Source organism: Sceloporus occidentalis, unplaced genomic scaffold (genome assembly GCF_023333645.1).
Source record: "Sceloporus occidentalis isolate IW3139 unplaced genomic scaffold, rSceOcc1.0.p SCAF_178, whole genome shotgun sequence".
NCBI classification, from domain to species: domain Eukaryota; kingdom Metazoa; phylum Chordata; class Lepidosauria; order Squamata; family Phrynosomatidae; genus Sceloporus; species Sceloporus occidentalis.
This window is the reverse complement of record NW_028317158.1, coordinates 917,274-989,362: the sequence shown is the minus strand read 5'-3', so window position 1 is coordinate 989,362 and position 72,089 is coordinate 917,274. Positions and strand designations below refer to the sequence as shown.

Sequence of the window (72,089 nt, the reverse complement as noted above, 5' to 3'; positions counted from 1 at the left end):
AACATGTCATTTGATGAAATAGCTCATAATTAATAGATACTTTTATGTCGTCTTTCTTTTTTAATTACCTCATCAAAAAGAAGGTCTTTGCACAGCGGTTGCAACCCGAGAATTTTCCTTCATTCATTCTTCCGCTGCTCGAATATTCCGCTAGAAAATCATTATTTCTTATTTCCAAATTGTTTTTAAAGCTTCTTATTCCTTCCTTGTGCCGGCTTTCATATTTCCCTCATCTAAAGGGAGCTTCACGTTTCTTTGAAGTCTTTGGGATAAGGAAAGGAACCATAAGGTGATCTGTAACAAACCAGTATAGATAAAAAAAGGAAAACAAAAATAATGTCTTAAAGAAAAGATACTATCTGCCGTCATAAAAGGTCGGGAGTTGGACGGTGTAAGTGAAAGACCGTGTTAGTATTTGGTGTGTGGGATTTTATTGTGAGTGTGTGTCAGTGCATTGTTTTCCAGTGTGTAAGTGTAAGCTAGTGTATGGTGTTAGCATGAGTGTGTGTCAGCGCAGAGTGTTGCAGTGTCAGTGTGGAGTGAAGAAGAGGAGACCTGGATAAACAATGTGTGTGTGTGTAAGTGTATGGTGTTAGCATGAGTGTGTGTCACTCATAGTGTTGGAGTGTCAGTGTGGAGCCTGGAGTTAATGACGCTTGGAGTAAGGAGAGGAGGAGCAGGAGAAACAATGTGTGTGTAAGTGAATGGTGTTAGAGTGAGTTGGTGTTGGCCACTAATCCTAGACTTGTCTTTGCTCTTGTGAATTGTGCTTATGGGAAGACAGTACGGTGGGGCATTAGGTGGGGTAATGGGTAGGGAATGGGATAGACCTGCCACATGGAAGTGGGATGAGAAAGGGCCTGTACTTGACCCCAAGAGTTTTGATGGCAGCCCTGCTCAAGAGTGTCCCCCTTTTCCCCACCCCAGCTTTTTTCAAGCAGGAGATTTGATCGGTCCGCTCCCCAGCCTGGAGAAAAATGAATGTGAACCCGGAGACCTGGGGAGCTCTCCTTCACCCCGAGACCGAGAGCCAAACTCGGAGAGGTTCCAGGGATGGTTATAAAGCAGCGTCACGATGGGAAGCTGCAGCTTTAACGAGTTAAAGCAGTTAAAGGTATTTAAATATGACCTAATAGGCTGTAAGCTCACAAGATCAGGGCCCTCTTCTCCTTCTGCACCCTTAGGCCTTAATGTGTCTTAAAGTGATTGTCCCAGTTGCCTATTATAACAGCGCTATGGAATCCGCTGGCGCTATATACATAAACGTAACGCACGACAGGTCCGCTTAGAGCGCCCCGGCTGGGTTTGGGTTAATAAGATGGAAATAAGCATTTATCTAATATTTAAGCCGCAGCGGGAGAAATACTTAATATTTCACATGACTTCTGACTTGCAGCGTTCCCGATGTACACTGCGGCCAGCTGATCAGATATAATTAGTTTGGACAGAAGGCCAGGGGTGAGGGATCCGTCAGCGCCGGATACCCAGTCAGTCATTCCAGCCGGGGGCAGAAATTTCGGTGAACAGGGGGGGGGGGGCACTAGAACTCTGCCGAAATGCGTAAAAATGCAGGATCACGACAGGCGGAGAGTCTGGGAAACTGCGGCAGGGACTCACAAGACAGCATATTTACTTATAAATGGCGGGGAGGAAAAAATGTCTGGGCTCCACTTTTACCATTGTTTGTCATACCTCCCCAGTGTCTTTGTTCAGTTTGGGCAGTCCCTCTTTGGGTCCAAAATCCCTTTTTTTTCTGCCTGGATGTTCTGTGTTTCTATGTCACTGGATTGGCGTATCCTTGAGAAAGCCGTTAAACAGGATGTAGACGTTTCCTGCGCCGACAGGTAGAATAATCCTCCGCAAACACACCGGAGCGTTCAGAAAAAAGAGAGGCCAACTCAAAGCAGATTTTCTGGCCTCGGTCAACATGCTGTCAGAATTCCCATGGCTTCTTTTATTACGCGCCATCTGTCCGAGCCGCTCCCAGGGGCCCGAGCACAAATATTGGACAAGTTTGGTTGATTTTTTTTTACTATATTCGGAAACAATATTTTGATAAATGTATATATTTGCTAACATTTCACTTATTTTGTTTGTGCCATAAGTATAATATATATGTATGTTTTGCCACAAGCAACACATTCAGCATCACCCCTATCTTTACACACAACTCAGTTATTATTATATACAGCACGGGGGCTTATATTTCTGTATACAGCGCTGGGGGGTTATATTACTGTATACAACGCTGGGGGTTATTACTGTATACAGTGCTGGTGGGTTATATTACTGTATACAACGCTGGGGGGTTATATTACTGTATACAGCGCTGGGGGTTATATTACTGTATACAGTGCTGGGGGGTATATTACTGTATACAGCGCTGGGGGGGTATATTACTGTATACAGCGCTGGGGGTTATATTATTGTATACAGCGCTGGGGGTTATATTACTGTATACAGCGCTGGGGGGTTATATTACTATATACAGCACTAGGGGGGTTATTACTGTATACAGCGCTAGGGGGGTTATTACTGTATACAGCGCTGGATGGTTATCATTTATAGGGCACAATGCAGTGTGTGTTGGCTACTCTGGCACTAAAGGGGTTAAAATCATTGTGGGGATATTCTAGCCAATAATGAATGATATTGTTAATTATTCTTTTTTGTTGGGTAGGAATAAAGTTTACACAATGAGAAGTCGCACAGTCTGCGTCTCCTACCCGCTGGGAGTAACACGCGACAAATATAGAACAGCGAGCTCCCGGCGAAGCCGTCCAGTCTTCGGCTTAAATAAATATCCGAGTTGTAAAGTAATGATCTCTCCTGAGATGTTTATCTCAAAGAAAGAGCCTGAGAGGTTTCCATAAGATTTGGACAAAAGGCCAGAGTAACATTGTTTCTATTTCCTAGACAGCGAATTTACATGAAGCCATGTAATAAAATGTACGTATTTCTGTAAAACTCAGAACATTATATATATATATATAGGGAGTAAGATTATTAAATTGTGAAATATTTATCTTTGATCCATGTAAAAATATTTATTTAAATGAAATTAATTTGATTAAAACTATTAAAAGTGTTTGCTTTGTGTCATTGTGCTGGAGATTTTATTTAAAAAGTAAGGGACTTTTTATATATTAGAAACCAAGAACTGTGGCAAAAGGTGGCAGAGCCAGCATTATCTGACCCGATGTTCTCTCCCTTCTCCTCCTTCCGTTTCTACAAATACCGTCTGAACGAAAACAACAATCTGTAATTGAACAGTAACTTTTCCTTATCGGCACGTTATTCTCGGTCTCATTACACTCGGGGAGAAAGATACAGGGGAGGGATGAGCAGGTAGAGCAGGTAGCGGGACATTTCTCGTCACGAATCAGTATTTTGTGGCTTGGGATACTGAGATGTTGCAGCAATAACTCAGATAACTCTTGTTACAAGCTCAGGCCGATCCGGACATTTTCATCGTCGGTAAAGGAGTTCTCACCGTGTGAAAACACGGAACCCGCCTTGCCGCTTTATTTCTGTCCGTCGGGAAAGAGCGTGAGCCGCGGTGTTAATTTGAAACCTGCACTCGCTTGATTTAACTGGAAAATTACATGTCTAGTCATCTGCGCCGATGTCAGCCGGGCCGCTGCTGTTTACAGATGAAGTCGTTGACGTGCTACAACATTTAAGTTTTTCTAGATGTATCTGCTGTACCTTGTGGACAAGTTCCCGGGTAATTTGGAAGTGCCATAGAGTTCCTTGGTGAAAGTGACCTTCATTGTACAAGGTCCTTAACCCCTATACAGTGTATCCAAGAAGATACAGTTGGATACATTGTAGACATGGAGTGATACGGTGGTGGTAGGACTTACGATGGAAAGCGTGTCTTCCTGCAGGGTGGTTATGCATTGATCCTACCGTTCTCCTACCCCCCCTACTGTTAAGAAAGAGGCCCAATGATGGATTTTCTAACTTAAAGGAGGCAGACGTCGGGGACGGTAAAACAAACCGAAGACTGGGCTGTACCGGTGTGACAGGGCCAGGCTAGCTGGCTCATGTGTCATATGAAGTTTAGCCGGGTCACGGAGCACTTTTGTGTCCGGTTCTGTATACTGTGACCCGGTAATATATTATATTGTGTTTATTGTGTAACCGGCCCAGAGACTGATGTGGATTCAGCCCCAGCCTTCAAAGAGACGATCCATAATCTGGCTGGGGCTCTTAATCAGCCAACACAGCCCTGTCTGCCCAGACGGCACCCGCACTACAGGGGGGATAACACAGGTGGGGGAACCCATTGTATTCTGTAATCCCCTCACTTGATACATCCCCTGTATACTGATGGGATTTGTGATGGGATGTGGCTGATGGGATTGGGGGTTGGGTTCGGTACACATTGCATTGAGATTGTATAAAGTTCTGTGTGTTTGTAATAAAGAGAGTTCTTCTTGGTTTGCTACGAATGGTGGTCTGGATGATCCGTGGATAGCTGAGTGCTATCCGTATGAGGGACTGACTGGTGATTCCTCAGACCTCAAACAGGGGGACCCAGCCTTGGGTACGGTGACCCTGTAACATTGGTGGCAGCGGTGGGATGAATCCCACGACTTGGGTGAAATCCAAACCACCAACTGGGATTGCAGACGAGAGACACCGAGAGAGCTCCTGGAGGTTTGTAGCAAAGGAAAGGCTACTCTGATTGCGGACTGCAGAGAGATGGACCGGCACCAGGATGGCCCAGAGGAGAGCCTCGGACTGAGTGCTCTACAAAAGAACATTCTATGGCACCTATCCCTGTACCCAGGAGGGGCTACATCGGAGCAAGTGACGGCGGTGATTAAAATGTGTCACCAGGAACTGAGCCAGAGTGGGTCTGTATCTCCCAGACTAGGGGAACAGACCACCAAAATATTGCACCAGGATATCCAACCCTTCCGAGAACCAGAGGGTGAGACAGACCGGGTTACAGCCGAGGTGTGTGAGCTGGAACACCAGCAATGGCAGTTAGAGTCTGCGCCTGCAGACTGGAGGGATGATTTCTCCCATCCCCACTTCGAATCATACTGGGCACAGTACTGGACAATGTGGGATATACGAGTTCCACTCCTGGGGGAGAACCCGTTGCCGGAGTGGGAAGACGAATTGAGGGGTCTCATATATGCAGAGCTCGACCTCCAGAGCCGCTACCAGGGATTCTCCCAGCAGTTAGCAGGTGAAGACCACAGCAACCCTCTGATGCTGTATTGCCCCGTCGACCCAGGACTGATATATGATGCCTTCCAATTTGACTCGTCCTTCGGAAGCCCCTGCCAGTACCGCAGGGATACAATCTGGGACAACCGTGCAGAAGTCCTGGTTTATGCTATTCCCCCCGAGCTGGAGGCTGTTATGGATTGCCTGGTCCAAGAGGAATGGCAGCTCGAGAGGGACTATAAAGAATTGCTGCGGAGAGTAGAGCTTCAGGAGTTACAAGGAGACTGGGAGCATGGTACTACAACTTGCGGGAGTGGGACCGAGGTCCTCTTCACCTACTCCTCGGCCCCTGCCCTGGCGAGAAGAACCGAGGTCCTCGCCAGCAAAAAGAAGCGGAGGAGGAAGCCAAAAGCTCCGACCCAAGTCCTCACCAACAACCCTGGCTGCTCTACCCCGGCAGAAGAGATGACTGTCCCCACTGCCCGAGTAAGTGGCACAATCCCCCTCACCAAACCCTTATCTATGCTCGTAGAAGCCAGGGCCCCAGATCGTCCCCCTGATTTCCCGAGTGTCCTGGGAGAAGTCCGGGTCACTGCCCCAGAGGTTCCCACTGAAGTCCCCGGTGACCCGGTAGAGGCACCGTTCCCTAACCTAGCGAGGACGCCAGAGGGGCTGCCGAGTTCCCTGGGTCCTCTCAGTAGCCTGGCGCAGGCCTTGGTTCCTATCCCTGTGTTCTCCGAAGTGATCCCTGGTTCCCCAAGTGTCCTCCTAGAAGCCCAGGTCACTGTCCCAGAGTGTTCCTCTGACTCTCCCCGTGCCCAGGCAGAGGCATCTGTCCCAGAGAGGAAGATCGAGGGTCTGCTTAACCCTCCCGGTGGTCCAGTATTGGCACCTGTCCCTGCCCCGGAGTATTCCCCTGGGTCCCCTGAGTACCCCGCAGAGCTGCTTAGCTCGCCCAATAACCCTGTAAGGGCACCTGTTCCTGTCCCAGAGTGTCCCCTAGGTCACTCCAGTGTCCCGGTAGAGGCCTCGCTTACTACCTCTACGTGTTTCCATGGTTCCCCAAGTGCCCCCGGCCCGATCAGCAGGGTTTTCCTTCCATGCAACCACCCTGGCCTGGCAGCTGCCCCAGACTCAGTTCCCAAGACTAGGGAGCAAGAGTCTCCACGTGCCCCTGTTACCCCGGTGAGGGGGATAGCCATGTGCCCCCGGCTGAGCTGGGACCGTCCTCCAATTCACAGAGGACTACTGACTATCCTTTTGGGCAACCAGGGCCCTGGCCCACCTTCAATGGATGATTCTGACAAAGGGGGCCATGAACTAAGGCCTGCACCTGTGAACTTTGTCCACTCGGACAGCCTGCAGCAGACCCGTGTGGATCTGCCTGGTCTGCCGGACCGTTGGTCAAGGGGGAGATCTGTGACAGGGCCAGGCTAGCTGGCTCATATGTCATATGAAGTTTAGCCGGGTCACGGAGCACTTTTGTGTCCGGTTCTGTATACTGTGACCCGGTAATATATTATATTGTGTTTATTGTGTAACCGGCCCAGAGACTGATGTGGATTCAGCCCCAGCCTTCAAAGAGACGATCCTATAATCTGGCTGGGGCTCTTAATCAGCCAACACAGCCCTGTCTGCCCAGACGGCACCCGCACTACAGGGGGGATAACACAGGTGGGGGAACCCATTGTATTCTGTAATCCCCTCACCTGATACATCCCCTGTATACTGATGGGATTTGTGATGGGATGTGGCTGATGGGATTGGGGGTTGGGTTCGGTACACATTGCATTGAGATTGTATAAAGTTCTGTGTGTTTGTAATAAAGAGAGTTCTTCTTGGTTTGCTACGAATGGTGGTCTGGATGATCCGTGGATAGCTGAGTGCTATCCGTATGAGGGACTGACTGGTGATTCCTCAGACCTCAAACAGGGGTACCCAGCCTTGGGTACGGTGACCCTGTAACAACCGGTCCTCCATGCAACCAAGCAAATAAAGGAGGAAAAAAGATGGCGGTGGCAACCCTGTCTTGGGTATCGCTGAAAGTTTATTAAAGTGCCTGAGCCCCCACAGGAGAAACCAGAGGGCCACTTCACACCTTTTTTCATCTTTCTACCCCGTTTTCTTACTCTTTCTCCAGAACTAACTCATAAATTACAAATAAAATTTATTGGTGGAAATGTTGCTGTTACGTATAGAACAATCTAGAACCCCTAAACCTCTCTTTATATGACTTCAGTGCTCGTTATTAACTACGTATGTATCATGATGCCAGTTTTCCATTGCCTTGTTCTGTCCATTTAGTTGCTGTAGTTACCAGAATTTTGGATGATCAAATAAGAATGAGGTGGGCAACACGTTGCATTAACATTGCTTAATGTTTATTGCTTGTATCCAGCAGTGACAGTCACGGGAGTCAAGCCTCTCGTAACGAGGAGATGAATTTGGAATGAAGCAAAAGAAAAGCAACCGGGACCCAAAATTCCACGGCCCTCTTACTGTACATTTGTCCAAACCAAATAAATAACATATCAAAAAGCTTAGGGCGTAGAAGTTAAAATTTATGTCCAGAGCAAATATTCTGATGGATTTTCACAGCAAATGACATATTAATAGGTACCATATAACACGCACACACATACACGCGCCACAAATTAAACCCAATATACAGGTAGAGAGAAGTCACAGTGTTTAGCACTCCTAATTTAAAGGTAACAGAATGATCTGACTCTATGTATGAGAGATGGAATAAGCAGATCTGACAGATATACAGGGCCGGATTTCAGATAAGGCAATGAAAACACATGGGCTTGGGAGCGGCTAGTGGTCGGGCTCAGTCGCTTTGAGATATATGCTTTTAAGCTCCACCCACGCACTGTCAATTTAAATATATGCCCCGCCCTATTCCGGGAACCCCACCCCCCCAGAGGCCGGTTACCTGGGAACTATTTAAGGTTTGCTGTAGAGGTTCCAGGTTATCAGCACGATTGGGCCCCTTTGTTACGCGGGTAGGTGGGGAGAGGGATGTTTAACCCTGCCCACCCACTCTATCTGTGATGTAATAGGTTATAGCCCCGCCTGTCCCAGCTCCCATATAGAGCCAGACATTTCCAGGTATGACTTACTAACGCCGCCATGTTTTTTTGTTTGTTTGGTTTTTTTTTTTACAATGGAGGAGCATCCAGTGCTTTCGTCCCTTGGGCTGCCTTGGAGATAAATCCGGCCGTGCACAAAGAGTTAAAATATTTGTCACAAAACCAGTCACTTAACGTCAAGAACAAATCCAATTTTAAACGGTGAAGTATATTCATATATAAGCTAGACATCATCAACATATTTCAGGACTATATATTTACAATTCACATTGTATCAAAACATACATTCATTTATGTTTCATGTGCTATTCATTAAACCTTATATACAAGTTACTGTACACTTTGAACATGGTCTGCAGGGGGGTGCTTTGTCAAACCTAATGCAGATTCTGCGGCTCAAATTCCCATAATGCAAAAATCTAATACACAACGCGGTTTGAAAAATGACCCCCCTCTTTTGAGTATTCCTCATAGTCCTTCAACCTTGACATTGCATTGTTAAAAGTGGAAAAAAAATAATAGTGCAAAATATCTTTACTATTGCACCAAAAGTGGTAACTAATGCAGTTTGTCATCTTCCTCAAAGGAGATTTAAGGAGTAAAAAAAAAATAATTAAAAAAAAAAAAAAATCAGTCTGGCCAAATTTTGTTTTAAATAAAAGGCACAGAACAGTGAAATACCCTGTGCAAGATGCCATTCCTACAACATGGAATGGACACAATCATACCTTCTGGGTGAAGGTTAATATGCCTCTTGGTCAGCAAGTTGAAGATTAATTCAAAATGTATTATTTATTTACGGGCTGCAGTACCATTTGGAGCCTGAATACTGATGGGGGGACTGTGGGCCAATTAATTTTATGATTAAACAGCGCCACCAGCTCTCAGGCGGTAAAAGGTACTGCGCTCGCAAAATGCCATTTCAGTCTTCAGGTTAAAACCCGAGTAATTTGGTGACTGAAAACTATAAAAGGGTCACATCATGCTCCCCCCAAAATGCACCTTAATCAGAGGAGCTTGTGAGATGTGACAGAGTAGAAGGAGCACATAATGGACTCTCATATGGTCTCCATTATCACATCTACTGAAAGCCTAGAAATTTAGCATTATAACATTTAGCCAATATTTCCTTTTTAATGACTCATCACAACCAATAGCCTTGGCATATGGAAATTTAAAAATTATATTTTTTGATGACATTTAAAGGACAGTTAATCAGACTATTCATGTTTCTTGAGGGTACCTGATTTAGAACTCATAACAAAAGCAAAATAATTTCTAGATTTTGACAAATTTAGTGCATTATCTGCCATTTTTTTGCCAAGCTACGCCTTTCAGTATCAGTATGCAACCCTGTCTTGGGTATCGCTGACCAACACCCTGAAAAACTGTTGTGCGTACAACCTTTTCGCTGCTCTTAGAAAAATCCTAAATGAATATTACTTACTGAACAAAGCCATGGAAATACACAATTATAATTTACTTTACCAAGAAAAGAAAAAAAAATAAACATAAGATAGGGTTCACTTAATAATAAAAATCAACTAATTTGGTAAAAAAATAAAAATAAAATAAAAATATGTTATTAATGTTAGAGGTAGGGTTAATAAATGAGGTAATGGATCTTAATTCTATCTAGTTTTAACAAAAATATTTATAATCTTCTATTTAGTCTTAAATGAGAATATTTTAATTTGAATAAGGCATACTCATCTTAAATATATTTAAATTAAAAAGCAAATATATATATATCTATACTTAGCTATATTGTCTACTTTTTTACTAAAGTTACTTTAATGGATTAGTATAAGCTATCTTTGATTTTTGCAAGTCAATTGAAACATAAATCAAGCCTAAAAAAAAAATAAATCATCAATCACTTTTGGATATATAGATAAAACACTGTGTTTTTATGCAATTAAATCAATGGGAGCGAGTGTGGGGGAAGGGCATTCTTTAAACACCAAAAATCTAAATCATTTTACTTTTTATTGGCATTTGAACTGCTATTATAAATGTTTCACAGAAGTGTATCGATATATGCAGAAGTTTTTGGCCTACTGATTTATAAAATTTTAGTAATTAGGTGAATATTTTGAATTAGAATCGTAAATTGTAGTCAATCATTAATGGTCCCTATGAAGACGACTGACATACCTCCTTATATATATCAAAATATGCTTGTCTTTTTTTTTCTCACTTCAAAAAATACATTATTATATAACAAAGAATCATTTTGTTTGGTGTCTGATATTTAGGTAAATGTTTTTTTTCAAAAAATAAAAATAGGGCTTGATTCTAATTTTTTTTAAAAAAACTTTTCTGGAATATACATTATTTAAATAGTTTTTAACACATATGCAAATTAGATTAAGCATAATGTTCAAGAATATTGCTTCCCTTAATTTGGAGGAAAAAAAACAATGAAAGTCAACTTGTTTAAGTATAACAAAAAAATAAAATAAAAAAAAAATTACTACAAACAATAACAAAAAAGAATACTAAAAATATAAAAAAAACATTCTTTTATAGAAACTATAGTTTTGTTATTTTGATAGATCTTGTGCATGAAGTAGCTTAAGCTTGTCTTTGATGCGTTACACCCCCCAAAAATGTTTTGACTGTGTAAATGGGTCTTGGCTTCCAGCGATACTTTTGGTCAATGATTCGGAACGCGATATAAAAAAATCCCACCGCTGTATCAGTCCAAGTCACGTGAGTCGCTGCCTTTGATTATTCTGTAGTTTATTCAGCATAATGGAACATCATTTTTAGTTGAACGGTTTCATATCGCTCCTGTGAATTTTTTTGTTTTTTTAACCACTTAATTTCTGGGATGTCACTTTTATCCAGGCTTGGTTAGCAGGTCTTCTTCTAAACGTTGGTTAAAGATGAGGTTTTTAGCGTGATGTCAGGAGCTTCTCGGTCTTGAAATGTTTTAATGGAGCGTTAATAGTCCGCATAGTCAAGACCACTTAACGATGATGAGCAAAGTAAAGGTCTTAGAACCTCCTAAAGTGCAAATCCAAAAAGTATTCAGAACTTCCATCAATCCGCATTATCTTGAAGGTGACCAAGCCAAGATCACCGGGAAAAGTTTTACTCTAAAGTCCTCTATCGACGCGTGATATGTCACACCAAGGACAATTCTGCTTGGAAACTAGAACACCTCCTCGTTTTTGGACTGCATTTTGTTAACATGGAGATCTGAGTGCTGAAGTTGGTTCCGTTGCTGCCGAGGGACGGATGGTGGTACTTCATATCAGATCCGAGGAACCTTTCCAGATGCCACCTTCTCCACTTGCGTTTCAGTTCGCCTTGAACCTGGGTTGGGAAACAAGACATTTACCCCAAGGCAACTCATACACATTGTCAACACACTACAGAAATGATGTTGTAACAGACACATTTGGCTAGTAGTTTGGACAGTTATTTGGATTTAAGATAAAAATCTCATATTTTGGGCAATAATTTCAAAAAATGATAATATATGTGGTTTTAGCTGAAAAATAGAGGTTTTTACTGATTAAAACGGTTCTCGAATTGTGAACCAGTTCCAGAACCTATAGGCAGCCTTGATGGGACACACCGATTGGCTGCACACCGATTGGCTGCACACTGATAGGCTGCATGATGTCGGTATGATCAACTGGAGGAACGCGCATAGCAAGCAGCAATTGGAAACATACTCAATTGGGCCAAAATTTTAGCCATATGTGAAATTTCTGTTTTTCCAGTTTCTTCCACAACAATAAACACAAAACATAAAAAAATTCAATAGCGTAAACATATAAAAAAAATAAGTTAACATGAAAATATAACCCAAATTAAAATACAGGTTTCGGCTAGAAATTATTTTAATGTAACAGCATACTAACTCAATCTTACCTCTCCGTTAAGAAAACAGTACAGAACTGCCACCACGAAACCCTGCAATGACGAAGAAAAAAAGAAGAAATGTTTAAGGTGGGTCTTCCAGCAGAAATTGGGGACAGAAGTCTCGGTTATGGGGAAAATTGGGGACAGAAGCCTAATTGTGGCTTTTTTTAGTAACAAGGGCAGTTGCAGTTGATTTTAATTAGTATTATATTAGATATATTTAATACCGTATTTGCTCGATTATAAGACGAGGTTTTTTCCAGAGCAAATGCTCTGAAAAATACCCCTCGTCTTATAATCAGGGTCGTCTTATAATCAGACCTCAAATAGGTCTGATTATGAGACTAAGATCCAGATCCCCCGCAGCGATGCAGAGGACCTGGATCCTCCTGTGTTAACCCCCCCCCCAACTTACCGGTGCTTCTGAGTCCCCGGTGCTTAGTCCGGGCTGCGTGTAGAGCTCTACACGATACAATCGCGTAGAGCTCTACACGCTTCCCGGACTAAGCACTGGGGACCCAGATGCAGGGGACCTGGATCCTCCTGTGTTAACCCCCGACCCAACTTACCGGTGCATCTGAGTCCCCGGTGCTTAGTCCGGGCTGCATGTAGAGCTCTACGCGATATAATCGCGTAGAGCTCTACGCGATACAATCGCGTAGAGCTCTACACGCTGCCCGGACTAAGCACTGGGGACTCAGAAGCACCGGTAAGTTGGAGGGGGGGGGGGGGGGCATAACACAGGAGGATGCAGGGGACCTGTATCCTCCTGTGTTATGCCCCCTCCAACTTACCGGTGCTTCTGAGTCCCCGGTGCTTAGTCCGGGCAGCGTGTAGAGCTCTACGCGATTGTATCGTGTAGAGCTCTACGCGATTATATCGCGTGGAGCTCTACATGCTGCCCGGACTAAGCACCGGGGGCTCAGATGCAGGGGACCTGGATCCTCCTGTGTTATGCGCCCCCCCAACTCAGAAGCACCGGTAAGTTTGGAAGAGGGAGGGGGAGTGTTAAATGGGGGGTGTAAGGCATTTCTGGAGGCAGAGTGCTCTGTGAAATGCTTTTTAACCCCTTTAATGCCACTCTGCCTCCTGAAATGCCTTAAACCTCCCTATATGCCATAATATGCCTTTTAATCCTCTAAGTGCCAGAGTGGCATATAGGGTTAAAAGGCATATCATGGGGCACAGTGGCATATAGGGTTAAAAGGCATATTATGGGGCACTGTGGCATTTAGAGGGTTAAAAGGCATATCATGGGGCACAGTGGCATATAGGGGGTATAAGGCACTTCTGGGGCAGATGTGCATAACTAGGAGGCAGGTTGGAAAATAGAAGGAAATAAAACCAAAATATTTTTCTCAAGCATAGCTTTTATTAAAAAAAGTGTTTAAATGAATTAAAATTTACTGGTAAAACTTTTTTCCTATAGGGTCGTCTTATATTCAGGCTTTTTCTTTTTTTCCTAAATTAATATTAAGATTTGGGGGGTCGTCTTATAATCAGGGTCGTCTTATAATCGAGCAAATACGGTATATTTTGAATCTTTACATGTCTATTGTTGGAATGGACCTGTTTAACATTTTTGGTGGGCCGGAGAAAAATATATATTTTACTGTATTTGAATAACTCATACCTGAAAAGATCCGAGGATAAGATCAAAGACCAGCCTCACTTCAACTTTAAAATTGTCCGGAAAAAACCCAAACATTATATAATGAATTCCAAAAAGTGGAATTAGCAGAAGTGTGGACTTGGCCAGTCTCCTGTATATAAAAAAACAAAACACAACAGAGTATTATGTTATGTTAATTCATGTAAAAAAAAAAAAAAAAAATTAAAATAATTAGGAAAATAGCATTAATTTAAAAAAGTAAAATCCATGTTTTAATACGTAATATTGTTATGTTTAAAGGGTTAATAACATATCTAGCCTGTTTTTGCTGGGTATGAGGGTATCAGGGGTACTGCAGCCCTGCAAGTATCAACAATGTATATAGAAACAGCAGGAAATGGCTTTTTAACCCCTTAATGACAAAGCCCGTACATGTACGGGCTCAAAATGCATTGTTTTCAATGGGTTTATGGACCGCCTAATATCCTTAAGGGGTTAAATTAAACTTTAATTAATTAAAATTAATAAAATTAATTCTTCTATATGCCCCACTCAGTGGTATAATCAAGGCTTAACTGCCCCAGCTTTTATTTATATATAATTTAACATTGTTGCTTAAAAATCATGTTGCCTGAGGTGTCCAAGGGGTTAAAATAATATAGTCTTTTCTCATTTTCTTTCCCCCCAGAGGTTTCTAAACATCTTCTTTTTCTACAAATGTTAAAAACATGTCAGTCCCAAAACACTTTTATATTATGTAACAGGTTATTTGCGGAAACATTTTATTTTGAAATTGTCCACATTTCCAGAGAGAAAATGGATTTGCTTTAGAAGATAGAAACACTAATAGGCTGTTACAATCAGAAAATAACAGATTTGGCACTTGTAGGCAAAAAGTGGAAAAATATATATTTTTTTCATTTCAGTTTTTAAGGATATTGGTTTTACTTTGAAATTACCCATAATTACCCATAAAATGGGGTGAATGGACTAAAGGTAGGTTGACAATTAAGTTTTTGAGAGCACTTAGTCTGTCTTGCCTGTTTTTAAGACTGAATCGTCAAGGACATCATTATATCCATACCTACCAAAAATGTAAATCCTCAACGAGGGGCAATTTTAGGGGGGTTAGAGGCATCTCTGGGAGGGGGCTTTATCAAGATGTGACTTTGTGTACTATTGCTGGGGATTTGTATAACTGAGTGGGGCATTTAAAGGAAGAATAATGGGTTTTACTTTATAAAACCATTTCCTGCTGTTTCTATACACATTATTGGGGCTTTTAGGGCTGTAGAACCCTGCGATCCCCTCATACCCAGCAAACATTCTGAGCATCAAGGGAGGAAAGAAGGGTATCAAGAGATGAAAGAGGGGTATCAAGAGAGGAAAGATGGGCATTAGGTGATTATCATGGACCTATGTTGGCCCATGGTGTTTGTAAATTAAAAGATGACCAGTTCCAAACAGATTAGTTGATGGTCATCATAACCTCAGGCATGTTTCAGGTTGAGAGGTCAACGTGACCACGCTTTAGAGAGTAATTATTCCAGAGGATGAGAACAAGGACAGTGATGGATGACGTTTGGCTCTTGGGTTCTCATGAGCTACGGACCCGGCTTCCGTGGTACTCGTCTCCCATACGCTCATCTGCTCCCTTTAATCATACGCAACTGATCTATCCCCTGATCAGATTACCAAATTGATGGATCCCCTGATCAGATTACCCAATTGATGGATCCCCTGATCAGATTACCCAATTGATGGATCCCCTGATCAGATTACCCAATTGATGGATCCCCTGATCAGATTACCCAATTGATGGATCCCCTGATCAGATTACCCAATTGATGGATCCCCTGAGCAGATTACCCAAATGATGGATCCCCTGATCAGATTACCCAATTGATGGATCCCCTGATGAGATTACCCAATTGATGGATCCCGTGATCAGATTACCCAATTGATGGATCCCGTGATCAGATTACCCAATTGATGGATCCCCTGATCAGATTACTATGCAGGAACTGTACCTAAAGCCAGGCCCAGTTAGATCATCCGGGACACCATGCCAATTCCCAGTAAGGTGCCGGCCGGCATCGCTTCTGTGGAGCAACAGACCGAGTGCTGCAGTGTGCGGTCGCTGGCTGGATATACCCGGCCATGCGCCACGAGCGCATAAAACCATAACGTGCTGCCTCTTACATCCAGCCGTCGGCTGCACTTATGTCATTTGGCAGCCACTGGCCTTAAAGTCCATCCCTGCCAAGATGATTACCGAGGTCGAACCTTGCTGAGATCAAACGGTCTCAAGATGGCAGCTCTAATATCTTCTCCATAACCAGTTTTTTTTTTATTACTGCTCATCCTAAATTTTTAAGATTTTTTTTGTGCGTCGTTAATCCTGTTCTGGCCATAGTATGAACTGAATTGATATCAAATATATATAAAAACACAAAAATAAACACTGGAAAAAAAATGTTAACAAAACTTACATATATTGGCTATTTTCATTTCTTCCAACATCCGGTGAGTGTAATTTTTGTACCAAAATCCTTATGATACAGATAAAAAGAATACAATTGACCTAAAAAGAAATGACATAAAAAAAAAAAAAACAGCTGAATTTTTTTTCACTTTTTTTTTTTTTTAAACTAACTTTACAGACAAAAATGCTGTTACACGACAAACACATGTTTATAATAAAAAAATATATATAATAAAAAAAAATGTCATTCGGAGCAAACCTAATGAGTCTTTTACTCTCCCGCTGGAATTAATTCATGTTTGGTATAGAGAGACAGCCATCTTGAGCCTAACATCAACTTGCTTGGGACTTTGTGTCATATATCCCAAGTATGATGATGTCAAGCTCATAGAACACAGCCATGCATGACGGAGCAGGGGCCGACCGCGGACAGACGACAAGGCAGCAAGCGTTCGGTTCTATCGAGAACTGGTAATTAAGCTGAACCACAGATATCCAATGCAAATTCTTTCAATTCCAAAATAAAGTCAATAAATTTGAAACAATACAAACAGTTTTCTATACAGTTTATGCATTACAAAAATAACCACGAAAAAGAAAAAAAATTTCAACTAAATATTGCATTAAAAAAAACAAAACACATTCTGTAAGCAGAATTAAAATTCAGAAAAGACAACAAAAATAAGTTAAACATACACCATTTATTAAATGTAATGACTGTGTACCATTAGTAAGTACTCATTAAAGTTATCCAAACATCGCAGCAGGTCTAGCCCAATGCTAGATTTTTTTTATATTAAACTGCTAAATAAAAATGTAAAAACAATTCAAAAATAGCAATAACGGCGCCCACATGGAATGGTTCATTTAATGCAGAAGCGCTCGGCACTGTATGAAATCCCCCCTCCTTTGGCTCTCTTACATACATTTTTAATATTTGATGCTGATGAGTCCTATGTGGTTTAATATCCAAATCCTTGGGTTTTCATTCATAAAAATCAACTAATTTTTTTAATTTTATTTTTTTGGTAATCTAGAGCTCAATCTTGGAGCGCAGGGCGGGACCATGACCCAATATTGAATAAACGTGAATAATTTACCGAAAATGAAACCAGAATGGGGGCTCTGATGATCCACCAGTATGGCGAGTCGATCATATCCCAGCATCTGTGAAAAAACACTTAAGGGTAAATATGATGCAAAAGGCTATGATATAATAAATAAATAAATATATATATATATAATAAAAAAAAATAATTTTAACACATATTTTGGAGAGTACAAGAAAGTAATTTATTTTGGTAGATTAAATTGCAGAGTTTTGTTGTTTTTTTTTTTAAATAGATTTGTCTATAAGTCTGATTCGAGGACATTGAATTAGTTGCTGGCCATCAGACTTCTGATATGTGTAAATATTATGAAAAAGATTGACATATGCTAAATATATATATATATATATATATATATATATACATACACAGAATAAAATAATAAGAATAACACTTATTCTGGGGATTATTAGACATTAATTAAAGTTTTATTTTGTTAGATTAAATTGTAGTATTTTTAATTTTGATCTTAAAAAGTCCAATTTAATAACATCAACAATAAACTTTTTTTTTTTTTATAATGCTGACTGTCTCTTTAAATGGTTCAGAAGTTCTTACCCTTCATCATCATAATTGATCCTGGTAACAGTCCAGGCCGTAATAAATACCGTCGGGGACCCTATTGTGGAAGGAAATAACTTTAGGTTATCCGAGTAAAACCATTTGCATTAAATATCATTACCGAGTATTGATTAAGTGCCAAGACTAATGCCGGCGATGCTTCAACATACAGCCCGCCGCGTTGGATTCAGGGATCGGTTAATCTGATGACTCAATAGGAAAGCGATCAGTTCTTTAACCCTTTGAGTACTGAAGGCTGCTAAAGCGCCAGACAGCAAATGGTTTGAACGATAGACTTCTTTTAGAACTTAAAACCCTGCCACGGTTTCGCTTCCCTGGTTTTTTGTTATCAATTTATAAAATGTAACTTCAGAAAATGCTTAGTGAACAAATACATAATTAAAAAGTGAAACCATTACCGCGGATAATAAACTATTCCGGGTCTGAAAGGGCAAAGTTAATTAATATTTCCCAAAAGCTCGCATCTGTTCCTTCCGACGCATTCCGCATGCAAATCTCCCTAATTTGCAGGCACGCCGTAACTCTGCAAGCAACGCAAGCCGCGAGGGTCTATTCCGCTCTCGGACTGGCACATCATACCAGCTCCTGAACGATGGCGAATAATGGTCATTCTTCTAATAATCGGAGATTTTTTAAAATTTTTCTCTTTTTTTTTTAGCAAAATTTTTTTTTCCTATTTTCTTGCACAGAAAACAAAACTATCCCAAATGTTATACTTTTTTGGACATGAGAAAAAAATAAATAAAAAAAATCAATAAACCCAAACAGAGGCATCTTGCTGGCCCCATACGGTTCGACTGGAATCTGTGCTGATTGCCAGTAAAAGCCAACGCTGTGGGATACGAAACACTTAAAGATTTATTTAGGTCCCTGAAGTCTGCTCTTAAAAGTCTTGCATTTATTTTTTTGGAGGCTCGAGACGCTACTGAAAGGCACCTTCATTGCACAGACAAGAACGAGCGGACAGCTTGATGGAGCCATCAGTTCTGGTTTATAATTAAAGAGACAAAACCGCCTGTAGGAATCTAGCCTCTAAACATTTCTTTTCAGCAGACCGTATGCATTTTATTTAAATAAAATATATATATTTTTATCATTATTATTATTTTTTTATCGGGATCTCTGCAAGCATTTTAAGGGTCACTGTAAAAAAAATATATAAAATGAAACTTATTGGTAAAAAAAAAATCTCTAAAATAACTGATGTAAAATGAGAGACTGGTTCTAAGGTTGTGTTTTTGGGGGTTTTTTTTGAAACATGAAATGTTTGTGTCTAAGATTTGATTTTTCCAGTTTTACTATGGGGAAAAAAAAAATAATAATAATAATAAAAAAAAATATATATATATATATATACCGTATATATACTCACCCCAGCCAATCAAAATGTACCACCAGAAATACTTCCTTTCGGAAAAGGATATGACCAGGAGCGTGTGCAGATAAAGTCCTTCTACCAAAAGCCAAAAGAAATTGGCCATAATGCAATACTGGAAAAACACCATGGCCGCTTTGCACCCAGTCTAAAATAAAAGATCAAAACGCGTTGGTAGCATTTTCTAATGATTTTAACAATAACGCTGCATGTATTAAAGTTTATATATTAGTTGCATTGGCGGCAATCAAATCTATTTTCTTTAGCGACACAAGATGTAAAGTTTACTTGAAAATAAATAGATAATGTGTAATGTTCAAAACAAATCAGAATTTTTCTGCCTATACCAGGAGGTTCCTTGATGATTTTCCCTTCCTTAAGCACGCGAAAGCAGAAAGTGGGTGGAGCTTAGAAGTGGGTGGGGCAGGGTGTGTATGGCCAAAGGAATGGGTGGGGTTTAAAAGCAATCTCCTCTTGTTGACTTCAAAGAAATAGGAGTTGAGGAATGGGAGACCCAAATTCCAAATTTTGCCTCTACTTTCCATAAAAATCATATTAAAAAAAAAAATTCTAAAAAATAATAATAAACATTTCTTTTTATATTTTTAACGTATTTAATATATTTTTTAGATTTGTATATATTATTTTTTCTATTTTTGATTTTTTTTTTATTGAATGAAATTAGCTATAGCTTTCCACAAAAACTATAAAAAAATGAGGCAGAATCATTCTATATATCCATTTATCGAGTGATCTATACATTAAATATAGTGCGGTTTTAAATATTCCGTTTAAACACCCGTAACAAGCTTCTTATATTAAATACATATATTTTAATTAATTGTCCAAATGTTACCACGTTATTGAGTGCTCAATGAACAACAACATCGCTAGTCGCTAAACAAGGAATGTTACCATTTCAAATACATTATTACACGTTGTGTTCATCTGAAAACCATTAAAATGTAATTAGGTTAATGGGTTTGAAAGCTACGACGTGATGAGGTCTGCGGGAAAATACTTCTATTTCTGCTGCGGAAAGTGCCAAGTGTTTATTATGTATGATGACAAAATACAGCTCATAAAAGTAACAGATTTGGCTCCTTGCAAATTTTTCTTTCGACAGTTTTTAATTAAATCAATTAGCTTATTAAAGATTCTGTCCCACTTATAGGAGACATTAATCAAAGTCTCTAAGTGTATCCAATAAACATTGGCAGACATTCCCTGAAAAGTTATGAATGGGGCAAAATGTTACAGGAGTAAATCATTATTCTTACGGGAGCTTCGGACATTCAGCCCAACCAGGAAGAACGTTGTGTTTAAGTAACAAAAGTGTTAAATTCAGCAAAGTGGAACGGCATCTTTAAAAAGAACCGGTTACCCCCCAAAATGGAGAAAAGATACTTTTGGGGACTATGCGTAATGGCCAACAGTTAATTTTTATTGTTGGGCTATACAGGCAAAAGTTCGAATTAGCGAACGACTAATGGAAATTCACTGGGAGCTCCCCAAAAAGTTTTAACCACTTGTTTACCATAATTTATTAAATAGACTTTCTTTGGGGTTGATATGATGACTTTTAAATTCTATGAATAGGACCTAGACCAAAAATGGCCGTAGGCAAAGCAGATTGTGCCTTTCCCATTCAGGGTCGCCATCACTGCTCCACGTAGGCCAAGGTAAGAAACATCTTTCCCAAATATTTGGTTTTCCATGGAACTTCTTTTTCTAACCCCAAAAATCTTACATCGTACATTGAGTTTATGGAATAACATACGGGAGACCCTTCTCCAGAAAGTGGAACAGCCGCTTTAACTTCCTGTTCTCCGCAGGAAGTTATCTCTCCGCTGCTGTTACGTTGCTGATTTTTATGGATTGGCTTGTGCAGCCTTGACTAATTTCTTTCCCTACAGAGTTTAAATGCAAGTAAAAAAAAAAAGCCAAAAAAAAGCCAAAAAAAAGCCAAAAAAAAGATTTTTGGAAACAAAAACATCTCTCATCAACAACCCTTGTTTTATGCACCTTCATACACGGCAAACATTCTGAAAAGAGGGGTACACACAGGGAATATTGGGAGGTATGGCTAGGAATACATAGTCTGTAGGTATAAAAAGCCTGTGTAGGTCGGTTTTATAGGTGCCTTTAGAGACAGCACTGCGGTAATTCCTTTAATAAATGCAACATTTCTGCTAAATTTAGACTTTTAGAGATCTGGCGGCAGAGCTATTAAGAGACCTCCGAGGATTTGGAGGAGAAGTAAACATAAAACGGCATTAAATGTGGCATTCAGCCATCTGCAATATTCAGGTGTTTTAGGATGTCGAGAGAGCAGACAAAGTGGTTAAGAAGGGCACATAGTGCTACTGGGAAATATGCTGATCTTTAACCCTTTCAGAGCCAGACAAAGTATTGTCTAAGTACCGTAGAGCAGAACCAGGGCTGTTGGGAACTCTATTAGCCTTTTAAACGTAAACTTAGATCAGCGAACACAACGTGCCATTGGAACACGGAGTGATGGTAGTGATAAAGGGCCATTGGAACACAGGAGTGATGGGAGTGATAAAGGGCCATTGGAACACAGGAGTGATGGGAGTGATAAAGGGCCATTGGAACACAGGAGTGATGGGAGTGATAAAGGGCCATTGGAACACAGGAGTGATGGGAGTAATAAAGGGCCATTGGAACACAGGAGTGATGGGAGTGATAAAGGGCCATTGGAACACATGAGTGATGGGAGTGATAAAGGGCCATTGGAAGACAGGAGTGATGGGAGTGATAAAGGGCCATTGGAACACAGGAGTGATGGGGGTGATAAAGGACCATTGGAACCCAGGAGTGATGGGGGTGATAAAGGGCCATTAAAAATCAGCCGTTTCCATTTCAACATTAACCCCGTCTGCGCTGGATTTCTGATCCATTTAATGTTATTATAATGGGCAAAATGTGCTTTTCTTTCAAAAACAAGGAAATTTCTAAGTGACCCCAAACTTTGAAAGGTAGTGTAAAATATATATATATATACACACTGTATTTACAGATATAATATACTCACAAATGGTGGTACAAATTATTTCATATTTAGATTAAATGGGACTTCCGCCTAAAGGGCTTCGGGGAAAAATTGCTCTTGGGAATCGACCGTTAATTCTGACCCACTCATGGCGTGTTAATCCGTTTCACACACGAGTGTACGCGCTTGTAATTCCGCTGAACACGCCAGACAGGAAACCGTAACAAATCGCTGTAGGCCAATATACTTAAAAACGATTATTTCATGCAACGACTAGCTGCGGAGCCGTGTTTATGGAGCTTTATCTTTTCCTGAATACCCATTAATAACACCACAGCCGTTGTTGGCAATATAACGTAAGGGCCGATAAGCAGAGATAAGATTAGCTTAAAGTAGTTTGTTTTCAACTGATATCAGTAAAAATAATGAGACGCGCGTGACTTTAAACAATGCGTGTTCTGTGGGGTCTTAGCTGGACTTGTTGAGTAGGTGAATTATATAATCTGCCTCCCAGCAGAAGTGGTAGAGGGTAATACAGTGAGGGGATTTAAACGTGCATGGGATAGACATACGGCTCCTGAATCCAAGACGAGACCAACGACTGATATACGGCACCTTGATGATGGAATCATTTCCCGCAGATCAGTTTTCCTTCCTTGTTTTTATTACTGGTTTTTTTTTATTTATTTAAATATTTTCACTATTTGGCAATAAATACAAAACCGTGAGCCCAAAATATATATAAGAAAGAACTAATTCTTCTAATAACAGTAAGTTTTCCAGAATGCAGAAACTATAACAAACACTAAAAGCCCCAACTTGTCTTTTTACAGCGCGTCCGGACGGTTTTGCGTAACAAAGAACTCACGCAGAAGAGGAAACCATTTATTAAAGAATGTTAATGTTTTATTTATTTATTTAACGGAACTGTCTCTTCCACCTCTAGGACTAATAGCGTTCAGCAGCTACTGGTTCTCGCATGTCCTCGAGGAAGAAAGCCTTGTCCTGACAGAGAAATATATTGTCTGGGAAATTAAATATAGATCGCATGCCTCGAGCCGTCGATTTCACCTCCCCCTCAAATTAGCCAATTTATAACTCAATCTTATTTATTTCTTCAGGGGTAAAATGAAGAAGAAAGAAAAGAAAACGTAATATAGAGAAAGAGAGAGAGAGAGAGAGAGAGAGAAAGTGAGACAGAGAGAGAAAGAGAGAGAAAGAGAGAGAAAGAGAGAGAAAGAGAGAGAGCGCGAGAGAGAGAGAGAGAGAGAGAGAGAGAGAAAGAAAGAAAGAAGGGAAGGAGGAAGGAAAAAAGTTACAAAACAAAAGAAAACAAAGAAAAAGAAAAGAAAGAGTAATAAAAGGGAAAGAAAAAAGGAAGAAGGAGAAGAGAAGGAGGAGAGGAAGGAAAAATGTAAAAGAAAGAAGAGAAAGAAACAAATGAAAGGAAAGAAAGAGCCTCAAAGCAAAGAATGAGAGAAAAAGAAAAGGGTATACTGTGTCCCTGTTTGAGCTTCAAATCCCTAATGTCCCTTTTTACCCCCTCAGATCTTGGAGGTCAGAATGTTTGCTGGGTATGAGGGGATCGCAGGGTTCTACAGCCCTAAAAGCCCCAATAATGTGTATAGAAACAGCAGGAAACGGCTTTAAAAATTAAACGGGGTGAATAAACCCCATTCAGTTACACAGACATATCAACATCGTACACACACAAAAAAATCACAGCCAGACCCCCCCAGCAGCAACAAAAGTCCATCTTTGAAATGTTGTAAAGTATAAAGCGACGTGTCATTAATGGCGTCAAGCTGTAGGGTAACTAAGGAAAACGACTAACTTCCTGAACCAGTGACCAACAACGAGCGGACAGAAGCTGCCAACAGGAAGTTAAGATGGCTGCCCCGTGGTATGCATATAGGGTGGGTTTCTAATCTCCTGTCTGTTTCTCCTGCTGTAAAGACTCAAACCTTAATCAGTCGTTGGTCTCGTCTTAGATTCAGGAGCCGTATGTCTATCCCATGCGTGTTTAATACCCTCACTGTATTACCCTCTACCGCTTCTTCGACTGTGTCCTTAAGTGGCGCCATTTTGAAAATGCGTTTTCTATGAGTGAATGGATCCCAAAGAAGTTTATTATTTTTGTAATTAGGGCATTTTGCACGGTGAGCGTAGCAGGACCTTTGATGGTCACCTGAAGCTTACATTTCTTAAGCTATATGTTTTTTTTTCTTTTATTTCACAAAATATCATCACAGTCCTGTCTTCACCCACCAAAAAAATGATCTCCCAATTTCCTTAAATATATATTTTTTTAAAATAGAATTTACTTACCGAACTGACAAAGCAGTGATCGGACTCTCCACTTTCGAAGAGAACGACGTCCTTCACAAACACGGCTATGGCCCTCATGATGAAGGACATGAAGAGGTGCATGTGGATATAATTCCGTGTGCAGTGCAGCTTCCTGCGGGGGAACGAAACCAAGACGCGCGTTAGCTTTATGGATCCTCGATCAACGCTGATTTGGCTGTAGCTTGAAAACCCTCAAGGCTATTATCTACAACACAGTAGGTTCCTTGTGTTGCCAGAACCTTAATTAATGCCGTTGGATAAAAATGGGGAGCCGTCGCAGGAATGTATAACCACAGAGAAGGTGATTTTTGGGGCAAAAGTAGCTTAACAAGGCAGAAATAATGTAATGGGGAGGAATAATCGCACAGATCCTTTAGAACAGGAAGTTAAGACAATTTTTTTTTTGTTTATGGAGTTAAAGATTTCTAGCCGTATATAAAGCGCTTTTCTGTACATATACGTAGGACGAGTACGAGTGACAGGTCCGCTTTAGCTGTTTAGTTCCTCTTTAGCTGAGACGGCGAAGCATCCCTTTCTGAGGTTTATCAGATAACAAAAAAAAAATTCCCTGAATCATTTCCATGCGATATCCTCATTGGGAACGTCAACAGGCAATTAGAGCCGGCTTTAAATTTATTACGCTAAATGTATATTTACAAATTAAACAAGATAAAATAATGCCTATTTTTATGGGAAATTCCCAGAATGCACGTAAAAAAAAAAAAAAAATAAGATAAATCGGAGACGTGTGCGGCGTGCCCCCATAATACTACACGCTATCGTATCGATCTTTTCATTTTATTTTTATTTTCTGCCCCGTTCCGTGCCCGCTGGCGGGCATAGTGTGTACCGTTCGCGTCTAATAAAAGTTTGTATTGCTGGAAAGATAGAATCGTTCATCCCGAGAAATTTCTGCATATGCCGGAGATTTGCCTAAAAGGCACCGAAATATTTCCGCATGGATTCATGAATATTTGACCATACGGGTGCCGGAAAAAGCAAGCGTGCTCATTGCTGCTCAGCGCTCAAAGGGTTAAACGCCATTTGGTGTTTGTTTACAGGATGTGCTTACGTATTAAAATAGGTATATCCTGTGGCGTGTTAAACTTTGGGGTAACACCCCCTCTTCCCTCCTAGGGTGACCACATCGGCCATGTTGTTGGCAAGCCCAGATAAAATGCTGCCCTGCAGTATGGAGGATGTATAACTGATTAATTCCCTTCCGCGAGTCTATACATCCAACCCCACAGCTTCTATGTTCGGTAAAAAAAAAAAAAAAGGGCTGCGTCTTTAAGAACCGGAGTCCCCATATATGATGTCATAGCCTGGCGTGTCATCTCTTAAAGGCGCAGCAACTTTTAATGAAGTCTATGGCTCAGCACAGCCTCCATAGCATAAAAATTAGGTCGGTTGGGGATATCAAAGACACCCCTTGTAACCTGGCATTTATGTGGTGGGAGACAGCAGGGGGCTCGATCACTAAAGAGGGGGCGATCTGCCCCACCAGTATGGTACAAGGGGGGGCTGCTATCCCCTTGGACCTGTCCAAGCTTAGGCCGGGATACATCACCGAGTAAATCACAAACATTTACTTATTCATTACAGAAACTTATTCAGGGCAATATGAGAGCATTTTTATTCTTTTATTTTATTTTCTGTCCCCTGTCATGTGCTCGTTGCTGTTAATTGGGGTTTCGCAGGAAGGGAAACTATTTTCTGGAAGATATAAGAGGTGCCCGGAAGCTCAGACGGATAATTGGCGTGGTTATGGCAGCTACCAGACAGCCCTTTGATTTTTTTTCAGGGGCTCAGAAAGGCAGGGGCCTCTTGCGTTAAACGCAAGCATTTTTTGCATAATAAACAGAATTTCTCAGAAACCTGCATTTTAAATCTTTCAGAATCAGCACAAATTGTAAATTATTCACAGAATAAGTGAAATTATATTTTTTTTTTTTGTTTAAATCCTTTATTGGCGACAGGCAGAACACAGTAGGGCAGCATACACAACGCAATAACAGCGTAACAAGGTTGCAATGACAATAACACACAGTGTTAAGACACGCAGTACAAAGCCCTTCAGAAGAGACGCAGAGGATGATGAGCAAAGGAGGACGACCGAGAGCGAGGCACCCGGTAACACAAGTCAAACAACCCCTGCGAAGTGCAACAGTGAAGACGCCGAAACAATTTTGTGTCTTTCAAAACATGTAGGAGGAGGGGAGGAAAGGGCGAAGAGCAGAAAAGGAGAAAGGGGTCAAAGAGGGACTAGCGAAGAAGGAAAGAAAGAAAAGAAGAGAGAGAGAGAAAGAGAAGAAGAAAAAAAAAAAAAAAAAAAAAAAAAAAAAAGGAGACCGGGTCGCCGCTGTCGGGGAGCCACAAGCAGTGATCATAAACGAAGTAAAGGGGCGGATGGCCTGGTATCCGAGAAGGCGGAAAGCCACGGGTCCCAGATGCTGTCGAATTTATGGAGTTCATCTCTAAGTTTGGCCGTCATGAGCTCCATGGTGATAAGGTGCCAGATGTATGCCGTGACCTCGCCCTGAACCGGTGGCGGGCCCTTCCATCGTCGTGCCAGAGCGCGCTTAACCGCTGCACATATTCGGTGAATAAGACGCTGGGCGGCGGGAGGAAGCTGAGGGACAGGGGCGTCCATGGCGAGCAGTGCAATCTCAGGCGAGGGGACAATCGTAGCGGCCAGAGCCGTGGACAGCATGGCAAAATAGGTCGACCAGAGTGGGCGCACCAGGGCGCACGACCACCAGGCGTGAAGATAGGAGCCTCTCTCTCCGCAGCCTCGGAAGCAATCGGCCCCGCGAATCCGGAGCATCTGCGACAATTTCGCCGGCGACATGTACCAGTGTGCGAGTACTTTATAAGCTCGTTCTTTGGTGTCCGTGTTGATCGTGAGCTTGTGGATATTAGCAATTGCCGCGTCCCAGGAATCCTCCGGGAGCTCCCTCTGAAGTTCAGCATGCCACAGCGCTCGGTACAGAGGAGGGTGGGGGAAGGTGGTGTCAATAAAGTGTGCATAGTGCGTTGAAATAGAGCCCTTGATCCTCCTGCCAGCAAGAAAACGTCTCTCGAAGACGGTGAGCGCAGAGATAGGGCGTCCCCCGAGGAGCGAACAGACAAAGTGGCGGACTTGCAGATAGCGAAACAGTTCGGCAGGTGGGATGCGCTTGGAATCTCGGAGCTCCTGGAAAGTTAGCATCTTGGTAGTCCTCACCACCGAGCCAAGCCTACTGAGGCCCGCTGACCGCCACCAATGAAATCGGGAGACGTCATTGCCATCAGGAAACAGGGGATGGAGAAGCAATGGGGTGAGCTGCGAGACGGAGCCCCGAAGGCGGAGCTTAAAGCGCCAGGTACGCCACGTAGCCAGAGCTGCTGTGATAGTGGGCAAAACTGGTAAGCGTAGAGGCATGGGAGGATCCAACCAGAGAAGGAGCGGCAGCCGGTGGCGCAATACATAGCTATGCTCGATATCGACCCAGGGCAGAGTGTGCGCAGGGAGGGACCAAGCCTCCAATTGAGAGATTCTCGCCGCCACATAGTACAGGTAGAGGTGAGGCACAGCAAGGCCCCCCGCCAGTTTGGATTTGTACAACGTGGCCCTGTTGATCCTGGCTCTTGTGTTGCCCCAAATAAATCGAAAGATACATGACTGGAAATGCACAATATCACTCTTGATGACCGGAGTAGGAAGCGCACGGAAGAGGTATAGAATGCGAGGAAGAATGTTCATTTTAACTGCATATACACGACCCAGCCATGAGATGCGGTAGCGGGACCATTGCGACAATTCCCCGCGCAGAGCAGAAAGAAGCGGAGGAAAGTTCGTCTGGTACAACGAGGCAAAGTCTCTAGAAAGGCGGATGCCTAAATACTTCAAATGCTTGGGTTGCCAGGTAAACTTGAAGTTAAATGCCAACAAAGTCTTTAAAGGATCACCCAGGTTGAGGTCCAAAGCCTCGCATTTGGCGGCGTTAACTTTGTACCCTGAGAGACGAGAGAACGTGCGGAGGGTATCGTAGAGATTCGGGAGCGAAACGAGGGGGTTGGTGATGGTGAGGAGAATGTCGTCTGCAAAGAGGCTCAGCTTGTATTGAGTGTCGAGAACCGCGATGCCCGTGATGTCGGGATGTTGCCTGATAGCTGCGGCCAGGGGCTCGATACACAAGGCAAACAGGAGCGGCGAGAGAGGACACCCCTGCCTCGTTCCATTGCGTATGGTGATGGTCGACGACTCACAACCCATCAAGGCTACAGTAGCAGACGGGTGACAGTAGAGAGCCCGGGTTCCCTGGATGAACCCCTCCCCAAGGCCAAATCTCCGCAAGACTGCCCACATGTAGGTCCAGTCAACCCTGTCGAAGGCCTTTTCCGCGTCCAATGCCAACAACATGGAATCCTGACGGGAGAGCCGAGCTGTTTCAATGAGGTCAACTGTGCGTCGAATATTGTCCGGAGCCTCCCTGCCCGGGATGAAACCCACTTGATCTGGGTGAATCAGCACCGGAATGATCGACCCCAGTCTGGTCGCCAGCAGCTTGGCATAGAGCTTGATGTCGGCATTGATGAGGGAGATGGGGCGATAACTGCCACAGTTGGCAGGGTCTTTGCCCTCCTTGTGGATGACGATGATCTTGGCCCGCAACATCTCACCAGACGGGGGGGTCCCCGACAGAAAACCATCGAAGAGCCGGAGCAGACGAGGCACAAGAAGCGACTGGAACTTTTTATAGTAGGACCCCGGGAGGCCATCCGGGCCCGGAGCTTTAGAGGGCTTTATTGAAGACAGGGCGGCACGGACCTCCTCCTCGGTGAAAGGGCTACACAGCGAGGTGACATGCTGCCGGGGCAGAGATGGCAAAGGAAGAGAGTCTAGAAAGCGAAGCAGGTGATCAGGAGAGCGAGCATTCTCCGGGGCTTTGGTGCCGTCGTAGAGGTCTTGATAGAATAAAGCGAATTGGTTGGCTATGTCCGTCGGGTGAACCCAGGAATGCTGATTGGCGTCAACAATCCTGGAAATGTTCTGCGCTTTCCTTTGCGCCCTGAGACGCCTGGCTAGCATCGCGTCTGGTTTGTTGGCCTTTTCAAAAAATGTGTGTTTGGTGGTGTTGAGAGAGTGCAGGACCCGTTTGCTGAGGAGCAGGTTAATTTCACCCTTCAGTTGTATCATATCGTGGAGGACCTTGGCATCCAGCGTACTCTTGTGGAGGGTTTCCAACACGGAGAGACGAGAGGTGAGAGAGTCCAAGGCTTCCTGATAGAGTTTCTTACGCCGGGCTGCGATGCGCAGAAAGGAGCCCCTAATGAATGCTTTATGAGTTTGCCATATGAGCAGCGGGTCCGCCTCAGGTGTCTCATTAAAATGGAAGAACTCCTCCAGGTCCCTATCAACCTCGCCCACCACCTGGGGATCAGTAAGAAGGAATTCATCGAGGCGCCACTGCCCCCGACCTGCAGGAGCGTCCGTGAGGCGGAGGGTACACTCCACCGCTCCATGGTCGGACCAGGTAATGGGATGTAACGTCGCCGATCCCACCGAGTTGGCCAAGGATTGGCCCAGAAAAACGTAATCGATCCTGGAATAGGACTGGTGGGGATGGGAGTAGAAGGTGTAGTCCAGGGCTTTCGGATGGAGAAGCCGCCAGATGTCCACTAAGGCAGCGGTCTTCGCGAAGTCTTTAAGGTGCTTAGAGTTAGGTGAAGGGCGCAGCAAGGGCGAGGGGCCCCTCCTGTCCAAAAGTGAGTCCCATAAGGTGTTGAAGTCCCCCCCTACTATGAGGCGGTGTTTCCGAAGCGGCAGAAGGAGGTCAGAAAGGTGCGTGTAGAAAGAGGCAGCAGACGTGGAAGGAGCGTAGACATTAAGTATGGCCGTAGGGTGGGAGTGCAGCAGGCCAGTCACCAGTAAATATCTGCCCCATTTATCAGCTGTGACCGAGTGGAGGTGGAAACTCAGGGAGGAGCGGAAGAAGATACCGACCCCATTTTTCTTCAGGGTAGGATGGGCGGCGTGGTGATGCGTGCGATAGTGCTTGCTCCAGTAAGACGGAAGATACGAAGACCGAAGATGCGTTTCCTGGAGTAGGATAATGTCCCCTCTATATCTCTGGTAGTATGACATGGCGAGGCGCCGCTTCTGCGGGGAGTTCAGGCCCTTAACGTTGTGGGAAATCACTGTGAGGTCACCCGCCATTCAGACGTGGAGAGTGTTGCCGACCAAGGAGAGCGCGAGGCAGCCGGCACTGGCGCACCCGGAACAAACATAAAAAAAAAAAAAAAAAAAAAAAAAAAAAAGGGGGAAGGGAGAGAGAGAGAGAGAGAGAGGAAGCAGAAGAAGGGAACAAAAAAACCAACGCACACATATGCAGGTAATCGTATATGTAGAAATGGTACAAGATATAGGAACAGGAAGGCATGAGAGCAGGCCACTAAGATGCAGCCGGATATATGGCAAACTGACCGGCGAGTCACCACACTGACTCGGCGACTGAGTCAAAGACCCAGATGTCAGGCCATCAAGAGACCAACGAAGGTCTCCAAGGGGTCTAGGCATGACAAACCACCAAAATGGAATCTCCTACCCTATAGCAATAAACAAAAAATAAACAAACAATCCCTCTACGAAACAATATAAACAAAATAACAGCGGCATCGTGCCAGCAAAGTGATGCAATTAAGGCAGCCATAAGAGGCCTCAATACGAATAAGTGGGCGAGAGGTGCGGTGTAGAGCCGTCACAGTGGCGGCAGAGAAGGCTCAGCAACCCGCAACATAGAGGCCTGTAGCGGCCGTGTGTATATGAAAAAAAAACATGAAACCGTGTGTGAGGAACATAAAACAAAACGCAAAACGGCGGACTTAGCGGTCCCAGAGTCCAGGTATGCCTCCCCGGCACAAAGACCCCAGCGTAGAACGGCGATGATCTAACGGCGACGGTCAGGCCGCCGGCAGGAAACCCCGGGAAGGCCCGCGGAGAAAGCCGGCAGACGTGGACGCCAGCAACCGAAGATCGCCGACGCAGGCCGCAGATCCGGGAGGACCGCAGACGGGAACACACGAGATCGGCGGGGGAGGCACCGGTAGAAGCCTGTCAAGTCCAGCGGAGCAAGTCAGGCCGGCGGACAAATCCGGGAGACGCGGCCCTGGAGACAGTCACACGTCATCCGAAGACGGGGTGGCAGAACAACACGGTGGCCGCGGAGAGAGCCAACGAAGATGCCACGGGTGCTCCACGTCAGACAGCAGCAAGGTCGTCGGCAGGGGCCCGGACGTTGCGCCTCTGCGGGGCCGGGGGGACGACAAGCCACTCACCCTCACGATGGGGGCCAGGATCCTGGCGGCTTCTCTTGCGGCCGGTAGAGAGGGCGGGAAGTCCCAGGTCCTGGAGCAAGAGGTCAGCGTCCGCCATCAATTTAATGGAGCGCGACACATCTCCACGGGCCACCTGGAGGGCAAAAGGAAACCGCCAACGGTAGGGCACGCCATGAGAGCGGAGGTGATCCGTGAGAGGCCGGAGGGCCTTGCGCCGTAATAAAGTCCTCGGAGACAAGTCCGCATAGACCTGGACCTCCAAGTTGTCTATCCTCAGGGTAGCAGATCGCGCCGCCTTCATCAGGGACTCCCGGTGGGCGAAGTCCCTGAGCTTGACCACGATGTCACGCGGCCGATCCCCAGGCTTGGGCTTCGGCCGAAGAGCCCGGTGGGCCCGATCGACGGTGATCTCCTCTGCGGGGGTGTGAGGCAGCAGTTGGGTGAAAACTTGATGCAAGACCGCAGGTATATCTTGTGAAGACTCCGGGACCCCACGTAAGCGGAAATTTGCCCTCCTCGAGCGGTTCTCGAGGTCCTCCTGCGCATCGTGCAAGGTAAGTACCTCTTGTTGAAGAGCGGCCACCTCAGATTCCAGCCGGTGATGGTCATGCTGAATGGTGGATTGCGTGCGCTCGAGTGCATCGGTTCGGGAGCCAATTTCAGCCACATCCCTCGTCAATTCACGGAGCTCGTTATGGATGTGGTCCATGAGGTCCTGCTTGACGGAAAGAACGAGGTCCTTCAACTCATCCACATCGCGCCTCGTACATGGCGTGACCGGGTCCGCGGCAGAGGGGCCCGCAGGCTCCATGGCGGACAGCGCGGGAAACACAGAGTCGGGAGCTTTTCTCTGAAAAATGGCAGGCACCGACTTCTTCTTTGCGGGTTTGCGGGTGCTGCCAGGCATGCCTGGGCTGTCAGCAGTCAGGTAGCGCGGCGATGTAGAGGGATTGAGCCGAAAAACGTGCGAAGTTTAGGGCATTGTGGAGGAGCAAGTTCACTGCACGTCCATCTTGAAGCTCGGTCAGCCCCGCCCCCGAAATTATATTTTTTTATTTGCCAATTACTTTTTACAACATTCAGAGAAATAATGAACAGGATGAAATACAGAACATTTTGTAGGATGAAATATTAATTAGGATTATTTATACAGCCAGAGAGTATATAATATATAATATGAGGAATATACAGGGATATAACGGGTTATAAGGACGGGATTAGTTATACGGCCGGAGATTATATAATATATAATATGAGCAATATACAGGATATAACGGGTTATAAGGACGGGATTAGTTATACGGCTGGAGATTATATAATAAATAATCTGAGGAATATACAGGATATAACGGGTTATAAGAACGGGATTAGTTATACGTCCGGAGAGTATATAATATATAATATGAGGAATATACAGGGATATAACGGGTTATAAGGACGGGATTAGTTATACGGCCGGAGAGTATATAATATATAACATGAGGAATATACAGGGATATAACGGGTTATAAGGACGGGATTAGTTATACGGCCGGAGAGTATATAATATATAATATGAGGAATATACAGGATATAACGGGTTATAAGGACGGGATTAGTTATATGGCCGGAGAGTATATAATATGAGGAATATACAGGGATATAACGAGTTATAAGGACGGGATTAGTTATACGGGACGGAGAGTATATAATATGAAGAATATACAGGGATATAACGAGTTATAAGGACGGGATTAGTTATACGGCCGGAAAGTATATAATATGAGGAATATACAGGGATATAACGGGTTATAAGGACGGGATTAGTTATACGGGACGGAGAGTATATAATATATACTATGAGGAATATACAGGGATATAACGGGTCATAAGGACGGGATTAGTTATACGGCCGGAGAGTTTATAATATATATTATCAGGAATATACAGGATATAACGGGTTATAAGGACGGGATTAGTTATAAGGCCGGAGAGTATATAATATATAATATGAGGAATATACAGGGATATAACGGGTTATAAGGACGGGATTAGTTATACGGCCGGAGAGTATATAATATATAATATGAGGAATATACAGGGATATAACGGGTTATAAGGACGGGATTAGTTATACAGCCGGAGAGTATATAATATATAATATGAGGAATATACAGGGATATAACGGGTTATAAGGACGGGATTAGTTAGAGGTTGTTGTTCCAGTGAGAAATCAGAGGCTATTTTTGAGTCAAGAAGGAATTTTTCCCCTTTTTGAGGCATAATTGGAAATCGCATAAACAGTGAGGGGTAATTGATGAGCTTTGTGTCTTCTTCCAACCCAAATTACTAAATAACCATTGACAATTAAAAAAAGCAGCAACCATTTATGGGGACTCTTAAGATTACAGCTCCGATCTTTCATTATCTGCTGGGGTATTTTGCCTATAGGCCATATTCCGTTTTCTCCATAAACCGTGGCTTTAAGCAGCAGAAAGATTCCAGATGGTTTAAAACGATCTTTAGACGTTGCCCAACCTTTTGATTTGGACGGTCGCGTTAATTGCTGGAGAAGTCCTGTAGCTTTAAACTTTTAACAAGCTTATAACAGACATATGGTCACAACGTGAGATCGGGTACACCGAGTCCAAATGTTTCTTTGGATTCTATTAGGATACATTGTACTATATTTTAACAGAATTGGATACAATTGACCTTCAGGCTGGGATTTTCTTATTTAATTTTTTTTTTTAAATCAGAGCTATTTTTAATTTAGTACAACGCATCAGTAACATATAAAAGAATATAAAAGGAAAACCCTCCTGAAGGCCACAATGTTAAAAGGTCATTAGTTAGACGCACATTATTTTTTTTTTTAATGTTTCAGGAAAATACGATTTATAGCGATTTATAACGACGTCAACCTGAGCAGATTTCATACTATCCATTACACAGAGCCATGTCAGTCCATTTTGCAAAATAAGCTCACTGGGACGGCCCCCCGTAGTTTATCTTACCTTTAGGCCAAGTACATACACTGACAACATGCTTTATGAGATAATCTCATGGATTTGTTTTTTAGTTATACCCTTTTTTGGCGAACGTGAATTAAACTATTTCAAATTTTGTGAATTTTGGTGAATTTGGTATCATCTGAAAGATAATAAGCTGCGCTTGGTCAAGATGAAAGACTGTAGCCTTGGTGTTCTAAATCCCAGTTAATTGAGAGAAAGTGAAAGAGAAAAAAGAGAGAAGGAAAGAGAAAAAAAGAGACAAGGAAAGAGGGAAAAAAAGAGAAGAAAAGAGGAAAAAAGAGAGGGAAAGAGGAAAAAGAGGGAAAGAGGAAAAAAGAGAGGGAAAGAGGAAAAAGAAGGAAAGAGGAAAAAGAGAGAAGGAAAGGAAAAAAGAAAAGGAAAGAGGAAAAAAAGAGAGAAGGAAAGAGGAAAAAAAAGAAGAGGGGAAAAAAGAGAAGGAAAGAGGAAAAAAGAGAAAAAGAGAAGGAAAGAGAGCAGGGGGGAGAAAAGAGTCAAAGAGAGAAATAGGAAAAGAGATGGAGGGGAGAGAGTGATAAAAATGCAGTGACACGTCTCTATATTTATCTTTTCTAATCAGTTATTTGATGTGCGTTATTCACTTTATTATTATTTTATGAATTATTCAATTATCTTAATCTTAGCTTTACATTTCTAGATTAGATTTAAGGAAAGCCTTATCTCCTTATTTTTGTTGAGAGAGAGAGAAAGGAATGCCGTTATATTAGGGACCTTTACAGGGTAGGATTATAAAAACAATATACGTATAAGCTATATAAGATAATTTTTAGATTTATGCTTAAAATTTCCATCGGGAGCTAGCGAGTTTAATGTAGGTGAGTGGCCTGACTCAACACTTAAAAGAAGGAAAGGAAGGTGTTAAAAGGAGGAAGTTGTGTTATGGGGGGTTTAAAAAGAATAGTTCAAAATTATAACATTTGGGAACTGAGAATTAAAAGCAGAACCTATATAAGCTATTTCTATATGTTCACAATCCCTGGTTTAGCCATCTGACCACAGAAAACCATATGTTATATACATGTGGCACCATCCGACTTCTGTATTATGCCACACAAGTCTTTTGTACACACGTCAAAGCAAAAGATCAGCGCATACCCAGTAAATACTAATTTAAAAGCCCCCTATATGAGACATAAATATTGGGAATTCCGACACACTATATGGCTCATATATCGCTTAGCCCACCACTACATCAAATGGGACTGTACTACATTTTAACTCGAAAAGAAGCAATTTAAAGCCTTCTCTGGGCACCATTAATGAGGTCTCTGTAGGTCAGGAGGTTAAACACTTATATGGTTTTGAAGAGTTCCCGAGACTGATACTTTTTAGCTTCACCTTAACAGGAGAAGAGAGAGAATGAGAGAAAGGAAAAACAAAGTAAAGAGAGAATGAGACAAAGAGAAAAATGAGTAAAGATAATGAGAGAAAGAAAAAACGGGGAAAGAAAAAAACAAGAGAAAGAAAAAACGGGGAAAGAAAATGAGAAAAAAGTCAGACAGAGAGAGCAAGAGACAGAAAGAAATAGGGAGAGCGAGAGAGGAAGAAAGAGGGAGGAAGAAAGAGGGAGAGTGAGAGAGGAAGAAAGAGGGAGGAAGAAAGAGGGAGAGTGAGAGAGGAAGAAAGAGGGAGGAAGAAAGAGGGAGAGAGAGAGAGGGAGAGAGGGAGAGAGAGAGCAAGACATGTTATGTTTCAAACCAAACTTTGCATGAAATTAAAATTTTCAAACTGCCCGTTAATCTCTTTCAGGCCACTTGGTAAATCTCAGCGCTGGCCTTTTACAGAGGAAACTTAATTAAAGCAAAAAAGAGTGTCAGTCTGCGGTGCAGGATTCAAAATCATTGGCACAATTTTTTCTAGACAATTTAATAACAATAAAAATGTTCAATAATTAAAAAAAGTGTTATTAAAACTGCATTCCTGATTCCAGATAAATCGTGATTCATATTCTCGGGAGTGCAGATCGTTTCGGTTAACTTAATACACGTGGAGCTGACGGAAGACCTTTTGGTTAATGAGCCAAATCCTCATTTAATCCAATTTATTATTTGATCATTTTATTATACATGTAACGTCCCAGATTTACAATTAAAACGTAGAGGAGTGCGTTATTAGAATAAAAACGAAAGATATCAATTGGTCGATTTGACCATTTTAAGGCACATACTGCCATATTATATTATTATTTATTGGTAAATTTTTTGGGGCTGTAGAGCCCTGAAATTGCTTTTCTAAAATTGCATTCGTTTCTAGTATATGCTATAAGGCTTGCATATGTTTAAACTACTTTACTGAGAGGGTGGTAGATAAGTGGAACGGCCTCCCGGCAGAAGTGGTAGAGGCTAATACAGTGAGGGAATTGAAACATGCATGGGATAGGCGTACGGCTTCTGAAAGCGACATCCTCAGCTGACATGTTAGTCAAGGAGTGCCAGTGGTCTGTGGCAGCCGTGCCTGTTCTCTGTTAAATATTTGACCATCCTGGGCAATAATTGGTGTTTCAGTAGCGTAAATAAACACTCGACGCAGATAATGATGGAGCGAAACTCTGATCTCGTTATTTAACCATTTGCTGCTCTCTGTATTTTCCCTTCACATATTTCGAGTCTTAATTCCGACATTCTATGATAAATGGAATATATAATACAGATTACCCCGGGGGGTGGGGGCGTTATTACTGTCTATCGCATATATTCATACCTGGGTACTTTCTAAATAAGCGGACCCCTGAGACTCTAGAGATATTAACCCTTTAATAGGCCATCGTGAAGATTCTATGTAGCGACTCACCAAATGTGTCCCCCCCCCCCCCAAATGGCTCTATTACCGGCCCTCACGGTAATCTCGATTTGTCATTCTTTAAAGATAGACTTAATTGAGTCACCTGCATTCAAGCAGGGATATCAACCACAACATACTGGGAGCAAAAGCACCAACTGGGAGTCTTACATGCAAACCTGGGAACTCTCAGCCCACTTCCCCCATTGGTGGGATGACCATGATGTCAGCGGGACCTCATACCCGCCCCCACAAGGGGGACTCCGGGTAAGTTCCCAGATATGCTTATACATGATCATAGCAGGTAGAATATAGAGAAGGAATCGGCTCCAGACTGTGTGACCCTGAGAATCTGCCCCTTCATCCTGAGAATGGGGCAAAAACCCCATAAACCATAAACATTATACTGTAGCTATTTGTTTATACTTCCAATATACCGTTTATTACCAGATTATATTTTATGATTTATTAATGAAAATTCCCCTCTGATTCTTAAAATATATAATAATAATATTATAATATAATATTATATAATATTTTAATATATTATAATATTATATAATAACAATAATAATAATAATAATAATAAAGTGATGATCGACATGGAAATAATCAATTAGTAAAAGTCTGACCTGAATATACAAAGAATTATCATTGCAGCGGTGAGGGAGATAAGAGACAGGCTGTGTCCGATGGTGTATCCGGTCCGTATAATTCCAAAGAATGCGGTCTGTGCGAGAGAACACGAGAAGTTACTATTATTATAAACATATAGCAACATGTACACAAGACAGCCCTAAAAGTCACAATAATGTGCGTAGAAAAAGCAGAAAAAGTGTTAAAAATTAAATTGTGTCAATGAAAACACATTCTTCTTCTAAATGCCTGCAATACCTCCCTAACATCTCTGTTTAATTTATCCAGTCCCTCTTTGCCACCCGGCAGCAGTAAACTAAACTATGTGATTTTCTCTAAATATTTCACTTAGTTACATAAACAGCTATCAATAAATTACAAAATCCCCCCACCCCGGCCACGCCTCTAACCACACCCCCTAAAATAAATCTGGCCATTGGAATTGTTGGGCGGTTTGATAATTTATGCGGTAAGAGGTATACGAGTTGGGGGTTTGTAGAAAATATAGATCTTTAATAACCAAAATAAACCAAATTTTTATTTTAAGATTTTTTAAGAATTATTAAATTAAAAATGTGATTATTTTCGATTGACAAAGTATTAAAGTGAGAGTTTTCTTTAATAATATCTTGCTTTAGTTCTGGGCATTTCATTTTTTATTTTTTCAAATTATGTGCAGTAAATAAAAGCCCTCTTCAGTTTCTTTAATTTAATTTTCATATAAGGAGTAAATATATTATATCATATTTTTTTTTTTTAATGCACCGAAAACATTGTCCGAAATATTTTGAACAGAATAAATGGAAAAATTTTAAATTGAAAAAGCAATACATTTCAAGGCTTTGGCAGGAATTATATATCATTTATTTCTTCCCAGTAAAAAATAGGCTATCAAAAAAAAATATAATAATAATAATAATTAAAAAAACCCCAGATAAACTAATGTGTGCGCAGCTTCGCTTTCAGCCTGTTCAGTTTGAAGCGGACATCACTGGGGCGTCTTTGTTAACATTATTGCTTTGGAAATTTTAATTTAAACATAAAATAGTATTTTCCCTTTACCAAGCCTGGGTTGGTGTAATGGGTGGAAAAACACAGAAAAACAACTTCATTTCCCATTTCTATATTTATAAAAAAAAACAAAAAAAAAAACTATAAAATGGTATAGCTGCTAACAGTGCAGAATTTCCCCAAGCAGTCTTGACAAGGGGGCTCATGTCCTGGCTGATGGTTAATTTGGCAGAACGTTGGCGAGCGAGAAGCAGCTATTCGCGACTACATGCAGGTAAGGCCACTTTTCGTATAGATATCCTAGATAGAAGTAGATTATCAGAGGCTAAGATGTTTTACTTTAATGAAAGGCTGGTAGATAACTGGACCAGCCTTCCGGCAGAAGTGGTAGAGGGTAATACAGTGAGGGGATTTAAACATGCATGGGATAGACATACGGCTCCTGAATCTAAGACGAGACCAACGACTGATTAGGGTTTGAGTCTTCACTCAATTGCTGTCAGTCATGTGATATTTTGGGTGACTTTCCCGGCTCAAACACCACACTGAGCTGATGCTTTATGGCAAAGCTAATGAAGTCTGTTCCTCCATAGACTTTCATTAGCCAGAGAGTCCTGCTGGGTGATTGAGACTGAGCCGTTCTATTGTTTCCCACAGGCAGTATGATAAGGAGTGGGGGTGTTTAGTAGATCGGGGGTCTGATAACAGAGTGAGAATCATACAAATGGCTGATATGCAGCTGCCTGAAAACATTATAATATGGGGCAAAAAACTACAACTTGGTGAAAAATAAGAGTCCAATATTTTTTTTTATTTTTTTTTTAATCGAATATGAGGAATAAAACATTTTTATTTAATCATTTTAGAAAGATGATGCCTAAACACTAATTAACATCTTCGTTTCTCGTGGTTCATTTGACATCACATCATCTTTTTTGTGATTTGTTTCCACTTAACGTCTCAGTGATTCGCTTTAAATTCTTACATTTTTAATAAAGTGCCAAGTACAAGGTCAAAATTGTCCAATGTTCTGCCTCTTCGGTCTCGTCGTCTCTATTGTGTTTGAATATCAGTAATAGGAAAGTAATGATTTCGAGACGGCACGTTGTATCAGCAGTAATTTCACCCCCATTGTCCTCGCTGAAAGCTCGGTCCCTTTCCTGACGATTTCTTCCCGTCTCAATTAGCGATCGAGCCCGAGACGTCCAGTAATTGTAATGAAAACGCCCCGTCAATGCAACAAAAAAGTCCCCCCGCCCTCCCGGGACGGCAGCGACCTGATTATGGATCTTAAAGGAAACGGTGTTCTGTATCATGGAATTTATAATCCCGAAAGCAGCTCTTACACCATATTTACTACTATACCTTTTTTTGGGGACTTGGAGGTAAATTTTAGGCCAGTCGGCATGTCCAGCCAAATGACAAAGGCTTTCTGATGCTTACAAACGTACCCAAACATGAACTGCATAAATAAGCTTATAGAAAGCTCTATTGTGGCCCTCGGTGGCCAATACTTGGTTTCCTTAACCAGAATACTTTCCGAGTGCCCCTGTTTAGTTTGACCAGTCCCACATCAGATGATCTCCCCTTCCTGCGAGAATCCAGGACTGTTGAGAGGTATGTATCCATTCAATGACATAGAAACATAGACTGTCGGCAGATCGGCCCCATTCGGCCCCCGTTCTCTTGCTGTAAAGACTCGTTGGTCTCGTCTTAGATTCAGGAGCCGTATGTCTATCCCGTGCCTGATTAACCCCTTCATTTCTCACAGGCTGATAGCCTGGACTCCACCTTGTCAGCGTTCCTTCCCTCTGATCGTCTGTGATGGAGCAACACCCGGGGGGCAGATAAACTGTTATATCACATGATCGGGCATTGCCTTTTGCGTCCAGAACAGGAGAGACTTGTCAGGGTCTGTCTAGACCAGACCTGGGCAAAGCACGGCCCGCGGGCCACATCCGGCCCGCTGAATAGCTCGGACCGGCCCGCAAAGAGTGTCCTGGTGACTCACCAATGAGTCCGGTGTCCCCCCCCGCCCCGGTCACTTACCTTAAACTCCTGTGTTGGAAGCGTTTGTCTCGGGTGCCGGCGCTTTACGCTGGGCGCCGGCATATGACGTCAGACGCCGGCGATCAGCAGTGAAGCGCCGGCACCCGAGACAAACGCCTCACGCTTCCAACACAGGAGTTTAAGGTAAGTGACCGGGGCGGGGGGGGAGATCCTGAGAAGGGGGGGTTAGGGAGTTAGAGGGGAGATACTGAGAAGGGGGGGTTAGGGAGTTAGAGGGGAGATACTGAGAAGGGGGGTTAGGGAGGGAGGTCTTACTGTGTGTGTGTGTCTTACTGTGTTTGTGTGTGTGTGTCTTACTGTGTGTGTATCTTACTGTGTCTGTGTGTGTCTCACTGTGTCTGTGTGTGTCTTACTGTGTCTGTGTGTGTCTTACTGTGTCTGTGTGTGTTTCACTGTGTCTGTGTGTGTTTCACTGTGTCTGTGTGTGTCTTACTGTGTCTGTGTGTGTCTCACTGTGTCTGTGTGTGTCTTACTGTGTCTGTGTGTGTCTTACTGTGTCTGTGTGTGTCTCACTGTGTCTGTGTGTGTCTTACTGTGTCTGTGTGTGTCTTACTGTGTCTGTGTGTGTCTCACTGTGTCTGTGTGTGTCTTACTGTGTCTGTGTGTGTCTTACTGTGTCTGTGTGTGTCTCACTGTGTCTGTGTGTGTCTTACTGTGTCTGTGTGTGTCTTACTGTGTCTGTGTGTGTCTCACTGTGTCTGTGTGTGTCTTACTGTGTCTGTGTGTGTCTCACTGTGTCTGTGTGTATCTTACTGTGTCTGTGTGTGTCTCACTGTGTCTGTGTGTGTCTTACTGTGTCTGTGTGTGTCTTACTGTGTCTGTGTGTGTCTCACTGTGTCTGTGTGTGTCTTACTGTGTCTGTGTGTGTCTTACTGCGTGTGTCTTACTGTGTTCATAGCTTATTCAGTTATTGTAATAAATATTTTAGCCCATTTTTTAGCTCAAAATATTTTTTCCTTTTTTTCTCCTCTAAAATCTAGGTGCGTCTTATCAGCAGGTGCGTCTTATAGAGCGAAAAATACGGTATGCACTCCGAAGCCTTGTTCATTTTGTTCACTTCTGTGCTGTGCTAATAGTTATTCAGGCCTTACTTATTCAAGCACCTCTACCAATGACGTAGGCTTGAATAACTTTATTAAACAGCACATAAGTTAACAAAATGGACAAGGCTTCGGAGTTTGTAGTTTGTAGAGGTCTGGCCCTCTAAAACCATTCCAATTTCTCATGTGGCCCCATGGGAAAATTAATTGCCCACCCCTGGTCTAGACACTGCTGGGATCTCCAATCGCAGCCCCTGCTGGCTGATCGCACACATTGCGATCAGCAATGCAAGGCAATGGAGCCCTGCTTGCTGACCATGGTGTGATCAGTGCAGAGGAGATTTGAGGGAAGAGATTGAGAAACAGCGTTCTCAAAAGTAATTTTTTTTATTAAATATTAATAAATAAAAAAAATATATACAGTGAGCTTAGTGATTAGTGAACAATGCGCCGCATGATGTTTTCTACGCGACAGACGTACCTGATCCGTTTGGCTGCTGTTCGGATTGAAACCACAGGTGAGCGCGTAGGGGCCGGGGTGCAGCTCTGTCCAACCTTGGTCAGTGCAGTTTCTGGACACGTTTGCTGCAGGAAAAAAGGTTTTAATGTTAATAGATTGTGTACCGGATGCCTGATCCGACCTGCAGCAACACACGAAAAACTGCAACCATCCATTCATCTAACAGCGTTAACATACTGATATATATTATATTTAACAGACATTATACAGAAATAACCCCCCAGGGCTGTATACAGTAATATAACCCCCAGGGCTGTATACAGTAATAACCCCCAGCGCTGTATACAGTAATATAACCCCCAGCGCTGTATACAGTAATATAACCCCCAGCGCTGTATACAGTAATATAACCCCCAGCACTGTATACAGTAATATAACCCCCAGCGCTGTATACAGTAATATAACCCCCAGCGCTGTATACAGTAATATAACCCCCAGCGCTGTATACAGTAATATAACCCCCAGCGCTGTATACAGTAATATAACCCCCAGTGAGGTGTACAGTAATCTTGGTCAGCACTGACAAAAAATGTAGTTTTATCTCATTTTGTCTCAATAAACTCCCTTTATCTGCAGACCTGGAAGCCGCCGTTGTAATCAGTCATGTGATATTTTGGATGACTATCCCTGTTGCAACTCCATGGATGGACAGGTCCTGGCATTCTTGCTAAGCGAGGATGAATTGAAAATGCTTGCATGTGAAGTAGAGGCATGATGGGTAAGAAGAAGGTGAGAAGAAGTTGAGAACATTGGGAGAACTTGAATAATGAGTTAAAAAAAAACCTCCGCTGGTTTCCATAATGTAGTTAATACTTAATGGACAAATATTATGTTTCTCTGTTTATTATATTCTGGGGTAAAACCATCGACGCTGACATTTTCCAAAACTGTTGTCAGATTTATCTTCTCAGCCTCCTTCCGAACAAAGTCGATATATATCCCTGGGGGAGGAAAAGAAAAAAGCAAACCAATGCATTCTAATGACCAGAGTTGTGTTTACCGTTATTCTGTGTTCTTGGCAAATATCATTCAATAAAATGAAGTTCTCCAACTCCCGTGGGGTCCTTCGCTGTCCAAAGCAGCATCTCATTTCATGTTTTTCACAAATCTCTTCGTGTGTTGGCAATCATCATCGATACAAATTAAGAACGTTTTTCTCTTGGTGGATTTTCAAAGAATGTGTTTATTTACGACCTTTGTCATTGCAACATAATAAAAAAATACCACTTTTTGAGCTTCTATTGGGTCGATAAAGCATTCTAACGGAGGAGGCAAACGGGTAGGAAGTGTGGAGAAAGCAAAGGACGCTTCCAAGTTGTCTCCGATGTAAGCCTTTGGAGAACTTTGACGAGGTTGGTGGTGGCCATCAAGAACCTCCTAAAGAGACATGTCATGTCTTCTACTAGGTATGGTCTAGTCTTCTGGATTGATAGACCATTCCAGGTGGTGGTGGCCATGGACAGAGAACATAACAGCAAGCCCTTTTCCCATCCATGGTTATCTCTTCATTTTGCATTTCTTGAGTTTGTTGGGGGTTTGTACGGATGGCCATTTTCCTAGGTTGTTGATGGGGATACAAGATCAATGTTCATCGGGCGGTCAAATCATACAGAGATAACTTCTTACAGAGGGATGGCCAATGAAAATCACCCAAAACAGCAAGTAAGAGAGGACCTTGTCCTCTCCTGACACAGTTAAAAGGTAAAAGTCTTGTACCAGACCGCTGGTTATTTAAAGTTACCCTCATCCCAGCTCATCAGGTATGATGTAGGGGGTCTCGATGACCATCTGCCCACTTGAGGGGGAGAGGTGATCCAACTGCAACACTATTCCGACTTACATTTACAATTTCACTAAACAGGACACGTCCCAGTTGACCAACACCACCAATGAACCTTAGGCTAGACATGAACTTTAAACGATACAAAAATATAAAAAAAAAATACATTTTCCGTTAATCTTAAAAAAAGAGACTTTCGACGGCTACATTCCCAGGCAACTCTCTCTCTCTGGATATACCCGCTAAGGCTTGAAGCTCCAGTCTAATTACATTTTAATGCTGATTGAGCATTAAAACCGGTAACCGCACAGCTGGGGTATGCCACTTCCACAAGATGCTGTAATTAAATATATATATATTTTTTTTTTAGCCTTTTGTAGCGGCGCTATTGGTTACAGCGGTCTGCGGGGGGTCTTTTTATATGTTCTACAGGTGCTGTGTACGCGCGCAGAAACACATTATTATTACGATCAATTTTTTGCCTACGATTAGGAACACAAATGCGAAGCAAGTAAGACTTGTGGAGATTTGCTTCTATCCGATGCCCCGGGCAATGTCTGACAATTGATTTGATGAAAAAAAAAGTAGGGACATCTATCTGGCGTCGTTACCTGCTGATCTTTACTGTGGAGAGGAAGGTTTTTTCTCTCTCTCTGTAATACTTAATTACATCACATGACATTTATTTATACAGCGCCGGCAGATTCTGTATTGTCGCCTTTCAACTCTTGGTTTTGCCTCCAGGAACCCCAACCTCTACCAGGTCCCCGATTCAAACAGTGAGCTTAATGGGACTGAACGGACTGAGCACCATTATTTAGTCTGAGCTAGCCATAAAAGCCATAAAGTGATATTGAGGTGCTGTGTTGTCACTTTAAAGGGGGGCCCTCTAGGTTTGACCAAGGGTCTCCAGATAAAGCCCGGTTTTCCGGGTCTCCAATTCACTATCTTCTTTCTCGATGCAGGGTGAGTAGTGGTTAGCCACTCCCACTCCCCGCCCACTCCAAACTGTTGGGAGCTAGCCCTGCCCCCTTGTGAAACCACTCCCCCAGAAGAGAGAGCTCTGGATAGCCTGCCAGGGGAACTCCCCAGATATAAGTTTTCATTAACTCAGCCCTAAACCACAGCATCGCCAGCCATCAGTCGTTGGTCTCGTCTTAGATTCAGGAGCCGTATGTCTATCCCATGCATGTTTAATACCCCTCGCTGTATTACCCTCTACCACTTCTGCTGGGAGGCTGTTCCACTCATCTACCACCCTCTCAGTAGCGTAAAACTTCCTACCGTTACAATTAGCATAGAGAATATTCAATCATTAAGCATTATTCTGTGTTATCCCTTCCGGCGTCTTTATTTAAAGATTATTAAAAGGTCGTATTCCCGAATGTCTAAAAAGCAAAACTGTTTACAAAAGGAACACGCGCTCCGCACGCATGCTATGGATCCTGTGACATTTTACATGTCAAGCCGTGTCAGCGTCTATTAAACATGGCAGATTGCAGCTGCTTGGCTTTGCCCTTTACGGTTCCGGCGACAAACAAAAAAACACAGTATAGAAAAGTATAGAAAGCCATGCAGTCATTTTAACTCTTCTTGTGCCACACAGCTGGCCCCTTCAGAAGCCAGATATATACAGTAGATACTCCTTGCTATAGGAAGAAGCGCACTGTAGGCATGGAATACATGTTTCTCCAGACATTGCACCCTCCAGAGTACCTGCGTTTATGGGTTATGTCTCCGACGACAGGCAAATCATTCTGGGTGAGGATCATAGGAATTGTAGTCCTATGAACTAAAACAAACTATAGAAACCTTTTTGTCACAGCCTCCAATCTTTGCAAATAAAAAAAATTAAAAAAATAAAATATATATAGTTACAGGAAGGGGAGCGCATGCACTAAAAGAAATAAAAGGCATAAACATTCAGATTCCTGGGCTGCAGCTAGAATAATAATGACCACAAAACAAAGCAAATATTCGGCGCATACCCATTTAAAAAACACCTGATGCACACAGGGCAAATCTGGAGAAATGAGATAGGACTCGCCAAACTTGGGGTACTTTGACGCAGCGGCGGGCGAATCGATATGTGGCCGTATATGCGACGGAATCCCCCAATATTTATGCCACAGATAGGTGGTATTAGAGTACCGGTCGAGAGAGAGAGAGAGAGAGAGAGAGAGAGAAAAGAAAGAAAAAAAGGAAGAAAAAAAAAGACGAATGAAAGAAAAAAAGAGAAAGAAAGACCTTACTATAATCTAAACTATAGGTTTGTATGTTTAAAAATAAACCCCAAAAATCCTGTTTATGCCGCTGTAGCTCTGATCATTCAATCCCATTAACCAATTAAGTGTCAGATCGGTGACTTTTTTCCCCTTTAAAACCTGACTTTAGACGAATGCTGATGAGTCCATTTATTTTTGCTGAGCAGAACGTTCCACTTATACTTTCCAGGGAAACAGGTCGCAACTCTTAAAGGAGTCGTGAATGTTTAAAGGGCTATTACGCATAAGTTAAAGAGGCGTGATAAACGAACGGAGGATAAAGTCACGATCACAGCGAAAAATGTGAAAGTGTGAAATACAAATAAAATTCAACCCCTCACCATATATATAAAACACAGACTCTGCCGGCCCCATCTGGTCGCCCGTTTCTCCTGCTGTAAAGACTCAAACCTTAACCAGTCGTTGATCTCGTCTTAGATTCAGGAGCCGTATGCCTATCCCATGCGTGTTTAAATCCCCTCACTGTATTACCCTCTACCACTTCTGCTGGGAGGCTGCTCCACTTACCTACCCCCCCTTCTCAGTAAAGTAAAACCGAAGGAAAAAAGTGATAGGTTTTGATTGCACGCTATGAATGCAAAGGGTTAATCCTATTTAAATCTAAATTCTTTGTGTTCCACTTCCAATGTGTTCATCCTGTCACTGCGAATTAATTTCAGACTCTTGACATGCGCCTCTCTCTCCTGCAAAATACGAGGGCTTTTTAGGTTGTTTTTTTTTTTTTTTCTTAAAATAAAATAATTTTCTCTATTTTTGAACTTTAAAACTTGAGTTACAACACTTCCTGCTAGACTACGTTACTTTGCCAAAAGCTAAACTTACAAAAAAAAGAAAAAGGAAGATAAACTAGGTCAGGTTAACTGCACTGAAACTGAATCCGAGTCATATTCCGGGAGGATAATAATTATTCCGATCAGGGCCGGTCCTAGACCAAGTCTCCCCCCAGGCAAGAATATAGTAGGATCGAGCGGTGAAGAAGCTGCACAGAGTAGGGGGCATCACACCCCGGCACAGGTAGTAATTGCTCTGCCCCCTACTCTGTACAGCTTCTTCACTGCTCAATGCTCTGCTCTCTGCATGTCGCTCCGCGGACCACCTTCCTGACTCATACAGACTAACACTATATGCAACCACACTCACTCACTCTAACACCACACACCAACACATTCTAACACTCAAACAATGCACTTGAACACACACACTCTGTAACAATGTACAGTGACACTAACACTGTATACCGACATCGCCCCATATGCACTCACGCTAACACCCCAGCCACACCTCTAACCACACCCTCTAATACAAAAGTGCCTCTCTTTGGCCAATTAAAATTTTCGGAGCATTGGAAACCATGCCATACATAATAAGCATAACATATAGAATATATAATTCACGAACAGCACCAAAACAAGTTAGCCAATAGGTCACTAAGAGGTTGATGACCAAGATCATAGAACCGATCCGACGGTTATTTCTATCCAGGTACAGAAACCCAACGTTTTCTCCGTTCGCCTAAAGCTCCCTCGCTGAACACGGAGTCTCAATTAATCTCAATAGAAAGCAGCGCTAGACACCAAAAGATTCGTTACAATAACTCAGAGCTGCCAGAGACAATCCTTTGATTAGGTTGGCCTACTGGCCTGCAGGAAAAGAAGAACAGGGTTATCATCAAAGGCAGGAAAACGTTGGATATTTGGGGATTTCTACACTAGAGGCTCCGGTAACAGGAGGAATTCTGGGTAAATAAAAAGATATAATTGGAGGCCAAACGGACTTCTGCATCTCTATAGCTGATCCATTTATTGGGAAGATGCAATAAACACGCAGTTGAACTTCCTTTGATGCAGCCTGTTAGCTCAACTGCTTGATATAAATTCATAAAGGTGACTGCGCATGTGGGGGCTAGAGTTGCCGTAGGCTTGCATGGTGGAGCTCTTGCGTTAAAACAACGCCGGGGTTTATTATGTGGCTTTGACAGACGTTTGGGTTTATGAACCCAAATCATGTCCATTACATTAGGTAGTAACCCCTTCGTCTTCATACCCGGGAACTTTCAGCCTCCGGGTACCCAGAGCCCAAAGGGGGCCCAGGGAGATTGAGCGTTATACATGACCCACCATATCATTAGTGGTCCAGGGGGTTCCTTTAGGATATTTGGAAAGGGGAATCAAGGTTGAGCCAAGGCTGGGGAGGGAACAACCTCAGCCGCTTCATTTAGTTGATGTGGGGGTATCACGAACCATCAGGTATAATATATAAGTGGGCTTCTGCATGAGACAGCTTGACAGTTAGTGAACTAGAATTCTGGATGTCAGCCAGCAAGCACCTCTATCTTCATGCAATTGAGTTACTGCTTAATTAATTAGGCCAAGCAGTATGTTGTTATTAAACGTACGAAGCTTTTACAAACTATCGAATAACAATGCTTCGTGATCAAGCTGAGGGCATTATTATGTCATTCAATAAATCTTGAGGACGGCGTGAGCCGAGTCCATGCACAGAACGATAAATTAGAACAAATCCATACGACCAGAGCCTGGCAACTACAAATAAACTTCATTAGGACGTCTGTATTATGTGATTTTATTTCAAAAGACCTATAAACAGAAATATCGACTATTGTTCTCAGGGCCACGAGGCACGTTCTATGCCACATGCATTTGGTAAAAATAAGTAAATAAGGCAATTTACTTAAAAGACAAAACAAATCTGCGTAAGAGTTTATTTTACTTTGGCCCCGTGTGCAAAAACTCTCGTTTAATTCAATGCTTTCAGAACCTGAATACAAAGTAACCTTTGCCAAAGTTCCTGCTTACAAACCATTTCTTCGATTTTCCGCCCATAATATTTTCCTGTATTAGGTACGGCCTTAATAATTGAATAAAGTACGAAAGGTGACATAAAACAGACATATTTCTATCTCGGTTCCTCGGCTCAAAGCGGGGGAACTCCTCGGTTCTCTCTGGGCAGGGCGAGCGAAGAATTGTAAGACGTGAAACGTTCCGGTGAAAGATTTCCTGGTAGAGCCGTGAAGGTCCAGCGCGTTTCTCAGTCATTGTCCTCCCCCCGCTGTTTTTTGTTTGGAATTCAAGGAAAAAGTGGGTATTGTTGGTGGAATAATAGCCCCTCAACAACCCCTCCGCTGTAATTTCTGTTGTCTATGTTAATACGCCAAGAGCGTAACGGGATGGAAGACAGGAACGCGTCAGGAGGTATCTGTGCTTTTGAGAGTCTAGATACATAGAAACCAAAAAGTTGCATGTGGCCCTGAGCTGCTCAATGCAGCACGGACAGGGATACAACTGTGCGAAACCCCTTGCCACCTCCTCTGCCTTCTGTTGCCACCTTACATCTTGTTCTTCAGACCTTCAGGATTCTATAGAAACACAGAACCTGCCGGGAGATCGGCCCCATTCGGCCCCCCGTCTAGTCTGCCCGTTTCTCCTGCTGTAACGACTCAAACCTTAATCAGTCGTTGGTCTCGTCTTAGATTCAGGAGCCGTTTGTCTATCCCATGCATGTTTAATACCCTCACTGTATTACCCTCTACCACTTCCGCTGGAAGTAGGCTTCTGCTGCCTCTGACCCTCATCAGAAGGTTGCGTTTTGCCCTTCCCACCTGTAAAACCTTGTCCAGTCTCACTCCCGCACTAACATTTTTAAGGAGTTATTGGCAGTCAAGCATGTGCTCATATGTGAGTGAATCTGTTTCTGCTACAACATAAAGAGACCCACCTTCTGTGTTGGTGAAGAAGTCAAAGTAATGAGGGCACTGCATCACCACGCTCTCCCCGACCTCCGCTGATGGCCAACAGGTTATGTTGTCCCACATTCTTTGACATCCTGAAAATTAAGGGAAAACATACAATATGTCAGAAAATCACACCCAATAGTATCTAGATCTGATGATCTCCACAACACAAACAAACCAATCAATTGCAAAGTCCATCCATGAACCTTTGGACCCGAAGCACCTCTTGTGTTGGGTGTTCTCGTTCGGGTTGGAGAAACTTCCTAGCTCTCTTATTTTGCACTAAAATGAGTAACGCTTTACATGTTTTAGTACATAACCTCTGCAGCGCGTCCTGGCCAACGTGGGCCATTCATCATGGTTTCTTTTATTGTCCATTTTCTAGATACTTCCTTTAGAACCTTAAAAAGCACAAGATTTATTCACTATGCCCAGATCCAAACAGCAATTATTTCCAGGCTGTTGGACAGCAATAAGTACGGCCATTTATCACCAAAGAGAACTTGGGAGAAAGCCGAGTTGAACGTGGTGGCATCTCAGGGACCCTGTTGAGTTTAGCATGCTCTGGGACAGACCTGGGCAAAGCACGGCCCGCGGGCCACATCCGGCCCGCTGAATAGCTCGGACCGGCCCGCAAAGAGTGTCCTGGTGACTCACCAATGAGTCCGGTGTCCCCCCCCGCCCCGGTCACTTACCTTAAACTCCTGTGTTGGAAGCGTTTGTCTCGGGTGCCGGCGCTTTACGCTGGGCGCCGGCATATGACGTCAGACGCCGGCGATCAGCAGTGAAGCGCCGGCACCCGAGACAAACGCCTCACGCTTCCAACACAGGAGTTTAAGGTAAGTGACCGGGGCGGGGGGGAGATCCTGAGAAGGGGGGGTTAGGGAGTTAGAGGGGAGATACTGAGAAGGGGGGGTTAGGGAGTTAGAGGGGAGATACTGAGAAGGGGGGTTAGGGAGGGAGGTCTTACTGTGTGTGTGTGTCTTACTGTGTTTGTGTGTGTGTGTCTTACTGTGTGTGTGTGTGTATCTTACTGTGTCTGTGTGTGTCTCACTGTGTCTGTGTGTGTCTTACTGTGTCTGTGTGTGTCTTACTGTGTCTGTGTGTGTCTCACTGTGTCTGTGTGTGTCTCACTGTGTCTGTGTGTGTCTTACTGTGTCTGTGTGTGTCTCACTGTGTCTGTGTGTGTCTCACTGTGTCTGTGTGTGTCTTACTGTGTCTGTGTGTGTCTCACTGTGTCTGTGTGTGTCTTACTGTGTCTGTGTGTGTCTCACTGTGTCTGTGTGTGTCTCACTGTGTCTGTGTGTATCTTACTGTGTCTGTGTGTGTCTCACTGTGTCTGTGTGTGTCTTACTGTGTCTGTGTGTGTCTTACTGTGTCTGTGTGTGTCTCACTGTGTCTGTGTGTGTCTTACTGTGTCTGTGTGTATCTTACTGTGTCTGTGTGTGTCTCACTGTGTCTGTGTGTGTCTCACTGTGTCTGTGTGTGTCTTACTGTGTCTGTGTGTGTCTTACTGCGTGTGTCTTACTGTGTTCATAGCTTATTCAGTTATTGTAATAAATATTTTAGCCCATTTTTTAGCTCAAAATATTTTTTCCTTTTTTTTCTCCTCTAAAATCTAGGTGCGTCTTATAGAGCGAAAAATACGGTATGCACTCCGAAGCCTTGTTCATTTTGTTCACTTCTGTGCTGTGCTAATAGTTATTCAGGCCTTACTTATTCAAGCACCTCTACCAATGACGTAGGCTTGAATAACTTTATTAAACAGCACATAAGTTAACAAAATGGACAAGGCTTCGGAGTTTGTAGTTTGTAGAGGTCTGGCCCTCTAAAATCATTCCAATTTCTCATGTGGCCCCATGGGAAAATTAATTGCCCACCCCTGCTCTGGGAGGACCTAATGGGGCATCTGCTGAGTTCCTTAAGGGTTCCGTTGCGGAATCAGCTCTGTAATGAAGTTAAAGTAGAGCCGAAAGAGCAGGGTTTCCAGCCGAACGTACCAAATTTTCTAGTTCAAGTATCCTTGTGTGGCCACCAAATCTGGGATAAGCGAACATCTCAACTATACGATTACAATGTAACAAGAAGGTAAATCTCCAAGTTCTTAGCAGCGTTAGGGTTTGGAGCTGTTAAATGTCTTGTATGACATCATCTAGAAGAATAACTCTGTGTGACTGATTTCACCCACCTTCCACAAAGCGAAAAACCCACATCTTCAATTAAATGGCAACTTTCACGTTTTGATGTAGTATATATCACTTCGAAAACTGCTTTTGTTGTTTAACCGTTCCTGTACTCCGGGAATCAAACAGTAAAACCTAAGCGCTACTATATCTTCAGTGGGATGTGCAAGTAAAACTTCACTTCCTCGGATAATCTAAATATGGAAGCTCAAGTGACCCTGGAAATTTGCGGAATGTCACTCAAAAGGACATTTTTGGATCCGTTTACATTCCATTTAAACTAAAAAAGAAAGCTCGTCTACTGGAGTAGAATGTTTTTTTTTTAATTATTATTTTGAGGGAAACCACGGATAAAAGGTTTGCTTGACTGTTCGGAAATGCATATTAAATACATAATAATAAATAATAACATTATTATTAATATTATTATTAATAATAATGACATTATTTATATAGAATCAACAATGTCCACTACTGGATCTGCTGATGGGATTGTGCTTGGCTGATTTGGGGCAGTGGTCATAAAAGCCAAAGCATCTTCTCCCCAGCCTTGACCAGCAAAGTGTTAAAGGGGCATTATGAGTGACCTTGGCAATAATTAAAAGGAATAAATTAAAATAGAAAATGAATAAATAAATATGTTCTTCAACTGGTGTCCAGTAGATACCCTAGTGCCATAGCCGATTAAAAAGGTTCTATGACTGCTTAATGGTGGCAGCTGGTCCCAAACTGGCCGGTGGGCAGCTGGTCGAAGCCCGGAGATGGATAGGCAGGGCCGCACGCCACGGCCCAATAAAAACATAGCATTCGTCCGCTTCTACACAGCTGTTGGCCGCGCTTTAGGCCATCAGACGGGCCTCTGGCCTTAAAGCGCCAGGGCTTCCCCATCGTCGACCAGTCCGGTCTTAGCGGCAACCAAATGGTTCTAACAATGTCCTTATGAAAACTATGACTCGTCAGGAGGTTAAGATATTGCGAAAGAAGTTAAAAAAAGTTAAAAGGGTCAGTTGAAGAAAAAAAAAAACAAAAGACCAAAACCAGCCCGTAAATTTTCCAGGATCAAGGTATAAAAAGCTTTTGCAGATCCCAGGTTTCGTGATAATAACCAGACATGAGCAGAAAATAGTCCGGCAAGGGGTTTATTTCTCTGTGGGAAGAGAATTCCTGTGTGTTTCCAGCACATACCTTCCTGAATTATTAACAACGAGCTGACCTGACGGACTACAAACAAATCACAGGGGCTGCGCTTCCTTATTTTATTGCATGCTCCGGGGTTCATTTGCTCTTAATTTACTATGTAAGAGCAGTCTAATAATTCCGAGGCGAACCTCTCTGCGCACCGGGTGATTAATAATTACAGATATTATTCGATCTTAAACGTCTCCTGGAAAAAGGAACTCTACGTCCTAGAAGGGATTTGGTCACCAAGATGGATAATACTTCAAAATGCTGACATATAGAAACAAAACCGTATACTGGAAACTTATAAGAATTACAAAACCATCGGCTCGGAGATCCTTAATGAACTTGAGCTTCATACACAATCATTCAAAAGTTTGGGGTCACTCGGTTGTTTCCATAGAACACAAGGATATTTCTGGCTGTAACATAATTGCAAAAAGGGCTTTTTAACGATCAATTAGCCTTTTAAACTTAAACTTGGATCAGCGAACACAACGTGCCATTGGAACACAGGAGTGATGGGAGTGATAAAGGGCCATTGGAACACAGGAGTGATGGGAGTGATAAAGGGTTATTGGAGCACAGGAGTGATGGGAGTGATAAAGGGCCGTTGGGACACAGGAGTGATGGGAGTGATAAAGGGCCATTGGAACACAGGAGTGATGGGGGTGATAAAGGGCCATTGGAACACAGGAGTGATGGGAGTGATAAAGGGCCACTGGAACATAGGAGTGATGGGAGTGATAAATCCACTTCATTCACTCCGCCGAATATTATCGCCATTTACGGCAATTATCAAAAACGCGTCACATTGGCTTGATCCGTTTTAGCCGTCAAACTCTCACGGACATTCTGATACTCGCACATTCCGTGTTTATACAATGCAATCTCTCAATGTTGGGTCTTTTCAGCACAAGTGTTTTCCTCCAGCAGAAACGCTCATTAATCAAAGGAAGGAAAAAGATGTTTATTTGGAATCATTTTTGGGCCACTAATAGGGAATGAGTCACCGACCCATTTATTTGGAATGCGCTACAATCGGCCCGTCGGACATTCTACTTTCTCAGGCAGCATAAACAAACAAGAACTGATAAAAACTCATAAGGGTCCGCACTTGACTTTAATGGATTAGACTGGAAGCGAACGGCTTGGAAATGGTATTTTAATTCCTTAGATACAATTTTTCCCATGCAGAGGGACGTTGAGGATCGCAGGTCCGTTACAGTCCTGCAAGGAGACATTTGCGGCTAATAACTAACTTTTATACCCATTTTAATGCCCCGCAGTCTGCATTTGGGGCTATAAGTATTATCACACGCAGAGTGAAAGTCCTTCTTGCTATATATATATACCACCCAACAGTCCAGGTTAGCTCCCCCGTACCCTGTTTGGGTAATAAGTGCCAGATTCTATATCCCACGTACAAACATCTCTATATTTTTTTTCTCTGATCTCCTAAGGTATTTTCCTCCATGTCAAGACGTATAAACGGAGCCGGGGGCCACGGGGATCACGCGTCAGATTCGATCAGCGAACGCTTCACAATACGCGAGCGACGGACGTGGAATATAAACGTTTAAACAAAGCCTTTCTGCTTTAGAACGGAGAAAAGGATAGGAGAACTTCTGATTGTTATCGGAATCACTTATGGGGAGGGATGCTGGGAATGGCAGTCAGAAATGCAAATATTAACCCAAATGGGCATTCTATTAAAAAAAAAAAAATAGAGAACCGCTGCACCTGGTCGGCTGGAGTGGCAGAAGGGGAGCGTATGGAGCAAGGTCAGGCAGCGGTTTGCTGTGCCTGACGGCTTCTCCGGGCCTCACCTCAATGCCGTTGCCGGTGGAAAATGGGGTAGGTGACCATTAGGATGTATTACGTTTCCCCACCAGTACACCGGAGATCGGACAGGCATTAGAATACCTGCAAACTCTCCCGTTTTTGGTCTCCGGGATTTGCCCTGAGACTCCGGGTGAAGCGCCACTTCTCTGGGCCTCCCCGTCCACTTCCTCTACAAGGGATTTTTTCCTGCAAGCGACATCAGCGGGACCGCCCACAGGCAGTCCATAAACTTCCCAGGTATGCCCACTCCACGCCCACTTCCCCTCCTACCATGCTACAAACCGCGATCAGCAGCCCGCCCACCAATGTCAGCGGACTGCCCACAGTAAATCGGCAATCAAAGATATGAGCATCAAAATTTTTTTATTTTTTTTAATTTGTTCTGTGTATTTGGCACCATCTTGATCTTTTCTAGCATAATCCACACAAAAACCATTCTAATTATTTAATGTTTGTTCTCTGATCCACCAGATAATCATCCGAATAAAGATGTGCAACGGAGGCCACAAGATACAAAACCACAAGTTTTTAAACGGGGGGGGGCTAACAATTAATAGCACACAGGGAAATACGACAAATTTCAGCTGATTTAAATCCAAAATCCAGAATTTCTGCCTCATAATTATAAATGTTTTTTTTGGAATTTCAATTAGAGCTAAAAACGTGACTACAGAGGCACAAATCTATTTTTTCCATCTTGTTAACCATTTAAATCATTTTTTTCTTTTAAAATTGTGCAAAAAATATCAAATGTGAACTATTTCAAACCCCAAGCAAGAATTTGATCGATTGTTGGGATATTGTGGTTCGGCCTATAGATCTTGTCAGCGTATTTTGCCCTACGGCTATAGATAGCGACATATATCTTACCGTAGGTTGCATCTCGTGTGTTTAGGGGATATGAACAGAGATTAACCCCACATGTGCTGTTTTGGGGGGCTATTGAGTAATTTACCCAAATCACGATAAATACTTCATTAAAAGGGAATTCTCAACTTAACAACTCAAACAAGAAAATGCATTAAAACTCTAGATTTTTTTTTTATTTAGGTTAATTTTACATCTAGTGATTTTTGGTTTAAAATGTGTTTTAAAAGTATTTTATATTTGCTTTTTTGTATGCGTTTTTTAATGCTTTTTCTATGTTTTTTTATTTCCACATACATTTTTTTTGCATTCAGTTATATCATGCCATGAATTTGAAGCAACGCCCCTTTGAGGCCACACCCAGACTGAAGCCCCACCCCTAAAATACAGTTAAAAAAAAATTGTGGTCATAGATTTAAAAGCTTTTTTTTTTTTTTTTTAAACTATATCAAAAGTGAGATGTGTGACAAAGATGGCAACCAATAACTTTCCTGTCTACGATCTATTATTATGAAGCAAAGGGTTAAAATAATAATGGCTATCAGGGGCTAACCCCGCCCCTTATGTGGCTAGCCCTACCCCTTACACAGAGCCACTCCCCCAGAAGAGGGAGAACTCTGGATAGCTTACCCTGGAAGTTCCCAGGTGTGGTAATTCTGTACGTCTTGAGAACGGAAAGCTATGAAAGCTTTTAATTACAAGTATAGAATAATATGTAGGAGTTTTCAAAGTCAAATATGAGGACAATAAATCATAATTCCAAACTAGAGGCTCAGAGAATTAATGAGTCTTACTTTACGGAGAGGGCAAAAGATAAGGGGAGCGCAGCCTCCCAGAAGAAGTGGTAGAGGGTAATACAGTGAGGTTATTAAACATGCGCGGGAAAGACATACGGCTCCTGAATCTAAGACGAGACCAACGACTGATTCGACTGAGTCCTTACAGCAAGAGAATCGGGACGACTAGATGGGGGCCAAATGGGGCCGATCTGACGGAGCTTAGGACTCTAAACAGGACATAAATGACCCCGAAGCCTCTGTGGTCTGCCTTTCACCTCCATTATTCCTGAACTCGTTAAGCGGACAGCGTTGCTCCTGAACGGTTACATTCCCCATGGCATAAAAGGCGATTTAAAAAGTTTAATTAAATAGAAGGAACGCCGCGGTACCCGATTCGCTCTAAGATTACTGGAAGAACAGCCCTCGGGACTTGGAATCCTAATACTACGGACATTATCGCGCGGGTAATCGCACCGCACACAGCGGCCTTCAATACTTTATTACCTCTAAGGAAAGCGTAATATAATTATCCTTCTACAGACATTTCAGGCGTCGTTACGTCAGTCGTTAGTCAAGGGTCATATCGGACCTCGGTGGTCTCTTCAACAGAACCAGCATAAAATATCATGAATTAGCATTTTGTAGGCGGGGGATGGGAGGAGTTGTAGGATGATAATGGCCCAATCAAGGAGTGGGCATAAGCATACTTGGGATCTTCTAGGCTCCGGGTACACAGAACCCCGCTCTTGCGGGATGAGGATGATGTTGCGGACGGCTCCTGCTGAAGTCAGTGGGTGTTCCTGCTGACATCATGGGACACACCCCTTTTTAAGGGGGAAATTAAGGGGGGGTGTCAGGACCCTGCTTCCGCGGCCTGGAGATGCGGAGTTCCCAGCTATGGGCATAAGACAGGTTAAGAAATCAGGGAATGGGAGGGGGTAGAATGAGAGCAAAACAATCAGGGGAAGGGGCAGATATAAGACACGTTAATGACTATTCAGAAATGGGTGTGGCTTTTTTAGAGCCCCGCCTATTCCTCCTTTAGACCGTAGCCCATGTAATTTGCCCACGACCGATTGGTATCTTGGTAACATTAACCAATTAGCTTTAGCCAATAATCGCTTCGGTTTCACGCGGCTGTTTATCCGCGGCCTTTAAAGAAAACCTATTTCCTAAGTTAACTTTGGAAATAAGGGACCAAAAAGTTTGGCAGTCTCAGAGGCAAACGAGATAATCAGACGTATCGTTATATAACCGGGAAGCTGAGGTTTCATAAGCATAAAGCTGGCTGTATAATTAATTTGAATTAGCATAAATGTGTAAACATGAGTGTTAGTATGTGTGCATGTGTTTGAATTAGCATGAGTGTATGTGTAAACGGGAGTGTATATGTGAAAGAGTGTTAGCATGAATGTGTACATGTAAATGGGAGTGTGTTAGCATGTGTGTATGTGCGTTTTAACAGTGTGTGTTTGTGTGTTAGTTTATGAATGTTTGTATGCATAAGTGTGTGTATGTGTGAAAAAGGTAATTATGTCTCAGCGCTTCGCTTTACACCTAGCAGGAACAGAATCAGAGCGTGCGTCTCCCCACGCATACACACAAAAGAAAATGAGTACTGAAGTGCGCTTCGGTGCAAAAAAAATAAAAAAAGATAATTAAACTATTGTATTTTTGTATTTGTGTTATATATATATATAAAAAAAAATATATATATATATATATACATACATACGCACACACACTGTATACATATTATATATACACACACAACCACATTATATACACATACATCCTGCTGAATTTTGATATACAAGAAAATGTAAAAGTACTTTTTATTTTAGTTTTTACACTGAATAGCACTTTTCTTTTTTGTATGTATGTGTGTTAGTGTGAGCGTGTAAAATGCATACCAGTGTGTGTATTACTGATGGGGAGGCAAGGGGCCGATGGGGCCACTTGGTCTTTTTCTGCCTCCAGGCCAAGGGGTCAGCCCATCCCTGGTCTCATCTTTTGCTACAAATTTCACTGAAAAGTAATTTTATCTCGCGGTGTGAGATTCGGTACCAGGCACTAGAGTTTTTCCACGAAGACTCATTTTTCATGTCGCCGAACGAACAATAATTCTAAATATTTCTCTTAGCGGCAGACACCTTTAAGAAAAAATAAAAATGTTAACGTCTACGTTAACAAATAACTTTACAGTCATTTGTATTACTAAACGTGTTTTCTCTCGTGATTCTGAGGCTACCAAAAATATGGTTTCTGAAGAATACGGAATAAGCCGAGGAATGTCTGCAATTATTGGGATCCTAATTAAGAACGGTCAGCTCGGAGCATTTAATTAATCAGAGATAAAGAAGTCTCTCTCTGGCGTCTCATCTTGGTCTTATCTTCCTTTTCCTTCTTCCTTTATGCTTGCACCCCATAACTCTCTCAACTTCCATTTCTGTTCTTTTAAACCGTGTGTCTGAATTCCGATAAAATTTTCTCTTACAAGGGTTTCCTTTCTGCATCCATTGAATATATATATATATATATACACATATATACACACACAAATAAAAGGGAATAATAATAATATATATATACATACATACAAATAAAAGATAATATATACCGCATAAATAAAAGATAATATATATATATACAAATATAAGATTATATACACACAAATAAATGAGAATAATATATATACAAATAAAAGAGAATAATTATATATATATATATACACACACACACACACACATATATATATATATAGTTTCATTTTTTTAAAAACAACTAATAGATCCCATAGAAACATAGACTCTGCCGGCAGATCGGCCCCATTCGGCCCCCTGTCTAGTCTTCCAATTTATTCCTGCTGCAAAGACTTAAACCTTAATTAGTCGTTGGTCTCGTCTTAGATTCAGGAGCCGTATGCCTATCCCATGCATGTTCAAATCCCCTCGCTCTATTACCCTCTACCACTTCTGCTGGGAGGCTACTCTACTTATCTACCACCTTCTCCTTACGTCGCACCTAAAAATCCTGAACGTGGAAATCCCGTTGAGAGAACTTGAGGCAGCTCGACCTTTGATAATACCGCTTTAAAATAGGTATATGCCATACCCTAGAGAGACATGCGTTTTATTCTGCACTTAAGATATAACAGCTGCTGGACATTCATTAAAAAAAAAAAGCTATTAGCTTCCTGGCTCTGAAGGCGGATGATTTGTCTTTCTATACGCTAAGCCAGATCGGCATAATGTAGGAATGCAAGAGAAGATCAAAGAAGAAGAACACGCCGGAGATAAGTATTTGGCTCGCTTAGTCCGTTTCTTTTCATGTCCTTGGAAGTTGAAACGTCCTAATATTCTGGCTTATACCTGGGAACTCAGGGCGCGTGGCAAGAGGGGCATCTGCCCCAGGCACAGCAACATGAGAGGCACGCTGCAGCCAGGTGGCGCCAACGTGCCCGCTCCTCCTTGTCGTTCCTTCTGCTTCTGGGATGCCATCAAGGAGCGGGGGCCCTAACCCTGCCCCAGGAGCCCTAGGTAAGGCTCTGTGGGGGACTCTGGATTTCACTCTCTCCACAATCAACCCCATTCAAGGCAATTTTGAGCTAACCACATCCTCTTTATCCCAACCGTGCCCCCTTCTGCCTCCTACAAGTAGCAGAAGAGGGGAAGTATTTTATACCCCACGAAGCAGAATATAGTGTGATATCTGCCCTAAAAAAACATCAGCCCTGTCGCGCTGCGTGTTTGGGCACGATGGGCACTCACCTAAGCCATATCTTGTTTCCTATTTTCCTATTAAATGAACAGCCAATCAGGATGGGGAAGGCTAACTGCATGCTGGGAAATATCTTCTTGGCAGAAGAGTCAGAAAATCTTAAAGATGTTTTTCAGTGTGTTAAAGGACAATTTCAGCATTTTTTCAATGTTATATTAATTAAACATTTTTGCATGAGAAACACTTTCATGCATTAAAGTAAATGCAAGTAGTAGTTTCTTCCTTTCTTAAGAAGACTCAGGATCTCACACTGGAGGAAAAATGGACACACATTGGGTAGAACCAGGCATGGTGTGGGCGGAGCTATGTCCCCAACGGTCCAAGTGCAAACTTAGTTTTTCAGACATGGCTTCTCCATTTTGGCTTAATTTTTGTTGCATAAATCATGACAGGTGAATTATGCCATGTCTTGATGTTCATCTTAGGTTGCATTTACCTAATTTTTAGACCTGATAAGGGACAGATGATTGTTTATATGTCCTGATATGCAAGAGCATAGCATTCAAAGAGGATGTGCTTTCTTTTCCAGATGACTATAGCTATTAAATACCCCTCAATATTTCAGGTGTCCAAATTGGGACACCTGTGTTAGGGGGTGTGGCAAGTAGGGAGGGGTGGAGTCAGCCTTCAAAAGTGCCCCACTCAGCCAATTAACCCAAGTAGCCACCTCAAGATCCTAGCATTGCAAGATGGCCACATGGTTTTTGCAGGTCTCTGGGCCTACCAAGGCAGGATCTTCCCAACTGCGCGCAAAACCAGGAACATGGGGCATCTACACAGGACAGCGCCCGAAAATCATGACTATCCCATGAAAACCAGGACTGTTGGGAAATATGCTATTGGTATCAAGGTACATATACTGATTCTAAAATTAAAAATTAATTAAATACTGTTTGGGCTAAAAATATTACAAGTAAAGCACTGTTAGAGAGATCATTTCTTTAAAAATCCACAAATATTTTTTGTGCTCTCTATACCCATCACCAAAAAAAAAAAAAAAAATGGTTAAGGATCGTGTCATTTAATTGGCAGGCAATTCTAAAAACTGCCTGGTTAAAAATTAGCATAGACCAGTCATGCAGCAAATCCTAAATTTCAGCAAATTTACCGGTAAAACAAAATCTACTTTTTTGTAGTTACATAAGCCAATCAATGGCCTGAAATTCTAAATTTAGAAATCTTATATAACACGATTCAAGCAAAACTCAATGAACCACGAAGAACCGACTACACCTTGTCTAGCAGAAACCTGCAGAGGACCTCGACACGCTCGCTGCACAATATATATATATTCTTCTATCAGGATTTTATGGTAAAAAAAGAAAAATAAGGAAAAGAATATAAATGATAATAGTTTTTAATTTCTTTCTAAATGTTAAACTAAAAGACATCATTCCTATAATTGCTTCCCCAAAAATAAAACATAGTTAATGAGAAAAATCTGTGCTTTATATTTTTGCATTGAACACTTAGTTGTCATATGACACAAAGACAGGCTCTGATAGGTTATTGCCATAGCTTTAAAAAAAATATATATATATTTTTTTTTTTAAAGTATGTTTTTGTTTTTTTATGAGAATTAACCAGCAGGAGAAAGAAATTATATGCTACGGTTTATTTACTTAAAGGGACAGAATTTTTTTAAAATAACTTTTGCTTCTTTGAAAGATGCACAAAAAGTACAAAGTTAAGTTACAAAGTGAGTCACGGTTGTATTTGATAAAAGCACCGGTTTGATTTTACATTAAAAAATTCCTGAATTATGAGGATTATAACATTTTCAGACTAATTTAAAAGTATGAATCACTCAAAATGTGGGAGGACGTGAAAGAACAAATTAAATTGCGGCGGGGGGAAATAAAGCAAAGAGACTAGCATTGGGGGGGGGGGATATTTGATGGGAGTAAAAAAGAGGAGGTCGTGAAGAAAGGTTTGTCCGAGTAGATGATTTTGTCCTAGGGGTAGCTGGTGGAAGTTGGGGAGAAAGAAGAAACGCAGCTGGGATATGGGAGAGAAAAAATAACGCAATTACCAAGGACAGTCCCAATTCCGGGGCGCTGTCCAACGTAACGGGGTACGAAATAAACACGAGGGGTAAGAAGGAATAGAGGATATAAAGTAACCGGCATGTTATCCTCCTTCCCTTGTATTGGATCTAGAGCTTGGGATCAAGTCCATGCCCACCATAATATGGAACCCACCGATGGCTGCGGATGATTTTTTGGGGTTATATACACATGACCCTGTCACACTCCATACCGCGTAATAAAACCAACTTCACAAGTAATTTAAAGTGGCTACAAACGCCGGGACCTTTTACTTTTGGGATCATAAAGAAAAAGAGTTGTTCTCTTTTTATCTCAGGTAATTGTTTCTTTGGAACACTTCAAAGGAAAATGAATGGTGATTGCGTTTGACTTGGTGGAGTAGGATATCGTTATTCCGAGAGCGGAGTTGGTGCATGGAAATCTGCATGCGCTGCGGCTCCGTTACCGAGTGTTTATCCTCAGGTATTCTGAAAACGTTATTCTATTTTAAGACATATAAAGAGCCGATGCATACATTATAACCGTCGAGAAAGCAACAAGCAGATCCCGATGATTTTAAAGTAACAGCGTCCCCATAATCCCCTTAAAACTAGAGGTTCAGAGGCTTAGATGGAATGAAAGGAAGTTTTACTTTACTGAGAGGGTGGTAGGTAAGTGGAACAGCCTCCCAGCAAAAGTGGTAGAGGGTAATAAACATGCATGGGATAGACATACGGCTCCTGAATCTAAGACGAGACCAATGACTGATTAAGGTTTGAGTCTTTACAGCAGGAGAAACAGGTGAATAGATGGGGGCCGAATGGGGCCGATCCGACGACAGGTTTTATGTTTTAGTTCCCACACATCTCCTTGTTGTAGCTGCCGGGGGGGGGGGGGGGGTAATAACGGAGGAGACATCAGCTTCCCGAGCTCTTTGCATAATTAGAGGTAGTAGTGTCTGATAAGGGCAGATTAGCTATTAAATGATATGGGACCGGCTCACACGCTTCATCTGGTGAGAGATTGCCTCACGAGTTACATTTAAAAAGTGAATTGCTCTAAAGGGGTAATATATGCAAATATATGTTAATTAAATCAGTACATGCCACAGCTTCATTTTCTTTATTAAGCCGGTCAGGGGATATTTACTTAAAAAGACAGATGGAGGGTGTGTGTATATAATACACACAGGAACATATACGTGTTCACTCCCATCACTCCTGTGTTCCAATGGCCCTTTAGCACTCCCATCACTCCTGTGTCCCAATGGCCCTTTATCACTCCCATCACTCCTGTGTCCCAATGGCCCTTTATCACTCCCATCACTCCTGTGTTCCACGTTGTGTTCACTGATCCAAGTTTAAGTTTAAAAGGCTAACTGATGGTTAGAAACCCTTTTGTAATTATGTTACAGCCAGAAATGTCCTTGTTTTCCATAAAAACAGCTGAGTGACCCCAAACTTTTGAACGGTAATGTAAATTTATATACATACATACCTTCCTAGTTGGCCTCGATGTTAATTATGATCTTAAATAATAAAAGGGATCGATCCCTTACAAAATTAGAATTTTCCTATGTTCCCGTCACAACTGAGCCGTGTCCGAGGGCTCCCTGGAAATACCCTCTTCTCTACCTTGGGGGCAAAAGAAGATTGAGCCACATGGGAGAAAAGCCATTACCATAAGTAAAACTTTGTATTAAATATACAATCGCCCCCCAAATTATCTTATTTGTCACTTTGTTCAAGAAAGACATCGTCGGAAAAAAAAATCCTAATTAGAACGATACAAACAGCTTCCGTTATTAAGGTCAAACCTAACGATATTAATATAGCAAATATATACCAAACAAACATTGCTTAATGTACACAGCAGGACGCTGTGAAAATATCTAGCAATGTAATAGTTACGGAGCGGACTTTCAACTCCCCTCACCCTTGCAAGGTACATATTTATTATTCGGTTGAATAATTACGGAACACATACCTGCAAACAAATCTCTTATCCTCGACGTGTCCATTACAAGCTCATTAAAAGAGCCGGGTTCGCGGTCTACGAGGTTGGCACAAAACGATCTGGTCTTACCTTGTCTTCTGTTGGCGGAGAATCCAGAATATATGGACAAACAAATGTACTTTGTAATATAAATCTGGTGACATCATTGCACCACGAACTTCTTGAATTATGTTGGTTTGCTCAACCAGTGGCACAGGATATAGAAAAAAAAAAAAAATTGGGGGAGAATTTGAGAACTCGTTGAGATAAAATTCTAATGAGGAACGTTCTAGGTTTGTCATGAAGAGTCGAGAATTCTTTATAGAACGCTACATCCAGGGAAGGGCTGCCAAGTTCGAGGCTTTGGTGGCGCAGATCAACCTAAATGGAAAATAGTGCCCCTCAAAACGGGATCTTCAGTCTGGTCCAACAAACAAAATGACCAAAAGGGACCCAGTTATGGGGGAAGTGGTCTTTCTACTTTAGATATCCCAGTGGCTATAGGGAAATTGCAAGGAAAAACAAAAATGTTCTAGTAATCTTAGAATCCAGGGCCAGTTGTGGCATCCCCAGCTAGGTCTTTGGCGCACCATAAGAGGGACAGGACCTCAATGGTGACGGATGACCACCTTGCGTGTGCACCTTAAGTTAGCCTACATGCTTCCATTGATTCATGTACTAATTCTGTCTATTTTTCTTGCTTTCTACAGAGGAATGGGGCAACATAGGGTGGGTTTTAACCAAAAGGGACCCGATGTGGACATGCTGATCAGGAGAAGTGAGAAGGTATCAATGGTCATTGACCCCTGTCCCTCAGCTTTTTGTCTTGCAGAAGATGCGATCCATCAAAAAGAAAATGTGACAGAGGTGCGGTTTGGGATTTTTTTTTTTCTTAAAAAAAACCAAAAAACAAACAAACAAAAAAAAACACACATTAAAGAATTTCCGTCCTCTAATGCATAAAATTGCCTTAATGTGTCAGTTCTAGTTTAGAATGTATCTACCGTAAGAATCGATCCTGGAATAGTTGGCGCTAATGATAAGGTTAAATAAAAAAATATATAATTTTATAATAAAATAATTACTGTTTCTTTAACATAAAAATATACTTGTTTGCCCGAGGATATCCCTCTTCATCCTAAAAATCTTTGGCCCACAAATCTGCCCACAATCACTCTGTGAATCTACCCCTTCATCCTGATGTTCTGCCCCCCTGAAAACGGATTGAAAAGGGTGAGATTCCGTGGAGCCGAGTCCGTGAGAAATCTAAAAAATGCAGAAGCTCTTTGTAAACGGCGCCTGTAATTTATTGCACGTAAACCGAGCTATAAATCTTAAACAAAATATACGTTGAATGCAGAGTCTGTAAAGAATATAAAAGGAGATAAATATATATACAGAGAGAGAGAGAGCGTCTGTCTCTTTATGAACTTCCCCTTTAAAGAAGGCGCGTCTGGACATCTCATGAGAACATTATCTTGGAACGTTCATGATAAGGAGGTAACCGACACACTCATGAGTTTGGCTACGTCTCGCTTTGCACATCAATATATATAACTTCAATTATAGGAATTAATGTAAATTGATTGGGTTACACTGGTGTAGGACGGGAACGTGTACATCAATTTAACTTATTGGCTTATTCACGGGGCGATGCGTTGCCCTTTGTACATGGAGCCTTTAATTAAGTTCAGTTTTCACCATACAGACATACCTGGGAACGTGTGTGTGTGTATAAGGGCAAGCGTGAGTACGTGTGTGCGTGTGTATAAGGGCAAGCGTGAGTACATGTGTGTGCGTATAAGGGCAAGCGTGAGTACATGTGTGTGCGTATAAGGGCAAGCGTGAGTACGTGTGTGTGCGTATAAGAGCAAGCGTGAGTACGTGTGTGAGCGTATAAGGGCAAGCGTGAGTACCTGTGTGTGTGTGTGTGTGTGCGTGCGTGCGTGCGTGCATTTGAAAGGCCCCCACCTTGAAGATTCTGTGCTGTGCACTTCATTTTTAAAAATAAAATAAAATTATTAGCAATATCCACCATAAAACTTTTTATTGTGAATTAATTGTGAATTTCAGCAAAGGACATAGGGTCACACACTGCTTCCAGAGCATTCCTGTAAAGAACACATCAAAAACCATATTAATAAGAATGCTAATTAAAACCCACTTGGTTTACACAGCCTTTACATTTTTAGAATTATTTACTTCCTAAACCCATCAATTATCATCAGTAAATTGACATAACGGCGCAAAACAATGCTCTTGCCCATCCCTCTGGAGAGAAAAGGATTAAGACGCTTTATTTTCCTAAATCACTTACTTAAAAACATAAATACATTAAATATTTACAGCATAAAAAAAGTCATTACGGGGGGCCTCTCTACATGTATGCATCTCGTTTTGGATCCAAATGGTGGTCTCAGAATATTGTGTGACACTTATATGCTATCATACTTTATTATAATTTATTATACTATTATTATTATTAATAAGAAATCAGCAGCCAATCTCATTACACCGTAAAGACCTGGGGGGACCCCTCGCTGCGCACCGAGGCTTACGTTACACCTCAATGTATCTCGTATAACAGCCCCCACCTGTTTGGTACTTTGTAGGCTCATTCAGCCAAGAAATTATTTTAACCGGAAGGAATTCTACCATTAAATTGCACTGAGATAAATTGCACAAAGGAAATTTTCTCCATTTTCCTGTAATTATAATCAGGCCACAATCTTATCAACAGACTTTTCTTAAAAGTGACCCCCCCCCTCCGATATCCGTGACGGCCCACGCATGTAGATTAAACACGAGTCCCATGTAGGGGACATAGCATATCGTAGCGGAGGCAAACGTTAAAAAACAAAATGCAGAAAGAAAATACACCATCACGTTAAATATGACGACATCTGCTTTTGGTGGCTCACTATTGTGTCTGAGGGTCATGGGAGTCCAAAAATGTTCAACTTCCTTTTTGTTATTTAAAAAGATATATATATATATATATATATTCATATAAATATGTCTATATACAATATAAACATAATATATATTATATGTTTTATTTATAGAGTTTTGACAGCTAGGTCAGAACCTGTGAAATCACCGTCTGATCCCCACCACAATACAGTTATTTATAGATTTTCTTTTTACATGAGTTGTCGTGGCTACCATACCTGGGAACTTCTGGGCTCCGGCTATCCGGAGCTTTCCCTTGCGGGACACGGCCAAGACTGCACATCGACGTCAGCGGGCGGTCCCACTGACGTTAATGGGGGGAAATGGGCGGGGAGCGGGGCGTGTCAACCAGAGGAGCAGCGCTCACCCGGCAATCTCCGGGTCAAACCCGGAGAGTTGCCAGGTATGGTGGTTACAGACAAACAGCGATCTAATCGCTGTACGCATTGGAAGCCTTTCCAAAGCTTATCAGAAGTAATCCCACCACTCCTGATTGGCTCTCATGAGCAGAATGGACCAATCAAGAAGACTTTGATCGTTCCGGATCATGGTTTCATTTTCCAGTACCATCATTGGGCCCAAGTATCATCGAATCTCCATCTCTAGATGTTTAGTGCCCAATCAATGAGTTAGCTTATCGTTGATTACTTTTTAAGGTTTATTTGTTGCATATGACCTTGACTTACGTTGGCCAACCTCGCCAACGCCCCTGGTTAGATGTTCCCGTGCCTCTGTTTTTACCCAGCCTATGAGTTTTCCCAGATTCCTAAGCTACCTCGCTCGAGATTTATCCTGTATTCCACCTCCTTGCCAGGCCAAAGAAGTTCTGACACCCATCGAGTACCGGGAACACTCGATCAGATGGTAATGGTTTGTTGTAGATGGAAACCCTACCATCAACGCTGGGCATTCCAACCGTAGGGTTCGCTTGGAGACCGTTGTTTTATATGCATATCTCTCTTTGATCTTTTATCTTGATGGCTCTCCAAGGAGTCAACCCACAAGAAAGATTCCATTAGAGACTTAACATGCAACCAGCTATGAGATCATCCCCTCCCCAAGATCTCCCGTCAAGATCTACTTTACAATCAGTGCATACTCCAGATAACAACGAGATTAATGTTTACAAAACCAGAGAATGTCATGAGTCAGAAGACGGCTCTCCCTGCACAATGCGGAGCCTCCGCAACCATTAGGCGAGAGCAAATATTTAACCAAGGGATAAGTGGGGAAGAAAACAACATGATTTTTCATCCTACCTTTACAGGGAAAGGCACAATTACATGCTTTGTCAGTTAAGCAATTGATGAAAGGTGCCCTGTTTGCACGAGAATTAACATAACTCAATTTACATATAATGTTTATTTTTAGAAGCTTTTGGAGACAAGACCCCTTTTTTCATACAAAAACAAGTCTCCAAAATGACATAAAAGAGATAAGAAAAAAAAAATAGAATACTAATATAGTATTGTCGTTCATTCCAGGAGGCTAAAGATGAAGAGTTGGACAAGTCCTTAAGGGTTAATCTAAGAGGTTTTATGGTCAGGCTAGAATTCACTAAATACCCAGCATTTGTTCCATGAAAACGCATAAAAAGGTGAAATTAGCCCAAACATTTCCATTCCTAGCCCAGCATGTTACTGCACCAACCCTTAGATTTTGCCCTGTGCCCCGCAAAAATGTGAGACATGGCCTGGATGGATTGGAAGATCCATTCCAATGGAACAAGAATATCATCTGAACCAGCGCTGTCTGACTTCTCGAAGGGAAGGATATAATTTAGAATCACTTTGGGGGAGCCAACATTGGAGGTCCCATTCCAGATGACCTTGATGACTTGGTCCTGCATTTTTATTGCAGGACCATAGGTTGGGGGTGAGGCTTCACCGAGGACTTTCTGTGACCTTTTTGATAACTATTTACATAACTCAGACATTAAGAACAAAAACCAATGCATTTTAGTTATAGAATTAGGTCAAGAAACCCATTTCCTGCTGTTTTTTTACACATTATTGGGGCTTTTAGGGCTGTAGAACCCTGCGATACCCTCATACCCAGCAAACATTCTGACCTCCTAGAAAAGAGGGGAATCAGGGGAAGAGAGACACACAAAGTGGTCCATATTCTATTACGTTGGTTGAGTATTCGGAAGTAGCAGTTATTTTTGCAGGACACAGAATTTCTCTGTGGATTAAATATGGCAGCCTACGCCATGTTTTTGATCAATAACTATCCCTCGGGGGAGGCGTCACTAATACAGCGAGGTGTGACTGGAATATTAAATCCAGCTGTAGACAGATCAACGGCCGGTACTATTGAGGTATTGTATATTCTGAATTCTAACATAGAACTACTCGGAATCTCAAAGATTCCACCATTGACATTAACTCTTATCGTAAAGTGTCTTTAGGCCGTCAGTCACAGACAATAACCGTAAAGAATAAATGGAAAACTTGTTGTTGGACGAACACACATTGTGGAAAATCCATGAACACCATACGATATGTATCTTAATTTAATCTCTTGGGGAAAAAAAATTATATTTATATATATATATATATATATATATATATATATATATATATATATATATATATATATATATATATATATATATATATATATATATATATATATATATATATATATATATACACAGAAACACACACATACAACCTTTCCAAACAATAATTTTTCCTGTTTTTGCAAAAGCATACAGCGCAGATGGGGTTAATGCTGTTAATGACTATTGTAGCTGGAAACGGCTGATTTTTTATGGAATCTCTTCATAGGCGTACAGAGGCCCTTTATCACTCCCATCACTCCTGTGTTCCAATAGCCCTTTATCACTCCCATCACTCCTGTGTTCCAATGGCCCTTTATCACTCCCATCACTCCTGTGTTCCAATGGCCCCTTATCACTCCCATCACTCCTGCATTCCAATGGCCCTTTATCACTCCCATTACTCCTGTGTTCCAATGGCCCTTTATCACTCCCATCACTCCTGTGTTCCAGTGGCCCTTTATCACTCCCATCACACCTGGGTTCCAGTGGCCCTTTATCACTTCTATCACTCCTGTGTTCCAATGGCCTTTTATCACTCCCATCACTCCTGGGTTCCAATGGCCCTTTATCACTCCCATCACTCCTGTGTTCCAATGGCACGTTGTGTTCGCTGATCTAAGTTTAAGTTTAAAAGGCTAATCGATGGTTAGAAAACCCTTTTGTAATTATATTACAGACAGAAATATCCTTGTTTTCCATGAAAACAGCTCAGTGACCCCAAACTTTTGAACTGTAGTGTGTATCCTTCAATTCCATACGAGATTAGAAAAAAAAACTACTCTCCTTACGGTACAAGACATATATTTTTATTTCCAGATGTTTAAGATGTCAGACACTTACGAGAAATGAATTTTAATGGTTTCCAAATATCTAGAGGTTTCATTGCAATAAAATTTTGGCTTAAATGTAACTGGTTTGCCTTAAATCCTTTACATATGACTCATGGTGAAGCTTATTATATTAAATCAAATAAAAACGATTGTCTTGGTAAATTAAAACGGTACAAA

General features: G+C 42.2%; 1 protein-coding gene across 1 annotated transcript; it reads right to left on the bottom strand.

Moving 5' to 3' along the window:
• Positions 1-11,414: 11,414 nt before the first annotated feature.
• On the bottom strand, positions 11,415-68,799 carry LOC149278859 (vasoactive intestinal polypeptide receptor-like). Its single transcript, XM_089501667.1, has 13 exons — positions 68,735-68,799; positions 65,556-65,662; positions 50,894-51,001; positions 43,055-43,158; positions 38,449-38,546; positions 24,666-24,798; positions 19,322-19,472; positions 17,926-17,986; positions 17,359-17,425; positions 16,266-16,357; positions 13,795-13,924; positions 12,171-12,212; positions 11,415-11,606 (listed from the first exon to the last, which is right to left on the bottom strand). Exons 1-13 carry the CDS (start codon positions 68,797-68,799, stop codon positions 11,415-11,417), a joined length of 1,350 nt encoding a protein of 449 aa, XP_089357793.1.
• Positions 68,800-72,089: the final 3,290 nt, after the last annotated feature.

Excerpts from the sequence above, each read along its gene's own strand:
- LOC149278859 (XM_089501667.1), bottom strand. The coding sequence starts at position 68,799 with ATGTGCAGTCTTGGCCGTGTCCCGCAAGGGAAAGCTCCGGATAGCCGG. Across the intron at positions 51,002-65,555 it reads GATAAGAGATTTGTTTGCAG|GATGTCAAAGAATGTGGGAC; the intron begins GTATGTGTTCCG and ends CTTAATTTTCAG. Across the intron at positions 11,607-12,170 it reads ACTGTTTTCTTAACGGAGAG|GTTCAAGGCGAACTGAAACG; the intron begins GTAAGATTGAGT and ends TTCCCAACCCAG.